The sequence below is a fragment of the Oncorhynchus masou genome, chromosome 1, assembly GCF_036934945.1.
Source record: "Oncorhynchus masou masou isolate Uvic2021 chromosome 1, UVic_Omas_1.1, whole genome shotgun sequence".
Classification (NCBI taxonomy): Eukaryota; Metazoa; Chordata; class Actinopteri; order Salmoniformes; family Salmonidae; genus Oncorhynchus; species Oncorhynchus masou.
The window spans coordinates 54,746,763-54,818,851 of NC_088212.1; the positions used below are offsets into that span (position 1 = coordinate 54,746,763).

The following is a 72,089-nucleotide window of genomic DNA, read 5'->3' on the forward strand; positions in this document are numbered from 1 at the left end:
AGAGCTGTCAAAGGACACAAGAAACAAAATTGTAGACCTGCACCAGGCTGGGAAGACTGAATCTGCAATAGGTAAGCAGCTTGGTTTGAAGAAATCAACTGTGGGAGCAATTATTAGGAAATGGAAGACATACAAAACCACTGAAAATCTCCCTCGATCAGGGGCGACACGCAAGATCTCACCCCGTGGGGTCAAAATGATCACAAGAACGGTGAGCAAAAATCCCAGAACCACACGGGGGGACCTAGTGAATGACCTGCAGAGAGCTTGGACTAAAGTAACAAAGCCTACCATCAGTAACACACTACGCCGCCAGGGACTCAAATCCTGCAGTGCCAGACGTGTCCCCCTGTTTAAGCCAGTACATGTCCAGGCCCGTCTGAAGTTTGCTAGAGAGCATTTGGATGATCCAGAAGAAGATTGGGAGAATGTCATATGGTCAGATGAAACCAAAATATAACTTTTTGGTAAAAACTCAACTCGTCGTGTTTGGAGGACAAAGAATGCTGAGTTGCATCCAAAGAACACCATACCTACTGTGAAGCATTGGGGTGGAAACATCATGCTTTGGGGCTGTTTTTCTGCAAAGGGAGCAGGACGACTGATCCGGGTAAAGGAAAGAATGAATGGGGCCATGTATCGTGAGATTTTGAGTGAAAACCTCCTTCCATCAGCAAGGGCATTGAAGATGAAACGTGCTGGGTCTTTCAGCATGACAATGATCCCAAACACACCGCCCGGGCAATGAAGGAGTGGCTTCGTAAGAAGCATTTCAAGGTCCTGGAGTGGCCTAGCCAGTCTCCAGATCTCAACCCCATAGAAAATCTTTGGAGGGAGTTGAAAGTCTGTGTTGCCCAGCAACAGCCCCAAAACATCACTGTTCTAGAGGAGATCTGTATGGAGGAATGGGCCAAAATACCAGCAACATTGTGTGAAAACCTTGTGAAGACTTACAGAAAACGTTTGACCTCTGTCATTGCCAACAAAGGGTATATAACAAAGTATTGAGAAACTTTTGTTATTGACCAAATACTTATTTTCCAACATAATTTGCAAATAAATTCATTAAAAATCCTACAATGTGATTTTCTGGATTTTTTTTTTCTTCTAATTTTGTCTGTCATAGTTGAAGTGTACCTATGATGAAAATTACAGGTCTCTCTCGTCTTTTTAAGTGGAAGAACTTGCACAATATGTGGCTGACTAAATACTTTTTTGCCCCACTGTATTTCTGCACTGACTGCTGCACAGCAGTCTCGGGCTACTGCGCACACAATTTAGAGAGAACGTTGCTCGGAACTCTGAGCTCCCCCCATTGTTTTCCTATGGAGAGGCATGCTGGTCTATTTTGCCAAACATCTCACAAAGTGTATATTTTTATTTGTCCAAATTGGACACCATTTTTTAAAAATCAGGATAAAATCCTCTTTCTTGTGATGAGGTTGGGCAGCGTACTCTGTCATCGATTGCTAGTCCAGAAATAGTCAATGTTGCAAAACATTTTTCTACTTGTGGATGTTTACTTTCTACACAAGTTATTTGTCAGTTTTGTCCGAAGAACAGATTGTAGTGGTAAAATAAAAAGGTAGAAATGTTTGTGCCATTTAGGGGAAATGGAATTCTAAGCATCACTCCAGTCAGAAGAGGCTGGTTTCAAAAGAGGCTGGTTTCAAAAGAGGAAGGTTGGTTTCAATTAATTTGCTATGGCTTCGTGGTATTGTTCCAGCTTAGCCAATGTTCTTTGGACAATTTTCAGCTTTGGGTTCATTTTGACTCATTCTATTGTCCAGCCTACTCCTGTTCTGGCCTGGCGCTGGCTGTGGTCTCTATGTGGCCTTTAGCATGTAGCATGCAGCCCTGGGTGTGTGTGCCATTCAGAGAGTGAATGGGCAAGACAAAATATTTAAGTGCCTTTTGAACGGGGTATGGTAGTAGGTGCCAGGCACACCTGGCTGTGTCAAGAACTGCGACGCTGCTGGGGTTTTCATGCTCAACAGTTTCCCGTGTGTATCAAGAATGGTGGACCACCCAAAGGACATCCAGCCAACTTGATACAACTGTGGGAAGCACTGGAGTCAACATGGGCCATACCATCTGTGAATGAACTGTGAGGATTGTCAAGAGAGAGGGTTAACTGTTAATTGTTGATTTGTTTATTCCACTTGCTTTGGCAATGTTAACATGTTGGACTGTAGGCTACAAATGCAACCATTTTTGGGGACAATAAATGTACTGTTTGATTAATACATGGTTACTATTAGTGGGTATTATCTTTGGAGTTAGTGATCTAGCCCCAAATAAATTAGCCTATGATACTAAAGCACATAAATATTATTTTAACATTAAAATATAGCATAATTATCTACCCAAAATAGATGACATTCACTGGATTAGGTTGCTCATTAAAATATCAAATAATGATGAAATAACTTATTTCTTCAACACCATCAAAGGGCCGTTATTGGCATGGGAAATACGTTAACATTTCCAAAGCAAGTGTAATAAACAATCTAAAATTAAGTTGACCCTCTCCCTATCTCTTCACAATCCACTCACAGATGGTATGTAGGCTGGTTGATGGCACCTGCAGTCCTATTTGAGGGACAACTGGACAGAACATACCAAACTTTAGCTATGACTCACCTCTCCCTCCCATCCTTCAAGGAAAGACCCTTCTTTACACTTCCTGTGAGGCATGAGGCTTTCAAAGTGTCTCCATTTCTCTCATGTCCTATTGTAATATCTCTTTCGCTCTCTCTCCAGGATACATTAGGGGAAGTGGTTTTGCTGTTGGCACCAATCCCATGCTGCCAAGTCAACTACTTTATCCCTCTCATACTAAACTTCGCTCACTCTTGTTCAACTGCCCTTTGATTGCATCAGTTTAATTCAATGTTTAAATTCGCTTTGATTTATTTTTACTGAAAGTTGAATGATGGCACTTGTATGGAGGGATGTGGGTGTGGGGAGAGAGAGTGGGTAGATAGGTGTAGGGGGTTTGGTTGAATAAACACCCTTTCCCCCTACCTCCCTTCATTCTCTTGATAAGTAATAAGTGAATGTAATTGCTACATTTGACCTGTGATATCAAATAAGTTACATAGTGAAGATAAGATTTCATGAAATTACTGTCCTTACACATCTATTGGCCAAATGCAGTCACCATCCACTTCAGCTAGCATTTCCTGTTTGCAGGCCTGTTTTATAAATGTAAGGTAAAGCACTTTGGATGAAGTGTAAAAAATGTGACATAGGCTGTATATATTATGCATGTGCTGGTATTGGTATCCAATATTCTTAAATCTGACATGGGTTCAAGTTATCATTATTATTCCTGCGTCAAGTTTCATATGGCTGAATTGTGTATTTACAGAATACCCCATGTTGTACCATTTTTCATCCACTCGATGGCAGTACCACATTTAAAGAGGTCTATTGAGAATTTCTATTCACCCTTCAAGTACTGAGTAAATGTCAAAATTAATGAAATCCCCTGAATGTTGCTTTATGGATACTAGATATAACTGGTTGTGATCCAGTCACGTGACATGCACAGTTCAGGTGTTCTGCGGGTGATGTGGAGGTCCTGCATGTCCCTAGGCACCCTCATTTGTTGACTTCTGTGATCGAAAAAGCCTTGGTTTCATGCATGTCAACATCAGAAGCCTCCTCCCTAAGTTTGTTTTACTCACTGCTTTAGCACACTCTGCTATGTGGAGGCCCTGCATGTCCCTAGGCACCCTCATTTGTTGACTTCTGTGATCGAAAAAGCCTTGGTTTCATGCATGTCAACATCAGAAGCCTCCTCCCTAAGTTTGTTTTACTCACTGCTTTAGCACACTCTGCTAACCCTGATGTCCTTGCCGTGTCTGAATCCTGGCTCAGGAAGGCCACCAAAAATTCTGAGATTTCCATACCCAACTATAACATTCTCAGTCCAGATAGAACTGCCAAAGGGGGAGGAGTTGCAGTCTACTGCAGAGATAGCCTGCAAAGTAATGTCCTACTTTCCAGGTCCATACCCAAACAGTTCGAACTACTAATTTTAAAAATGACTCTCTCCAGAAATAAGTCTCTCACTGTTGCCGCCTGCTACCGACCCCCCTCAGCTCCCAGCTGTGCCCTGGACACCATTTCTGAATTGATCACCCCCCATCTAGCTTCAGAGTTTGTTCTGTTAGGTGACCTAAACTGGGATATGCTTAACACCCCCGGCAGTCCTACAATCTAAGCTAGATGCCCTCAATCTCACACAAATCATCAAGGAACCCACCAGGTACAACCCTAAATCTGTAAACAAGGTCACCCTCATAGACGTCATCTGAAGATCTGTGAGGAGAGTGACCGCATGAGGATTTGTAACGGTTGGACTGGAGTCGGTGCTATTACCATTCGCGTTTGCCATCGCAGTTGAAACATTAGTTACATGTCTTCTACTCCTCAGGTCGTGTAACATTTGAATCAAAAAAGGTAACTTAGTGGCCGCCAGGCCAAACTGAGCAATCAGGGAGAAGGGCCTTGGTCAGGGAGGTGACCAAGAACCCGATGGTCACTCTGACAGAGCTCCTCTGTGGAGATGGTTGTCCTTCTGGAAGGTTCTCCCATCTCTGCAGCACTCCACCAATCAGGCCCTTGGAGTTTGCCAAAAGGCACCTAAATGACTCTTAGACCATGAGAATCAAGATTTTCTAGTCTGAAACCAAGATTGAATTCTTTGGCCTGAATGCCAAGCGTCACGTCTGGAGGAAACCTGACACCATCCCTACAGTGAAGCATGATAGTGGCAGCATCATTCTGTGGGGATGTTTTTCAGCAGCAGGGACTGGGAGACTAGTCAGGATCAAGGGAAAGATGAATGGAGTAAAGTACAGTGAGATCCTTAATGAAAACCTGCTCCAGAGAGCTCAGGACCTGACTGGGACTGTTCACCTTCCAACAGGGCAACAACCCTAAGCACAGTGGCTTTGGGACAAGCCTCTGAATGTCCTTGATTGGCCTAGCCAGAGCCCGGACTTGAACCCGAACATCTCTGGAGAGACCTGACATTTGCTATGCAGCTACGCTCCCCATCTATCCTGACGGAGTTTGAGGATCTGCAGAGAAGAATGGGAAAACCTCCCCAAATACAGGTGTGCCAAGCTTGTAGCGTCATAAAGGATCTAAATACTTCATTAATGGTGACATGTTTTTTTATTGTTAATACATTTCCAAAAATGTTTTGTCATTATGGGGTACTGTGTAGATTGATAAAGGGGAAAAACGTTTTAATCCATTTTCAAATAAGACTGTAACATAACAAAATGTGGAAAAAGTCAAGGGGTCTGAATACTTTCCAAATGCACTGTACTGTACACTCTGGTCTCAAATAGACTCCTGGATGAACTCCTGCTCACCACTGCCACCCGAGGACTTTAAAAGCTACTAACTTAATTAAATAGGCCTTTTTCTGAAATTTTAAGATTGTATATAAACAAATATTTTGGGCAAAGGACACATTTCTTTGGTTGTCAATAACAAGGATTTAAGTGTGTGTGTGTATATGTGAGGGCATGGAAAAAAAACAATTTCATGAATCATTTTGTGGCCAAAGAAACAGGTGTGAGGAGTCAATCAGAATTCCCTATAATAGAATGTCATCAATTCAATATTAAGACAATTGTGTCATTGCCATGATGACTTATTACATGTGACTTTTCCTATAATGGGAAGTTTATCAGGTGTCCAGTCCTCAGTGCTGAAACAGCAGCTGCATCTGCTGACTACACAGAGGAAGTAACCTGATCAGTGATCCTGGATCAGCAATGCTACCCTGAGACACTTTGTAAATACAGACTTAGATCTTCCCTGAATTGTATGAGTGTATGTAAGTGGGGGCAGGGAAAGGAGTGTGTGTGGTAGCCTGGCTGGCTGGTCAATCATTAATGTGCTGTAGGCTCAGACATTTAACATATGTTCAGTAATTCTGAAAAACAACTATTTTATAGCAGAGAGAACAAATGGGAATATTTGTGCAATCAAAAGGGAATATTCACAAGGTACAGACCACACCAACTGTATACGTTTAAGATATTTAAATGGAGTGAGTGACAGACAGGAGTTGGGGTTTCAACATTACCCACTTTGTTTGACACTTGCAGGGATGCAAACTTGTGAGGGCCCAAAAGGATGACACTTTTTTTTGTTACATTGAAACATGCAAAACAAATGCCTGCTAGGGGGAAAAGCAGGTTAACTAATTAAAACAAAATAATATGATCTACATGATCAGTCTCTGTGTGTAAAATAAGTGGTTAATGTGAAACTAACTCGCAAGTTTAAAAAATGTAACGAAAGAAATCCAATGTTATTTGTTGCCTAGACTTTACTGCAAATGACACTCAAGTATTGAGAAAAACAACTATAAACTAATATTGCAGCTAGCCATGACAGCCTTTATAATATAACGCTTGTGACCACACAGAAATATTGCACTTGGGGGAAAAAAAACATCTTAAAAGTAGAAATAGAATGAAACAAACAGTAATTCTATTTTTGCTCTATTATAATGGCTACTACAGACATTGATCAAGTGCACAAGGCTATATGTGTGCATAAATAACATTCAGAGTTTTTTAAAAGTATAATACCCCTCACATGTGTTACTGTCAAGTTCAACACAAAAACAATATCCTTGGGCTACACTGCACATTATTACATTGTACACTTTCTGCCTGTGGACATCTGTTCTACAATGTGTCAGCAAAAGTGAGAAAGAGGGAAAATGTGTGGTGTTCCATTCACCTCTATAGTGGCATCCAGTTTAAACCAGGCCCAGCTACACTTGATCCCTCTATCCACTTGTTTAACAAGCCACGCACCATTTTCCACTAAATCTCTCATTCTGAAAATGAACCACATTTACATTTACATTTAAGTCATTTAGCAGACGCTCTTATCCAGAGCGACTTACAAACCACATCTGTAGAAGGAAAACATTAGTTAACAGATAGTGGTTAGTTCGTTACCTAGTTAACATTTCACACAGATTACCAGGGTCCAGTAAGCAACTAAGGCATTATAACTTGAGGACCGGTTCCTCAAGTTATATCATTGCGAATTGGTTAAGTTACTAATGTTAGCTCATCTGATGTTGTAGCGTAAGCTTGCTGACGCGTTAACTGTCTGACTTTATTAGTAAGCTAATTATTTAATCAGATAAATTGGCTAATGTTGCTCAACATTTCTCTGGCTAGCTAACCGATAATTCGATCCAGCTGGCAAGATACTTAACAATGCTAATACTTGTTCAACAACACTTTCTCCCTCACCTCAAACTTTCCAAATGCCAGTAGATTTTCAGTTACAACTCATGAAGTACGCATCATCACAAGAAGGTGCGCCCCTTAGTATTATTATTATAATAAAACAAATATACACATTCAAATACAAAAACACAGTTATGGGAAGCACAATTAATTGTATTTTTTTTAATCACCCAGAAAACAGTTACATTCCTCCCCAATTAACACTTTAAATTGCCTGAACAGCACCATATCATCATGAGGAAATGCATTTTGAAATTTGTTCAATCAATATGGCGCATTAAAAGGAAAAGCAGATTTACCAAGCTCGCTGGAAACCCTAGGACATGGCTTGAGAAACTCCAGGCCTCAGGTGCCTGATTGGTGTCACACTTTTGCCCCAACTAACACACCTGACTCCAATAATCAACTAATCACGATCTTCAGTTTAGAATGCAATTAGTTTTAATCAGCTGTGTTTGCTTGGGGATTGAGAAAAAGTGTGACACTAGTCCAGCTCAGGAGTCGCCCATCCCTGCCATAGGAATCTCAAGAGTAACTAATCATGTGAACGGGTTCGGCAACTCAGGTGTCTACACTTCAACAGCAAAATTAGATAAGACGGAAGTGTATGCCCTAGCACTACACAGCTGATTCAAATAATCAGCTAAATCATGAAGCTTTGATTTAAGTGCCCTTGAACGGTTACACTACACGGGCGCACCGATTTGTGTCGAATTGCGAAACGCCATGAAGCTGAGAATCCAAAGTAGTGTAAAGTTTAGATCTAGGCCTAGCATGACAAAGAGCTATATTGTGGAACACACTAAGGAGCCACATTCCTAGTAGGCCTTGTACGACATCATGATTGATTCAATATCCCCGTTTGGTCACAAGAATCAAGTCAGGCGTTATGTGCCTAGGAAGAATTCGTTACATTCTGTGGAGTCAGCAATGAGCTGCGCTGTCTGAGAAAATCGTACTGCATTCTTAAAATTAGCATAGTAGGCGTGGCCATCCGGAAGAGGACGCAAATATGACCTATCCTAACAGCAGGATATTATGCTGGCGCACGATGGTGGAAAAGTCATTTTTAAAATGCGTTTAGGTTATTAAGATTCCCTCATTACCATACACATGTGACGTCATCAGTTGTGCTGCTGACTACTACCGCAGTCCTCCAACACGTTGCAGGACAATGTAAATGTTAGCTAGTAGGCGCCTAAATAGCTCCTGAAATTGTCTGTGTAACAGGGATGAGTTTTTGAATAGCATAGGTTTTTGTTTTTCCAGTAACGCAAACATGTTGGTATGGCGTTTTCATTTTACTGCACGTTGGTTTACATCGCTATTTTACTAGGCTTATCCCAAAATTGCTTGTTTTGATTCAGCCCGGTATAGTAACACATCGAGATGGACTACTTGTTACAGGTGAAAATAGGCGCCCTCGTGGGTTTGTTACTCCTGACCGTATTTTTCGGATTTATCCCTGCTCGGATGAAGTGGTTCAGAGGAACCAGTGGGACAGGTACGTTTCAGTATGCAGCCTACAAGTTATACACTAGTTGGCTAGTATCACGTTGTAACCCCATGCAATTCCACACTTGGGATGTGTTGAGCCAGATGGCTCGTTGCTGAAGCGTCCGTTGCTTGGCGTCCTTTCCTTCAACCTAAACTATTCGGTTTCCCATCAACGAGGCATATCCGATATCTCTAAGAACAATACCTACGATTCGTGTTGAATGAGTCCTTCACTATCAAATAAGCATTTTAAACAGGTTTTGATCCAGGGTGTACTATATCCCGCCTGTGTGGGCTGCTATGGCATTGGAGTCCATTTATAGGTCACGTGAGAATAAACTACCAAGTAGTCTCCCACTTTTACAGACATGAGTTGGGAGACCTGTATAACGTGTTTTAAACGCTTTTTCAATAGCGAAGCACTCATTCAACCAGACACATCTTACGTGTTGTTCCTAGATATATTGGATATGTCTCTTGATGGAAACGTTATTTTGGTGAAACCGAATAGTTTAGGTTTGGTTGTTCATGGATGCGTGGGTAGTTGCGGGATGAAGAAAATTACATGCAAGTGTTGTTGCAATGCCTTCATAAACGTGATCAACATCAACTTGTTTGCCAAATCCAATCACGTGTTTGCTGTGAACTAGTGTTTTATCTTTGTTTCTTCCTTTGGTTTATAACCGCTAAATGACAATTTTATTAAATCAAAATGTGTTTGTCACACAATAGTACAGGTACCTTACAGTGAAATGCTTACTTACAAGCCCTTAACCAACAATGCAGTTAAGAAAAATAAGTGGCAAGTATTTACTAAATAAACTGGAAAAAAAACATTAAAATAACAAATGAAGATCAACAAAACAACATTAACTAGGCTATATACAGTTTTATTGTTTTTACATTTAGCTCAACATTAAATTACTTCACCAATAGGTAGAGCAGCTTGCTATGGAGCGGGCAAGCTGTGTACATGCATTTGACAGACTAGTGTAGGGTGTGAGATGCAAATTCAATTTCATGGGTGAGAAGAGCGCTGAGCATAAAGAGCTGGGCATCTTGTTCCTAGGACATGCATTATCTGAATTAGGCCCACAGAATTATACATATGGAGGAGCGGCTTATATGAAGGAACTTTGAATGTCTTTGAACTTCAGAGAGTTGGCTTAACTAATGTTGCACCAGATCGAGCCCTTGATCATGACTATGGTCCATTACATTAAACATAATTCCACCTAGAGTTTGAGAGCTATACCAGAGCTAGCTAGTTTGCTAACAGAGTGGCACCAGAATTAAAATAAAAACACATCTTACATTTGTCATAAATCCAATGTGAAACGCGATAAGTATATTATCCTTAACTAGCATTGAAAAAGTTAATCCATTATCTCATTAAAAATCTCCCTAATTTCTGAATCATGGTGTAAAGTCAGTAGCTACAGTAGACTACACTTTGGAGGGAGGGGGAAGGGCATGTAGCCTACAAACACACAAGATTTTCTGCTGGCAGGCAGGCTGACACATACATTTGGGTGACAGTGAGGGCTTTGCAAACAGGAAGCTCAAACAGGAAGTACCAGTGACACACTCAATACGTAAGTGGTCTGATGAAGCGGATACTAAGCTACAGGACTGTTTTGATAGCTACAACTGGAATATGTTCCGTGATTCATCCGATGACATTGAGGAGTCAGTCATCGGCTTCATTAAAAAGTGTATTGACGACATCGTCCTCACAGGGAACGTAGGTACGTATCCCAGTCAGAAGCCATGGAATAAAGGCAACATCCACACTAAGCTAAAGTCTCGAGCTGATGCTTACAAGAAATCCTGCTATGCCCTCAGACGTACCATCAAACAGGCAAAGCATCAATACAGGACTAATATTGAATCCTACAACACCGGCTCTGATGCTCATTGGATGTGGCAGGGCTTGAAAACTATTATGGACTACAAAGGGAAACCCAGCCACGAGCTGCCCAGTGACGCAAGCCTACCAGATGAGCTAAATACTTTCTATGCTCGCTTCGAGGCAAGCAACACTGAACCAAGCATGAGAACACCAGCTGTTCCGGACAACTTTGTGATCACATTTTCTGTAGCCGATGTGAGTAAGCCATTTAAACAGATCAGCGTTCACATGGCTGGATGGGTTACCATGATGCGTACTTAGGACGTGCTGACCAGCATCTTCACTGACATTTTCAACCTTTCCCTGACCCAGTCTGTAATACCCATATGTTCCAAGCAGACCACCATAGTCCCTGTGCCCAAGAACGCCATGGTAACCTGCCTAAATGACTATGCCCCGTAGCACTGACGTCTGTAGCCATGAAGTGCTTTGAAAGGCTGGTCATGGCTTTCATCAACACCATCATCCCAGAAACCCTGGACCCACTCCAATTCCTATACTGCCCCAACAGATCCACAGATGACACACTCTCTATTGCAATCCACACTGCCCTTTCCCACTTGGACAAAAGGAACACCTATGTGAGAATGCTGTTTATTGACTACAGCTAAGCGTTCACCTATAGTGCCCTCCAAGCTCATCACTAAACTAAAGACCCTGGGACTGAACACCTACATCTGGATCCTGGACTTCCTGACGGCCCGCCCTCAGATGGTAAGGGCAGGTAATAACACATCTGCTACACTGACCCTCAAGACTGGGGCCCTCAGGGGTGTGTGCTTAGTCCAACCCTGCACTCCTTGTTCACCCACGACTGCGTGGCCACGCATGACTCCAACACCATCATAAAGTTTGCAGACGCCACAACGGTGGTTGGCCTGATCACCAACGACAATGAAGCAGCCACCCAAGTGACAGATTGTTCTCTGCTCCTGCATGGCAACCGGTACCGTAGCATCAAATCTGAGACCAAATGACTCCTTAACAGCTTCTACCTCCAAGCCATAAGTCTACTCAATGGCTACCCAGATTATTTGCATTGAACCACTTATTATATATATATATATATATATATATATATATATTCAAATGTATGCAGATGATACAGTGATATATGTGCATACAAAGAGCAAACAACAAGCTGCACAAGAACTCACTACTGTAATGGTCCAGGTTATAAAGTGGCTCAGTGACTTGTTTGCTTCTCAATGTGAAAAAAACGGTTTGCATGTTCTTCACAAAGAGGGCAACATATGCCACTGAGCCAGATGTCTATGTGTCAGGGGAGAAGCTCCAGGTGGTATCTGATTTCAAGTACCTTGGCATCATACTTGATTCCAACCTCTTTTTTAAAGCATGTGAAAAAGGTAGTTGTGGAAACACTTTGTTGCTTTTATGAATTTTGTCTTGCTGCTTTTTGATCTGTCTGTATGGTACGTCTTGCTTGTCCTATGTTGCTCTGTCTCTCTGTCTATATGGTACGTCTTGCTTGTCCTATGTTGCTCTGTCTGTATGGTACGTCTTGCTTGTCCTATGTTGCTCTGTCTGTATGGTACGTCTTGCTTGTCCTATGTTGCTCTGTCTGTATGGTACGTCTTGCTTGTCCTATGTTGCTCTGTCTGTATGGTACGTCTTGCTTGTCCTATGTTGCTCTGTCTGTATGGTACGGCTTGTCCTATGTTGCTCTGTCTGTATGCTTTGCTTGTCCTATGTTGCTCTGTCTGTATGGTACGTCTTGCTTGTCCTATGTTGCTCTGTCTGTATGGTACGTCTTGCTTGTCCTATGTTGCTCTGTCTGTATGGTACGTCTTGCTTGTCCTATGTTGCTCTGTGTGTGCTCACTGCTCAATGATTGTCTATATTGTAATTGTTTTTAATAACCTGCCCAGGGACTGCGGTTGAAAATTAGCCGGCTGGCAAACACCGGCACTTTTACTGAAACGTTGATTAATGTGCACTGTCCCTGTAAAAGAAATAACTCAAACAGCATTTTAACCAGTTCCCAAGCTTTTAAAATAACGGTCCTGTTCGGGAACAGTATACCTTTCGTTATCGATTCTGGTTCTGTTCCTTAAAAAATGCTGTTCTTTTCCGGTTTTTGGTTCTGTTCTCTGAACCAGTTCTAACCCCTGTAGCTTACAATGGTGTTCTCCAAAGATGATCTTACTTGATAATTTTTTTAATTATGTGTATATAAACTCAGCAATAAAATACATCTCCTCTCACTGTCAGCTGCATTTATTTTCAGCAAACAACCTCTTGATGCTAGGGGGCACTATTTTTATTTTTGGAAAAATAGCTTTCCCAAAGTAAACAGACTATTTCTCAGGACCAGATGCTAGAATATGCATATAATTGACAGATTAGGATAGAAAACACTCTAAAGTTTCCAAAACTGTCAAAATATTGTCTGTGAGTATAACAGAACTGATATTGCAGGCGAAACCCTGAGGAAAATCCAATCAGGAAGTGCCTCTTATTTGGAAACACTTCTGTTCCTATGCATGCCTATTCTCCATTTAAAGGGATATCATCCAGATTCCTTTTTCTATTGCTTCCCTAAGGTGCCAACAGTCTTTAGACATAGTTTCAGGCTTTTATTTTGAAAAATGAGCGTGAAAGATCACATTGCGTAAGTGGATAGGTGGGGGCTCTCAGATTGAGTTTTTGCACTACAGAGTAAAGCGGTCATTGTTCCTCCCGCTGTTATTGAAAAACCTACACACTCGGTTGATATATTATCGAATATATATTTTAAAAACTACCCGAGGAATGATTATAAAAAACGTATGGAACAAAAGGAATATTTGTTGTGTAACTGGGAGTCTCGTGAGTGATAACATCTGAAGATCATCCAAGGTAAACGGTTAATTTGAGGGGGTCAAAATCAAAGTAACAGTCAGTATCTGGTGTGGCCACCAGCTGCATTAAGTACTGCAGTGCATCTCCTCCTCATGGACTGCACCAGATTTGCCCGTTCTTGCTGTGAGATGCTACCCCACTCTTCCACCAAGGCACCTGCAAGTTCCTGGACATTTCTGGGGGGAATGGCCCTAGCCCTCACCCTCCAATCCAACAGGTCCCCGACATGCTCATTGGGATTTAGCTCTGGGCTCTTCGCTGACCATGGCAAAACACTTGACATTTCTGTCTTGCAGGAAATCATGCACAGAACGAGCAGTATGGCTGGTGGCATTGTCATGCTGGAGGGTCATGTCAGGATGAACCTGTGACACACTGCCCCAGACCATGATGGACCCTCCATCGATCCCGCTGCAGAGTACAGGCCTCGGTGTAACTTTCATTCCTTCGATAAACGCGAATCTGAAAATCACCCCTGGTGAGACAAAACCGCAACTCGTCAGAAAAGAGCACTTTTTGCCAGTCCTGTCTGGTCCAACGACCGCGGGTTTGTGCCCATAGGCAAAGTTGTTTCCGGGGATGTCTGGTGAGGACCTGCCTTACAACAGGCCTACAAGCCCCCAGTCCAGCCTCTCTGTCTATTGCGGACAGTCTGAGCACTGATGGCGGGATTGTGCGTTCCTGGTATAACTCGGGCAGTTGTTGTTGCCATCCTGTACCTGTCTCACAGGTGTGATGTTTGGATGTACCGATCCTGTCCAGGTGTTGTTATGTGGTCTGCCACTGCGAGGACGATCAGCTGTCTGTCCGGTCTCCCTGTAACTCTGTCTTAGGTGTCTCACAGTACAGACATTGCAATTTATTTCCCTGGCCACATCTTCAGTCCTCATGCCTCACAGCATGCCTAAGGCATGTTCACGCAGATGAGCAGGGACCCTGGGCATTTTTCTTTTGGTGTATTTGAGTAAGTTGGAAGGCCTCTTTTGTGTCCTAAGTTTTCATAACAGTGATCTTAATTGCCTACCATCTAAGCTTTGTGTCTTAACGGCCGTTCCACAGTTGCATGTGCATTAATTGTTTATGGTTCATTGAACACGCGTGGGAAACAGTGTTTAAACCCTTTCCAATGACGATCTGTGAGGTTATTGGTATTTTTGCAAATTATCTTTGAAAGACAGAGTCCTGAAACAAGGATGTTTATTTTTTTGCTGAGTTTATGATGTTTTATTAACTGGGTGGTTTGAGCCCTGAATGCTGATTGGCTGAAAGTCGTGGGATATCAGAACCCATATACCATGAGTATGACAAAACATTTTATTTTTACTGCTCTAATTACGTTTGTAACCAGTTTAAAATAGCAATAAGGCACCTCGTGGGGTTGATATACAGTGGCAAGAAAAAGTATGTGAACCCTTTGGAATTACCTGGATTTCTGCATAAATTGGTTATCAAATTTGATCTGATCTTCATCTAAGTCACAACAATAGACAGTGTGCTTAAACTAATAACACACAAATTATTGTATTCAATATAGACAAGAAAAATACATAATTTAAACATTCAGTGTAATTTGGAAGAAGTATGTGAACCCCGAGGCTAATGACTTCTCCAAAAGCTAATTGGAGTCAAGCGTCGGCTAACTTAGGGTCCAATCAATGAGATGAGATTGGAGATGTTGGTTAGAGCTGCCATGCCTTATAAAAAACACTCACAAAATGTAAGTTTGCTATTCACAAGAAGCATTGCCTCGGGAAAAAAATACATCTCAGAAGACCTAAGATTATGAATTGTTGACTTGCATTAAAGCTGGAAAGGGTTACAAAAGTATCTCTAAAAGCCTTGATGTTCATCAATCCAAGGTAAGACAAATAGTATATAATTAGAGAAAGGTCAGCACTGTTGCTACTCTCCCTAGAAGTGGCCGTTCTGCAAAGATGACTACAAGAGCACAGCACAGAATATTCAATGAGGTTAAGAAGAATCCTAGAGTGTCAGCTAAAGACTTACAGAAGTCTCTGTAGCGTGCCAACATCTGTTGACGAGTCTACTATACGTAAAACACTAAACAAGAATGGTGTTCATGGGAGGACTCCAGGGAAGAAATCACCCCTGTCCCAAAAAAACATTGCTGCACGTCTGAAGTTTGTAAAAGTGCACCTGGATGTTCAACAGCGCTACTAGTACAATATTCTGTGGACAGATTAAACACAATTTGGGGTAGCCTTGTAGTTAGAGCGTTGGGCCAGTAACCGAAAGGTTGCTGGATCGAATCCCCGAGCTGACAAAGTAAACATCTGCCATTCTGCTCCTGAACAAGGCCGTTAACACACTATTCCCTGGTAGGCCGTCATTGCAAATATTAATTTGTTCTTAACTGACTTGCCTAGTTAAATAAAGGTAAAATAAAAAAGTTGAGTGGTTTGGCAGGAACACACAACACTGTGTGGAGAAAAAAAGGCACAGCACACCAACATCAAAACCTCATCCCAACTGTAAAGTATGGTGGAGGGAGCATCATGATTTGGGGCTGCTCTGTTGCCTCAGGGCCTTGATAGCTCTTTATCATCAACGGAAAAATGAATTCCCAAGTTTATCAAAACATTTTGCAGGAGAATGTTAGGCTATCTGTCCGCCAATTGAAGCTCAACAGAAGTTAAGTGATGCAACAGGACAACAACAGAAGAAAATACCCTTTCTGGAGTCCTGATCTCAACCCAGTTGAGATGCTGTAGCATGACCTCGAGCAGTTCACACCAGACATCCCAAGAATATTGCTGAACTGAAACAGTTTTGTGAAGACTAATGGTCCAAAGTACCTCCCCACAGTTGAACAGGTCTGATCTGCAACTACAGAAAACGTTTGGTTGAGGTTATTGCTGCCAAAGGAGTGTCAACCAGTTATTCAATTCAAGGGTTCACATACCTTTCCCACCCTGCACTGTGAATGTTTACACGGTGTGTTCAATAGACATGAAAACATTGTTGTGTGTTTATTATTTTAAGCAGACTGTTTGTCTATTGTTGTGACTTAGATGAAGATCAGATAAAATTGTATGATCAATTTATGCAGAAATCCAGGTATTTCCAAAGGGTTCGCATACTTTTTCATGCCACTGTTTGTAAGGGTTGTGTCCTAGCACTCCGCTTTGTGTCTTGCCTAACATTAGCCCTGAGCTGTGGTATATTGGCCATATCAAACCCCCTTGGGCCTTATTGCTTATTTATTCTATTTGCATAATTGATTTAGGCCTAGATTATCAAATGTACTTAATTGATTTCTTAGGATGAGAAATCATTGCGTCTTGGGCCCTTAAGATGTAACATTCCAGTGAACACTCAACCCACAGGCCTTCAGTGGAAGTGAAACAAAATATGAGGTGCATTCAGTTTGTTGGGGTGCGGAACGGTTTGTACTGAACGACATGTTTCTCCAAAACTTTCTTGAACAGACTGAGGTATATTTGGTAGGTGTGGCTTGAAGCAATGCGTGATATATTTAAAGGGCAGTGGCCATGCTGGCCATCCTGACAGCATTCACAAACCAACCCCTCCCCATTTTTCAACTGGTAATTCAGGACAGCATTTTTCTACGGCTGACCATGCTTTCCACCTGGCTACCCCTACTAGGTCGACCGATTTATGATTTTTCAACAACCGATACCGATTATTGGAGGACCAAAAATGCCGATACCTCTTAATCGGCCGATTTCTTTAAATGTATTTATTTGTAATAATGACAATTACAACAATACTGAATGAACACTTATTTGAACTTAATATAATACATCAATAAAATATATTTAGCCTCAAATAAATAATGAAACATGTTCAATTTGGTTTAAATAATGAAAAAACAAAGTGTTGGAGAAGAAAGTAAAAGTGCAATATGTGCCATGTAAGAAAGCTAACGTTTACGTTCCTTGCTCAGAACATGAGAACATATGAAAGCTGGTGGTTCCTTTTAACATGAGTCTTCAATATTCCCAGGTAAGAAGTTTTAGGTTGTAGTTATTATAGGAATTATAGAACTATTTATCATTATACGATTTGTATTTCATATACCTTTTGACTATTGGATGTTCTTATAGGCACTTTAGTATTGCCAGTGGAACTGTATAGCTTCCATCCCTCTCCTCGCCCCTACCTGGGCTCGAACCAGGAACACATCGACAACAGCCACCCTCGAAGCAGCGTTACCCATGCAGAGCAAGGGGAACAACCACTCCAAGTCTCAGAGCGAGTGACGTTTGAAACGCTATTAGCGCACACCCCGCTAACTAGCTAGCCATTTCACATCAGTTACACCAGCCTAATCTCGGGAGTTGATAGGCTTGAAGTCATAAACAGCGCAATGCTTGACGCACAACGAAGAGCTGCTGGCAAATCGCACAAAGGTGCTGTTTGAATGAATGCTTACGAGCCTGCTGGTGCCTACCATCGTTCAGTCAGACTGCCCTATCAAATCATAGACTTAATTATAACATAATAACACACAGAAATACGAGCCTGAGGTCATTAATATGGTCGAATCCAGAAACGATCGTCTCGAAAACAAGACGTTTATTCTTTCAGTGAGATACGGAACCGTTCCATATTTTATCTAATGAGTGGCATCCATAAGTCTAAATATTCCTGTTACATTGCACAACCTTCAATGTTATGTCATAATTACGTAACATTCTGGCAAATTAGTTCGCAACGAGTCAGGCGGTCCAAACTGTTGCATATACCCTGACTCTGCGTGCAATGAACGCAAGAGAAGTGACACAATTTCACCTGGTTAATATTGCCTGCTAACCTGGATTTCTTTTTAGTTAAATATGCAGGTTTAAAAATATATACTTCTGTGTATTGATTTTAAGAAAGGCATTGATGTTTATGGTTGGTTTCAGTCGTGCAACGATTGCGCTTTTTTCACAAATGCACTTTTGTTAAATCATCCCCCGTTTGGCGAAGATGGCTGTCTTTGTTAGGAAGAAATAGTTTGTTGCAAGAGAAGTGACACATTTTCACTAGTTAAAATAAATTCATGTTAGCAGGTAATATTAACTAAATATTCAGGTTTAAAAATATGTACTTGTATATTGATTGAAGGGTATTGATGTTTATGGTTAGGTACACGTTGGAGCAACGACAGTCCTTTTTAGTGAATGTGCACCGCATCGATCATATGCAATGCAGGACACGCTAGATAAACTAGTAATATCATCAACCATGTGTAGTTAACTAGTGATTATGATTGATTGATTGTTTTTATAAGATAAGTTTAATGCTAGCTAGCAACTTACAGTAGCTTCTTACTGAATTTGCGTAACAGGCAGGCTCCTCGTGGAGTGTAATGTAAAGCAGGTGGTTAGAGCGTTGGACGAGTTAACCGTAAGGTTGCAAGATTGAATCCCCGAGTTGACAAGGTAAAGATCTGTCATTCTGCACCTGAACAAGGCAGTTAACCCACCTTTCGTGGGCCATCATTGAATATAAGAATGTGTTCTTAACTGACTTGCCTAGTTAAATAAAGGTGTAAAAAAATCTATCAATCGGTGTCCAAAAATACCGATTTCCGATTGTCATGAAAACTTCATAATCGGCCCTAATTAATCGGCCATTCCGATTAATTGGTCGACCTCTAACCCCTACCCCGGGCAGCATTTCTGCACCCCCCACAGCAACTTGCCCAAGCTTCCCCCATTTCTCCTTCACCCAAATCCACAAATCTGATGATCTAAAAGAGCTGCAAAATCTGGACCCTTACAAATCAGCTGGGTTAGACAATGTGGACCCTCTCTTTCTAAAATTATCCACCGCAATTGTTGCAACCCCTATTACTAGACTGTTCAACCTCTCTCTCGTATCGTCTGAGATCCCTAAAGATTGGAAAGCTGCCGCAGTCGTCCCCCTATTCAAAGGGGGTGACACTCTAGAACCAAACTGTTACAGACCTATATCTATCCTACCGTGCCTCTCTAAAGTCATCAAAAGCCAAGTTAGCAAACAGATCACCGACCATTTTGAATCCCACCGTACCTTCTCCACTATGCAATCTGGTTTCCGAGCTGGTCATGGGTGCACCTCAACCACGCTCAAGGTCCTAAACGATATCATATCCGCCACCGATAAAAGACAATACTGTGCAGCCGTATTCGTTGACCTGGCCAAGGCTTTCGACTCTGTGAATCACCGCATTCTTATCGGCAGACTCCACCAGACCTTAGTTTCTCAAGTGACTGCCTCGTCTAATTCAACAACTACTTCTCAGGCAGAGTTCAGTGTGTCAAATCGGAGGGCCTGTTGTCTGGACCTCTTGCAGTCTCAATGGGGGTGCCACAGGGTTCAGTTCTCGGGCTGACACTTTTCTCTGTATACATCAATGATGTTGCTCTTGCTGCTGGTGATTCTCTGATCCACCTCTACGCAGACGACACCATTCTGTATACTTCTGGCCTTCTGGCTGTATACTTTGGACACTATGTTAACACACCTAGATGAGCTTCAGTGCCATACAACACTCCTTCCGTGGCCTCCAACTAATCTTAAATACAAGCAAAACTAAATGCATGCTCTTCAACCGATCGCTGCCCTCACCTGCCCGCCTGTCTAGCATCACAACTCTGGACGGTTCTGACTTAGAATACGTGGACAACTACAAATACCTAGGTGTCTGGTTAGACTCAGCTCTCCATCCAGGCTCACGTTAACCTCATGATGTCATGGGGGCGCTATTTCATTTTTGGATAAAAAGACGTGCCCGTTTTAAGCGCAATATTTTGTCACAAAAAGATGCTCGACTATGCATATAATTGATAGCTTTGGAAAGAAAACACTCTGACGTTTCCAGAACTGCAAAGATATTCTCTGTGGGTGCCCTAGAACGGGAGCTACAGGCAAAACCAAGATGAAACGGCATCCAGGAAACCAGCAGGATTTTTGAGGCTCCGTTTTCCATTGTCTCCTTATATGGCTGTGAATGCGAGAGGAATGAGCCTGCCCTTTCTGTCGTTTCCCCAAGGTGTCTGCAGCATTGTGACGTATTTGTAGGCATATCATTGGAAGATTGACCATAAGAGACTACATTTTCCAGGTGTCCGCCCGGTGTCCTCCGTCGAAATTGGTGCGTCTTTTTCAGCTGCTGGTATTTTTCCATGCGATTCTGAGGGGAAAGCAGGCTTCCACGAACTGCATATCAATGAAGAGATATGTGAAAAACACCTTGAGGATTGATTCCAAACAACGTTTGCCATGTTTCGGTCGATATTATGGAGTTAATTCGGAAAAAGTTTTAAGTTTTGGTGACTGAATTTTCGTTTCGGTAGCCAAATGTGATGTACAAAACGGAGCAATTTCTCCTACACAACGATTCCTTCAGGAAAAACTGAACATTTGCTATGTAACTATGTCTCCTCATTGAAAACATCCGAAGCTCTTCAAAGGTAAATGATTTTATTTATTTGGTTATCTGTTTTTTGTGTAAATGTTGCGTGCTAAATGCTACTCAAAATGCTAAGCTAGCTTAGCATACTCTTACACAAATTAGTGAATTGCTATGGTTCAAAAGCATATTTTGAAAATCTGAGATGACAGTGTTGTTAAGAAAAGGCTAAGCTTGAGAGCAGGCGCATTATTTTCATTTTATTTGCAATTTTCAGAAATCGTTAACGTTGCGTTATGCTAATGAGCCTGAGGCTTTATTCACGATCCCGGATCCGGGATGGGGAGTATCAAGATTAAGCAACTCCAATCCAAAATTAAATCTAGAATCGGCTTCCTATTTTGCAACAAAGCCTCCTTCACTCATGCCGCCAAACATACCCTCGTAAAACTGACTATCCTACCGATCCTTGACTTCGGTGATGTCATTTACAAAATAGCCTCCAACACTCTACTCAGCAAATTGGATGAAGTCTGTCACAGTGCCATCCGTTTTGTCACCAAAGCCCCATATACGACACACCACTGCGACCTGTATGCTCTTGTTGGCTGGCCCTCGCTTCAAATTCGTTGCCAAACCCACTGGCTCCAGGTCATCTTAAAGTCTTTGCTGGGTAAAGCCCCGCCTTATCTCAGCTCACTGCTCACCATAGCAGCACGCACCCTGTAGCACACGCTCTAGCAGGTGTATTTCACTGGTCACCCCCAAAGCCAATTCCTCCTTTGACACCATTTCCTTCCAGTTCTCTGTTGCCAATGACTGGACAAATTGCAAAAATCACAGAAGCCGGAGACTTATGTCTCCCTCACTAACTTTAAGCATCAGCTGTCAGAGCAGCTTACCGATCATAGCCCATCTGTAAATAGCCCACCCAACTACCTCATCCCCATGTTGTTATTTTTTGTTGTTGTTGCTCCTTTGCACCACAGTATCTCTACTTCTATCACCCCAGTGTTTAATTGCTAAATTGTAATTATTTTGACACTATGGTCGATTTATTGCTTTACCTCCCTAATCTTACTCCATTTGCACACACTGTATATAGATTTTTCTATTGTGTTATTGACTGTATGTTTGTTTATCCCATGTGTAACTCTGTGTTTGTGTCGCACTGCTTTGCTCTATCTTGTCCAGGTTGCAGTTGTAAATGTGAACTTGTTCTCAACTGGCCTACCTGGTTAAATAAAGGTTAAATAAAAAATAGAAACAGCACCGTTTCTGTTCAATTGAACGCAAAAACGTACTGATCACATCCTGTTTGTTCAGCACAGTTTCCATTCAATTGAACGTTCCAGAAAGTTTAAAAAAATACTGAACGCAGCACCTCTTTAAGGAATACCTAGGATAGGATAAAGTAATCCTTCTCACCCCCCCCCCCCCTTAAATGATTTAGATGCACTATTGTAAAGTGGCTGTTCCACTGGATGTCATAAGGTGAATTCACCAATTTGTAAGTCGCTCTGGATAAATGTAATGTAAATGATTGGAGTCAGAGGTAAATTTATTAGTGCAAACCGTAGCGCAACTTTTTGCAACGGAAACTAATACTACATTTGTATTTGTAGACAGAAATCAAAGGTCTTTATATTGTGAGCCATTTTTATTAAAAAGGCCTAAAAACAAGTGTTTCTTATTGGACAAGTTCAGGTAGATCCCTCACAGTTTTAGCCCATTTGCCTAAGTTTGGTTTCCAGTGAATACAACCCTGCTTTTTGACTTTCTCTTTTGGCCCAGTTTTTTCTGTATGTCACCTGCCAATATATATTATACAGTCGTGACCAAAGGGTTTGAGAATGACACAAATCTTAATTTTCACAAAGTGTGCTGCTTCAGTGTCTTTAGATATTTTTGTCCGATGTTACTATGGAATACTGAAGTATAATTACAAGCATTTCATAAGTGCCAAAGGCTTTTATGGACAATTACATGAAGTTGATGCAAAGAGTCAATATTTGCAGTGTTGACCCTTCTTTTTCAAGACCTCTGCAATCCGCCCTGGCATGCTGTCAATTAACTTCTGGGCCACATCCTGACTAATGGCTGCCCATTCTTGCATAATCAATGCTTGGATTTGGTCAGAATTTGCGGGGTTTTGTTTGTCCACCCGCCTCCTTGAGGATTGACCACAAGTTCTCGATGGGATTAAGGTCTGGGGAGCTTCCTGGCCATGGACCCGAAATATTGATGTTTTGTTCCCCGAGCCACTTAGGTATAACTTTTGCCTTATGGCAAGGTGCTCCATCATGCTGGAAAGGGCATTGTTCATCACCAAACTGTTCGTGGATGGTTGGGAGAAGTTGCTCTCGGAGGATGTGTTGGTACCATTCTTTATTCATGGCTGTGTTCTTAGGCAAAATCGTGAGTGAGCCCACTACCTTGGCTGAGAAGCAACCCCACACATGAATGGTCTCAGGATGCTTTACTGTTGGCATGACACAGGACTGATGGTAGTGCTCACCTTGTCTTCTCCGGACAAGCTTTTATCCGGATGCCCCAAACAATCGGAAAGGGGATTCATCAGACAAAGTTACTTTACCCCAGTCCTCAGCAGTCCAATCACTGTACCTTTTGCAGAATATCATTCGGTCCCTGATGTTTTTCCTGGAGAGAAGTGGCTTCTTTGCTGCCCTTCTTGACACCAGGCCATCCTCCAAAAGTCTTCACCTCACTGTGCGTGCAGATGCAATCACACCTGCCTGCTGCCATTCCTGAGCAAGCTCTGTACTGGTGGTGCCCCGATCCCACAGCCGAATCAACTATATGAGACGGTCTTGACGTTTGATGGACTTTCTTGGGTGACCTGAAGCCGTCTTCACAACAATTGAACCGCTTTCCTTGAAGTTCTTGATGATCCGATAATGGTTGATTTAGGTGCAATCTTACTGGCAGCAATGTATTGGCCCGTGAAACCCTTTTTGTGCAAAGCAATGATGACGGCACGTGTTTCCTTGCAGATAACCATGATTGGTTAGAGGAAGAACAATGATTTCAAGCACCACCCTTTTGAAGCTTCCAGTATATTTCTTTAACTCAATCAGCATGTCAGAGTGATCTCCAGCCTTGTCCTCATCAACACTCACACCTGTGTTAACGAGAGAATCACTGACATGATGTCAGCTGGTCCTTTTGTGGCAGGGCTAAAATACAGTGGAAATGTTTTTGGGGGATTCAGTTCATTTTCATGGCAAAGAGGGACTTTGCAATTAATTGCAATTCATCTGATCACTCTTCATAACATTCTGGAGTATATGCTAATTGCCATCATACAAACTGAGGCAGCAGACTTTGTGAAAATTAATATTTCTGTAATTCTCAACTTTTGGCCAAGACTGTATACTATGACTCAGGGCATACCTAAAACAATGAAGGACCATAACGTTTACTGTGATAAGAGACTGTTTAATATGTGCCTAAATTGTATGGGCCATTCCTATCCCGTCCGCACCTGGGACGAAAAGGTTGCAAGATTGAATCCCTGAGCTGACAAGGTAAAAATCTGTCCTTCTGCCCCCGAACAAGGTAGTTTACCCACTGTTCCTAGGCTGTCATTGAAAATAAGAATTTGTTCTTAACTGACTTGCCTAGTTTAATAAAGGTAAAACAAATTGATTTTAAGCCTGCTTTTGTTTTGCTATGGCTGATTTGCCGATGAGTTGTTTTCACTTCTGTATTTGTGCAATGATGAGTCGTTTTCACTTCTGTATTTGTGTAATGATTATCTCTGCTTCTCTCTTGTCCTTTAAGCAGAGGGTGACATTAGGAGCTGTCATGGCCGTTTCATTTCAGTGCTCTCAGAGTGTTTGATTGCACATCACTTCCCGTTTTCTTTTGTATTTAGTGGTATCTTTGAAAAGTGTCTCTTTTCTGACCAGTTTCACAGCTGATTTAGACCCATAAGAAAGATGAAATGATCAGTCATCAGATAATTACACATTATTCGTATCATAGCTTATGTCACATTAACTGAAAGAAAATGTGAATCAAGGAAACTATACAACTTAAATTAGTCAGACAACTTCTGTCAGGCAGGGGTTAACCAATCCTTTGATTGGGTTAGGCAACTCCAGTGTCTGTACGTCAGCAGCAAAGGTAGATAAGCCTTTGTAAACTAAAAGAGTGTAATGTAGAGATCTATAGGTCTTTAGCTGAGTCCAGCCAACCGTTTGATACAGGATGCAGTGATGAGTGTCACCTGCAACAAAATGAAGGGCACAATTGGTAGATGGCATCCACATGTTTAACAGTAGTAGCAGCTGCTCTTTGGAAGAATATGTCGCCATAATCAAGAACAGATAATAAGGTTGGGATAAAAAAGGTCGACTGAATAATCTGCTTCCTACTGCTTAGAGAAAGGCACGATCTGTTTCTGTAGAAAAAGCCAACTTTGAATCTTAGCTTCTTAACCAGCTCGTCTATGTTTTTTTTAAACGTCAAATCCATATCAATCCGAATGCCTAAGTATTTATATGCAGGAGCACATCCGCTTGGAGAACCATCAAATGAGTGAACATATAGTTCATCTGAAAAGTTATGAGAGTTTGTATTTCATTTTGCCCGTATTAAGCACAAGTTTTAAATCCGCAAGGGATTCCTGCATAGCTATAACATCTGACTAGTTTTGTCACAGCCAGATCAATAGTTGGGGCAATAGCATACATAATAGTTTCAGATTGACCAATGGTGTTTATATAAATAGTGAAGAGAACAGGTCCCAAAATCGCCCCCTGTGGTACACCTTTATGCACTTCAAGAAATGTAGTCATGATGGCCTGACTTCTGTCACTAGATAACCATGAAACGGCGTCAGAGCTCAGGCTCAACATATTCAATAAAATAGCATGATCAACAGTATGAAAAGCTTTTGACATGTCCACAAACAAAGCAGCACATTTCATTTTAGTGTCTAAAGCATTGACAAGACCATTAACAACTTAAATGGTTGCTGTAATAGTTTTATGCCCAGGCCATTTCTCAAATAAAGAGCAAAGTTGTACATTTACATAGGATTCAAGAATCGTAGACAAGGAATCCTTGAAATTTGATGATAATTATTAGATCACTACAATCCCCACCCGTATGGAGTGGCAGCACAAGAGCTGATTTCTATATTTTTGGAATATTTCCTGATAATGTTAAATAAAAAACGACAATGTTGTTGAACCATCCTCAGTTTTCTCCTATCCCAGCCATTAAACTCTGTAACTGTTTTAAAGTCACCATGTTTAAAGTCAACATGGCCTCATGTTGAAATCCCTGAGCAGTTTCCTTCCTCTCCGGCAACTGAGTTAGGAAGGATTCCTGTATCTTTGCAGTGACTGGGTGTATTGATACACCACCAAGTGTAATTCATAACTTCACCATGCTAAAAGGGATATTCAATATCTGATTTTTATTTCAAAAAATATTTTTACTTTTTTTTAACCCATCTACAAATAGGTGCCCTTCTTTGCGAGGCATTGAATAACCTCTCTGGTCTTTTTGTATTTGAAATTCACAGCTTGCCTGTGTGGGGTACAGAAATGAGACAGTCATTCAAAAATCATGACTGTCTATTATTGCACACTGTGAGTCCGTGCAACTTTTATGACTTGTAAGCACATTTTTACTCCTGAAGTTATTTATTTAGGCTTAACAAAGGGGTTGACTACTTATTGACTCAAGACATTTAAGTTTTTCGTTTTTTATGAATTTGTCAAAATAAAACATAATTCCACTTTGACATTATGGGATATTGTCAGTGACACACAAAAAATCTACATTTGTTTAAATTCAGGCTGTAACAACAAAATTTAGGAAAATTCATTAAACAGTAGCATTGTTTGATCATGCAGAAACCCATCGGGTGGTCCTGAGTTTCATCAGCTGTTTTGCCGGAGGCGTCTTCCTGGCTGCCTGTCTGTTGGACATCATCCCAGACTACCTGTCGGACATCAATGCTGAGCTGGACGCACGGAGGGTGGACGTAAGTGTCTTCTGTCTGTCAGCAACATCACAAAGTGTCATTGATGCCTGGCCACACCCCCATCCCCTTTGTAAAATGACAGAAAACTATATGATTATCCATGGCACAAACCAATGTATTAAGGGATAGTTACAACAGTTATACTTTAGTTCTACTGTATCTGTAAAACATGGGGAAATGTGCTAGTTAGTGTAGAAGTTATTAATCCACAGGTTCATTACCTGGTGATGTGTTAAGGACTACTTACCTTTATATACACTGCTCAAAAAAATAAAGGGAACACTTAAACAACACAATATAACTCCAAGTCAATCACACTTCTGTGAAATCAAACTGTCCACTTAGGAAGCAACACTGATTGACAATAAATGTCACATGCTGTTGTGCAAATGGAATAGACAACAGGTGGAAATTATAGGCAATTAGCAAGACACCCCCAATAAAGGAGTGGTTCTGCAGGTGGTGACCACAGACCACTTCTCAGTTCCTATCCTTCCTGGCTGATGTTTTGGTCACTTTTGAATGCTGGCGGTGCTTTCACTCTAGTGGTAGCATGTGACAGAGTCTACAACCCACACAAGTGGCTCAGGTAGTACAGCTCATCCAGGATGGCACATCAATGCGAGCTGTGGTAAGAAGGTTTGCTGTGTCTGTCAGTGTAGTGTCCAGAGCATGGAGGCGCTACCAGGAGACAGGCCAGTACATCAGGAGATGTGGAGGAGGCCGTAGGAGGGCAACAACTCAGCAACAGGACCGCTACCTCCTCCTTTGTGCAAGGAGGAGCAGGAGGAGCACTGCCAGAGCCCTGCAAAATGACCTCCAGCAGGCCACAAATGTGCATGTGTCTGCTCAAACAGTCAGAAACAGACTCCATGAGGGTGGTATGAGGGCCCGACGTCCACAGGTGGGGGTTGTGCTTACAGCCCAACACCGTGCAGGACGTTTGGCATTTGCCAGAGAACACCAAGATTGGCAAATTCGCCACTGGCGTCCTGTGCTCTTCACAGATGAAAGCAGGTTCACACTGAGCACATGTGACAGAGTCTGGAGACGCCGTGGAGAACGTTCTGCTGCCTGCAACATCCTCCAGCATGACCGGTTTGGCGGTGGGTCAGTCATGGTGTGGGGTGGCATTTCTTTGGGGGGCCGCACAGCCCTTCATGTGCTCACCAGAGGTAGCCTGGCTGCCATTAGGTACCGAGATGAGATCCTCAGACCCCTTGTGAGACCATATGCTGGTGTGGTTGGCCCTGGGTTCCTCCTAATGCAAGACGATGCTAGACCTCATGTGGCTGGAGTGTGTCAGCAGTTCCTGCAAGAGGAAGGCATTAATGCTATGGACTGGCCCGCCCGTTCCCCAAACCTGAATCCAATTGAGCACATCTGGGACATCATGTCTCGCTCCATCCACCAACCCCATGTTGCACCACAGACTGTCCAGGAGTTGGGCATGCTCCTCATCAGGAGGTACCTGATCACACGTAGCATCAGATGAACTGGACACAGTGCAAACGAAAGACAGTTAGAAGTGTACAGGATGCACCTGCCAGGCAGACTCCGACAGGATAGGACAAGGAGGAAGCAAACGAGACGATAGCTTGCTTCTGGCATGAGAAACACAAACGAGAATCTGACACCGAAAGTAGCAGGAACAGAGAGAGAAATAGAGACCTAATCAGAGGGAAAAAAGGGAACAGGTGGGGAAAGGGTGAACGAGGTAGTTAGGGGAGATGAGGAACAGCTGGAGAAGGAGAGAAAGAGAAGGTAACCTAATAAGACCAGCAGAGAGAGACAGAGTGAAGAGAAAGGACAGGAACAGACATAATAAGACATGACAGTACCCCCCCACTCACCGAGCGCCTCCTGGCGCACTCGAGGAGGAAACCTGGCGGCAACGGAGGAAATCATCGATCAGCGAACGGTCCAGCTCGTCCCGAGAGGGAACCCAACTCCTCTCCTCAGGACCGTACCCCTCCCAATCCACTAGATACTGATGACCACGGCCCCGAGGGCGCATGTCCAAAATCTTACGGACCCTGTAGATGGGTGCGCCCTCGACAAGGATGGGGGGGAGGAGGGACGAGCGGGGGCGCGAAGAACGGGCTTAACACAGGAGACATGGAAGACCGGGTGGACGCGACGAAGATCTCGCGGGAGAAGAAGTCGCACTGCGACAGGATTAATGACTTGAGAAATACGGAACGGACCAATGAACCGCGGGGTCAACTTGCGAGAAGCTGTCTTAAGGGGAAGGTTCTGAGTGGAGAGCCATACTCTCTGACCGCAACAATATCTAGGACTCTTGGTTCTACGCTTATTAGCGGCTCTCACAGTCTGCGCCCTATAACGGCAAAGTGCCGACCTGACCCCCTTCCAGGTGCGCTCCTGGCAACGCTGGACAAAAGCCTGAGCGGAGGGACGCAGGACTCAGCGAGCTGAGATGAGAACGGCGGAGGTTGGTACCCGAGGCTACTCTGAAAAGGAGATAGACCGGTCGCAGACGAAGGAAGCGAGTTGTGGGCGTACTCTGCCCAGGGAGCTGTTCTGACCAAGACGCAGGGTTACGAAAAGAAAGACTGCGTAAGATGCGACCAACAGTCTGATTGGCCCGTTCGGCTTGGCCGTTAGACTGGGGATGGAAGCCGGACGAGAGACTGACGGAAGCCCCAATCAAACGGCAAAACTCCCTCCAAAATTGAGACGTGAACTGCGGGCCTCTGTCCGAAACGACGTCTGACGGAAGGCCATGAATTCGGAAAACATTCTCGATAATGATCTGAGCCGTCTCCTTAGCAGAAGGGAGCTTAGCGAGAGGAATAAAATGAGCCACCTTAGAGAATCTATCGACAACCCGTAAGAATAACCCCCGCTGACGAAGGCAGTCCGGTGATAAAATCTAAGGCGATGTGAGACCACGGTCGAGAGGGAATGGGAAGCGGTCTGAGACGGCCGGCAGGAGGAGAGTTTCCGGATTTAGTCTGCGCGCAGACCGAACAAGCAGCGACAAATCGACGCGTGTCACGTTCCCGAGTGGGCCACCAGAAACGCTGGCGAATGGAAGGTACCCCAACGCCGGGGTGGCCGGCTAACTTGTCAGAGTGGGCCCACTGAAGAACGGCCAGACGAGTAGGAACGGGAACGAACAGAAGGTTCCTAGGACAAGCTCGCGGCGACGGAGTGTGAGTGAGTGCTTGCTTTACCTGCCTCTCAATTCCCCAGACAGTCAACCCGACAACACGCCCCTCAGGGAGAATCCCCTCGGGGTCGGTGGAGACTTCAGAAGAACTGAAGAGACGAGATAAAGCATCAGGCTTGGTGTTCTTTGAGCCCGGACGATAAGAAATAACGAACTCGAAACGAGCGAAAAACAGAGCCCAACGAGCCTGACGCGCATTAAGTCGTTTGGCTGAACGGATGTACTCAAGGTTCCTATGGTCAGTCCAAACGACAAAAGGAACGTCGCCCCCTCCAACCACTGTCGCCATTCGCCTAGGGCTAGCGGATGGCGAGCAGTTCGCGATTACCAACATCATAGTTACGTTCCGACGGCGATAAGCGATGAGAAAAAACGCGCAAGGGTGGACCTTGCCGTCAGAGAGGAGCGCTGAGAAAGAATGGCTCCCACGCCCACCTCTGACGCGTCAACCTCAACAACGAACTGTCTAGAGATGTCAGGTGTAACAAGAATAGGTGCGGATGTAAAATGATTCCTGAGAAGATCAAAAGCTCCCTGGGCGGAAACGGACCACTTAAAGCACGTCTTGACAGAAGTAAGGGCTGTGAGGGGAGCTGCCACCTGACCGAAATTACGGATGAAACGGCAATAGAAATTCGCGAAGCCAAGAAAGCGCTGCAGCTCGACGCGTGACTTAGGAACGGGCCAATCAATGACAGCCTGGACCTTAGCGGGATCCATCTTAATGCCCTCAGCGGAAATAACGGAACCGAGAAAGGGACAGAGGAGGCATGAAAAGTGCACTTCTCAGCCTTCACATAAAGACAGTTCTCTAAAAGGCGCTGGAGGACGCGCGTCGAACGTGCTGAACATGAATCGGGAGAGACGGTGAAAAAATCAGGATATCGTCCATGTAAACGAAACAAAAAATGTTCAGCATGTCTCTCAGGACGTCGTTAACTAGTGCCTGAAAGACAGCTGGAGCGTTAACGAGGCCGAAAGGAAGAACCCGGTATTCAAAGTGCCCTAACGGAGTGTTAAACGCCGTCTTCCACTCGTCCCCCTCCCTGATGCGCACGAGATGGTAGGCGTTACGAAGGTCAATTTGGTGAAAAACCTGGCTCCCTGCAGGATCTCGAAGGCTGAAGACATAAGAGGAAGCGGATAACAATTCTTAACTGTTATGTCATTCAGCCCTCGATAATCCACGCAGGGGCGCAGGGACCCGTCCTTCTTCTGAACAAAAAAAAAACCCGCTCCGGCGGGAGAGGAGGAGGAGACTATGGTACCGGCGTCGAGCGATACAGACAAATAATCCTCGAGAGCCTTACGTTCGGGAGCCGACAGAGAGTATAGTCTACCCCGGGGGGGAGTAGTTCCCGGAAGGAGATCAATACTACAGTCATACGACCGGTGTGGAGGAAGAGAAGTGGCCTTGGAACGACTGAACACCGTGCGCAGATCGTGATACTCCTCCGGCACCCCTGTCAAATCACCAGGCTCCTCCTGTGAAGAAGAGACAGAGGAAACAGGAGGGATAGCAGACATTAAACAGGTCACATGACAAGAGACGTTCCAGGATAGGATAGTATTACTAGACCAATTAATAGAAGGGTTATGGCGAACTAGCCAGGGATGGCCCAAAACAACAGGTGTAAAAGGTGAACGAAAAATTAAAAAAGAAATGGTTTCGCTATGATTACCAGAGACAGTGAGGGTTAAAGGCAGCGTTTCACGCTGAATCTTGGGGAGAGAACTACCATCTAAAGCGAACAAGGCCGTGGGATCCCTTAACTGTCTGAAGCGAACAAGGCCGTGCCCTTAACTGTCTGAGGAATGTCATGTTCCCGAGCCCAGGTCTCGTCCATAAAACAGCCCTCCGCGCCAGAGTCTATCAAGGCACTGCAGGAAGCAGATGAACCGGTCCAGCGGAGATGGACCGGAAAGGTAGTGCAGGATCTTGAAGGAGAGACCTGAGTAGTTGCGCTCACCAGTAGCCCTCCTCTTGCTGATGAGCTCTGGCTTTTACTGGGCATGAAGTGACAAAATGACCAGCGGAGCCGCAGTAGAGACAGAGGCGGTTGGTGATTCTCCGTTCCTTCTCCTTAGCCGAGATGCAGATACCCCCCAGCTGCATAGGCTCAGAACCCGAGCCGGCGGAGGAGGGTGGCAGTGATGCGGCAGGTGGCAGTGATGCGGAGAGGGGGGCAACGGAGAACGCGAGCTCCTTTCCACGAGCTCGGCGATGAAGATCAAACCGTCGCTCTATGCGAATAGCGAGTGCTATTAAGGAGTCCATGCTGGAAGGAACCTCCCGGGAGAGAATCTCATCCTTAACCTCGGCGAGGAGACCCTCCAGAAAACGAGCGAGCAAAGCCGGCTCGTTCCAGTCACTAGAGGCAGCGAGAGTGCGAAACTCAATAGAATAATCCGTTATGGATCGATTCCCTTGACATAGGGAAGACAGGACCCTGGAAGCCTCCTCCCCAAAAACAGAACGGTCAAAAACCCGTATCATCTCCTCCTTAATGTCCTGATACTGGTTAATACACTCAGCCCTCGCCTCCCAGATTGCCGTGCCCCACTCACGCGCCCGTCCGGTAAGGAGAGAAATGACGTAGGCGATGCGAGCTGTGCTCCTGGAGTAAGTGTTGGGCTGGAGAGAAAACACCACATCACACTGAGTGAGGAATGAGCGGCATTCAGTGGGCTCCCCAGAGTAACACGGCGGGTTATTGATTCTGGGCTCCGGAGACTCGGAAACCCTGGAAGTGGGCGGTGGATCGAGGTGGAGTTGGTGAATCTGTCTTGTGAGGTCGGAGACTTGGGCGGCCAGGGTCTCAACGGCATGTCGAGCAGCAGACAATTCCTCCTCGTGTCTGCATAGCATCGCTCCCTGGATCTCGACGGCGGAGTGAAAAGGATCCGGAGTCGCTGGGTCCATTTTTGGTCAGATTCTTCTGTTATACACTTGAGTGAAGACCCAAAAGCGGTTTAACAGAAACAGAGTTCTTTTAATGAGAAAACAGGAATGGCATAGATCCTCTTCCGACGTTGTCAATGGCACAATAGACTACCCGCAGAGAGGGCGACAAATGAAACATAAAGTCCCTCTGAAGAATAGCTAGAGGGTCCCCGTCTTAGCAGCAGAGGAGAATAGCTGGGTAGCGGCGACAGGCTGCAGGTCGCTCTGGGTCGGTGCGGGTCACAGAGGAACGGTGGTACCTGATCACACATAGCATCAGATGAACTGGACACAGTGCAAACGAAAGACAGTTAGAAGTGTACAGGATGCACCTGCCAGGCAGACTCCGACAGGATAGGACAAGGAGGAAGCAAACGAGACGATAGCTTGCTTCTGGCATGAGAAACACAAACGAGAATCTGACACCGAAAGTAGCAGGAACAGAGAGAGAAATAGAGACCTAATCAGAGGGAAAAAAGGGAACAGGTGGGGAAAGGGTGAACGAGGTAGTTAGGGGAGATGAGGAACAGCTGGAGAAGGAGAGAAAGAGAAGGTAACCTAATAAGACCAGCAGAGAGAGACAGAGTGAAGAGAAAGGACAGGAACAGACATAATAAGACATGACAGTGGAGGACAGAGGAGCCTCTTAAAGAAGAAGTTATAGGTCTGTGAGAGCCAGAAATCTTGCTTGTTTGTCAGTGACCAAATACTTATTTTCCACCATAATTTGCAAATAAATTCATAAAAAATCCTACAATGTGATGTTCTGCATTTTTTTCCCCCTCATTTTGTCTGTCATGGTTGAAGTGTACCTATGATGAAAATTACAGGCCTCTCTCATCTTTTTAAGTGGGAGAACTTGCGCAATTGGTGGCTGAATAAATACTTTTTTTGCCAAACTGTATATATCCCTAATCCTTGGCGTTTATTTAAACAGAACTGTTACTTTCATTGTTTTCACCTCTATCTCAAACAGACCAGCTTCCCCCTCCCAGAGTTCATCATGGCTGCAGGCTTCTTCACTGTGCTAATCGTGGAGAGGATCGCTCTGAACTGCAGACAAGATGCCATGCAAGGGTCAGACCAGGAGAGAGCACCTCTGATGCAGGCCAACGGGCACAGCCATGGGCACGGGCAGAGGAAAGCCTCATCCACCAACCTAGAGGGTAGTGCCCATCATGTCCACATGGACCTCCAGGCCCACTCCTCCTTTCGCTCGTTCATGCTCTTTTTCTCGCTCTCCCTGCATTCTGTGTTCGAGGGCCTGGCCATCGGGCTGCAGACCACAGACTCAAAGGTAGGTGCTGGAGAGCGAGCTGCACTTAAATAGCACAATAGGTCCATTTGTTTTAGCTCGCCCAGGGCACATATTAAACCATTATGTTGGTCCTAAAAGGGAAATCTCTGCCCACCTGTGGCACTGGGTCAGCTAAAACAAATGCACCCATACATTTCAAATGCATGCCAATACTTTCCAAGTGTATCTTCAAATAGATTCCAATAATATTCAACTACTTCTTTCTTCAAATGAAAATACAATTTGTATTATTTATACTGAACAGAAATATGAACGCAACATGCAACAATATCAAAGATTTTACTGATTTACAGTTCGTACAAGGACATCAGTCAATTGAAATACATTGGATAAATCTATGGATTCCACATGACTGGGAATACAGATATGCATCTGTTGGTCACAGATGCCTTAAAAAATAAGTAGCGGCATGGATCAGAAAACCAGTCAGTATCTGGTGTGACCACCAATTTCTTCATGCAGCGCTACATCTCCTTCGCATAGAGTTTGTCAGGCTGTTGATTATGGCCTGTGGAATATTGTCCCTCTTCAATGGCTATGCGAAGTTGCTGGATATTGGCAAGAACGATGATAGGAAACGGAGAGAGTCGTGGTAGCCTATAATTAATACATTCGAGAGTGCCCATCCTTGCAATTTAAAAGGCCGTACAATTTCAATTCTGCATATTGTAACAGCAGTTCATAAACAATACAATGGGAAAGTTGAAATGCTTCAGTTTGCTGCCATATGACTGGATTCACATTTGTCTCCAACGATTTATAAGGTAAAATATATCTAAAACACCTGCCATATTTAGAATTCCCAAATAAGTTACTCATTTACTTAGCTCTCGTCAAGTTGTAAATTACAGTGTGGGGAGTATGGTGTTATTTCTATTTTTTTTGGGGGGGGGGATAAAGTAGATATTTCTAACCCGTGCTTTTCATGTGATGTGCTCTTCGACTTTATCTTCACAGACCGTTCTCCTTTTCACTGTATTGTCCTTTGTTGGTATTCAGGGCAGTCTCTTTCCATCACAAAAGCACAGTGAAGGTTGTTGCTGTGCTTAGAAGAGGAAAGCCCTAGGACAACTCTTTCCAATCACCCGTAGTGTCAGGAGGTTTAGAGTTTCTTGTTCATTTATACAATGTAGAGAGGCAGAGGGAAGTGAAAGACACGCCTTATTTCCATGCACTTTCGCCCACATCCTCACTATAACATCGCTCACACAGCATGCACCATGTCAGCGGATTCTAATGGCAAAAGGCTCTGAGATATTTTACCAAAAGTCAATACACTATAAAGACATGCAAGTTTCTGACTCATTGATTGACGTGAGCACTCACTGTGGTAGAAAGAAGAGGAGTGGGAAAGACAGGAATGTAACTTTTAACTGGTAAAGGGACATTACATTCAAATCAAAAGTTGTCACATGTTTTCAGATCTCAAACATAGTCTGATTGTCATGTCCACATCCTATGTAATTGGTTGTGTAGATCCAGCTATAGCCTCAACCCCAAATAAATGGAGAAGAGCAGCACGGGGAATCTGGAAATGATCTTTTTTCCATTTATTTGGGATCGTAGACTATGGAAGGGTCGTATTCATTTGTACACACCGTAGCAAAAATATTTTGCATTGTCGCAAAAAACTAAATATAGCGAAAGCAAAAACAAGTGTTTCTTTTTGGACAAATTCAGGTAGGTCCCTCCCTGTTTTGGCACGTTTGTTTTGTAGTGAATACGACCCTGGATCTACAAAACAGATGGCCTGGTACGCAAACTTAATTTGATATTAGACTACTTTGAGGTCTGAAAACATCTGACTACTTTGGAGTATAATGTACTTTTTAAGCCGCTTTCCCTGGTTGATCAAAGACCCTTATCTGGCTTGAAGTGACAGATCTATTTAGGCTAACCTGTTAATAGACTTTTCAAAGAATTATAAATGAGAGATGTGTAATTTATATACCAGTCATTTCTACAGCTTGTGTTGATCTTATACAGCTGTCTTCATCTTACTGCGATGATGAAAGACAAAGGATGTAGGAGAGGAATTTAACCTCTAATCTCGTTTTCTCTCCATCCTATCCAGGTATTAGAGATCTGCATCGCCATTGTGGTCCACAAAAGCATCATCGTGTTCAGCCTGTCTGTGAAGCTGGTGCAGAGCGCGGTCCCGCCCATGTGGGTTGCGGCCTACGTGGGCGTCTTCGCCATGATGTCTCCGCTGGGCATCGGAGTGGGCATCGGGGTTATTGAGGCTCAGCTGGCGGCAGGCGTTCTGATCCAGGCCATCCTGGAGGGGCTGGCGGCCGGGACCTTTATTTACATCACCTTCATGGAGATCCTGCCTCACGAGCTGAACTCCCCGGAGAACCAGCTGCTCAAGGTGTTCTTCATCCTGTTGGGCTTCAGCGTCATGGCGGGCCTCACCTTCCTGAGCTGAGAGGATGTCACCCACTGGAGCAACTGACCTTGCAGGAATATGGGTGTGGCTCATATGAATCACGGGACTTGATGTTCTGTACTAGGGTCGCCATAATGGGAGATGTCTCAGGGAGAAGGGAAACATAAAAACGGTCCCGTTTTACTGCAGGGTTGATTCAGGGGAGATTACAGTGCCTGGCTGTGTCTGTGTGCCACTTTTATGAGGGTCACAGCTGTCCTTACTCAGTATTTTTGTTTTTAAGGGTGATTGACACTCATTGGTATTTTTTATCCTGCTTTTAGCATAGATTTTAATTTCACAGCCAAGGATGGTAAGACAGTATTTTTAAATTTAAGAACTTTTAATGATTTCAAATAGATTATATTTAGTTAAGTATTACTTTTTCAGTTTGTTGTTTTAGCACTGGAAAAATAATAAGCACACAGAATGTGGCAATATTAGTTGTTTATGCTGTGGCATACATACCAGTGGTTATCTTTAAAAAAAAAAAAGTGTTTTCTTTTAACAATCGCTGTTTGTAAAAAAAATAATAATAATTTTTTGCATCACTGAAGATCACTGAAAAAAGTGCTGTTCATACTGACATGAAGGAGTGGAATGTTAGCTTAAAAGACTCGTATCCAGACTAACATGATATCTCTTAATAGTCAAATGAATCCGTCACATCAATATCTCATTATGTATACAGGTTAAAATGTCAATTGCATCATGATTACACTTTTGGATGTGTGCCCACAGTTAAGTTGTGAGCCTCCACAGTTAAATTGAAGTATTAAATGTTTTATCGCCATTGTGGAACAAATTGTTTTCACCTTGGGAACCATACTATGCCTTACAAATAAAGATTGTTTTATTGTCACACAGCGGATAGATGCAGTGAAATGTGTTTTACAGGGTCAGCCATAGTAGTACGGTGCCCCTGGAGCAAATTTGGGTTGAGTGCCTGGTTAAGTGCCCAGCAACAGATTATGTTTTTATAAGACAAACCATTGTGACCAACATGTTAAAGAGAGATTGTTATTTTAACATGTGCTGAAGTTGAACTTCTTAACCAGTGTTTTCCTGACTCAGTTCCTCGTTGTGTTGATAGTTTCTCTACCCCAGCCATGAGTCAAGTTTCTGTTGTGTAATCAAAGTTTCAAATTTATAACAACACTATCTCAAGTGATCCTCAGCTTCCTCTTACTCCTCCATTCTCCTCTCTGACACTGTTGCAGTAAAATAATGATTAAACAAGTTGGCTATGATTTGTTTAAAGTGTGTGTGTCTATTGTGTATGCTTTTGCAATATGCACTCTCATCACGATTACCAAGAGAAGCATGATGGAGTTTTATTTTTAGGAGGTGGGTAGGCTGCAAGGGTTGAGGTTGTGATGTTCTGCCTGTAACTTGAGTCCTGAAATGACTGTGGATGGTCTGACTTTAATTGGGCTGTCTGTAAACACAGTGTCCCCAAACCTATGTACTAGATGTAAACTAGTGTAAACTAAAAAAGAAACGTCCTCTCACGGTCAACTGCGTTTATTTTCAGCAAACTTAACGTGTAAATATGAATGTATGAAAATAAGATTCAACAACTGAGACAAACTGAACAAGTTCCACAGACATGTGACTAACAAGTGGAATAATATGTCCCTGAATAAAGGGGGGTCAAAATAAAAACTAACAGTCAGTATCTGGTGTGGCCACCAGATGCATTAAGTACTGCAGTGCATCTCCTCATGGTCTGCACCAGATTTGCCAGTTTTTGCTGTGAGATGTTACCCCACTCTTCCACCAAGGCACCTGCAAGTTCCCAGACATTTCTGGGGGGAATGGCCCTCACCCTCCGATCCAACAGGTCCGAGACGTGCTCAATGGGATTGAGATGCGGGCTCTTCGCTGGCCATGGCAGAGCACTGACATTCCTGTCTAGCAGGAAATCACGCACAGAACGAGCAGTATGGCTGGTGGCATTGTCATGATGGAGGGTCATATCAGGATGAGCCTGCAGAGGGAGGAGGATGTCTTCCCTGTAACGTACAGCGTTGAGATTGCCTGCAATGACAACAAGCTCAGTCCGATGATGCTGTGACACACCGCCCTAGACCATGACGGACCTTCCACCTCCAAATCGATCCTGCTCCAGAGTACAGGCCTCAGTGTAACACTCATTTCTTCGACAATAAACGCGAATCCGACTATCACCCCTGGTGAGACAAAACCGCGACTCGTCAGTGAAGAGCACTTTTTGCCAGTCCTGTCTGGTCCAGAAGGTGGTGGGTTTGTGCCCATAGGTGACGTTGTTGCCGGTGATGTCTGGTGAGGACCTGCCTTACAACAGGCCTACAAGCCCTCAGTCAAGCCTCTCTCTGCCTATTGGTGACAGTCTGAGCACTGATGGAGGGAGTGTGCGTTCCTTGTGTAACTCGGGCAGTTGTTGTTGCCATCCTGTACCTGTCCCGCATGTGTGATGTTCGGATGTACCGATCATGTGCAGGTGTTGTTATACACGTGGTCTGCCACTGCGAGGATGATCAGCTGTCCGTCCTGTCTCCCTTTTTTGCTGTCTTAGGTGTCTCACAGTACAGACATTGCAATTTATTGCCCTGGCCACATCTTCAGTCCTCATGCTTCCTTGCAGCATGCCTAAGGCACGTTCACGGAGATGAGCAGGGACCCTGGGCATGTTTCTTTTGGTGTTTTTCAGTAGAAAGGCCTCTTTAGTGTCCTAAGTTTTCATAACTGTGACCTTAATAGCCTACCGTCTGTAAGCTGTTAGTGTCTTAATGACCGTTCCACAGGTGCATGTTCATTAATTTTTTATGGTTCATTGAACAAACATGGGAAACAGTGTTAAAACCCTTTACAATGAAGATCTGTTATTTGGATTTTTACTAATTATCTTTGAAAGACAGGGTCCTGAAAAGGGACTTTTATTTTTTTTGCTGAGTTTAGTTTCGTAGGTAGGTATAGTGTAGAACAGGAGGCTGGTGGTACCTTAATTGGGGAGAACTGGCTTGTGGTAATGGCTGGTGTGGAATAGTATCCAACACATGGTTTTCAGGTGTTTGATGCCATTCCATTTGCTCTATTTCAGCCATTATTATGAGCCGTTCTCCCCTCAGCAGCCTCCTGTGCAGTGTAGCTACACATTGTTACATTACCTACAATTGAAGCAGTTTGTGGGATGAATAATTTCAAGGGTTTGCAAACAGATGTGACATTTTGATAATAGTAATAAAATAATGGAGGGATGACTGAGTAATAAAACAATGTGAATAACTGCGTGATAAATGGTAATCTCGGGTAATGAGGTTGAGTTTGTTTACAGTTCGCATGCATATACAATTTTAAATGTGTAATTAGACTACACAATCCACAAACAGGTGTAAGTTAAGTACTATATAAGAGTGTAACTGTAGTTACATTAGACCTGCCTGCCTGTGCTTTTTTCTCTATAGTGTAATTTCTAGTGGAGCATTAGCCATAATTTCAATAAATTGATTAAAAGTATTGGGTTTATTACTGTGCCATTTGTGCCACTAGGTGGGAGTATTGGTTACAGATATGTCCACACTGCATCTCCACCTGTTGGCTGTTGACTTGTACTGCAGAAGCAGAGAGCCTGGGCGTCACCATGCCAAGCCTACTCACCCGCAAACATTCCATGACCATAACATTGTCACTTGCTTTCTTCTTAACTGTCTTTGAACTTTTCAAATCAAATGTATTTATATATCCCTTCGTACATCAGCTGATATCTCAAAGTGCTGTACAGAAACCCAGCCTAAAACCCCAAACAGCAAGCAATGCAGGTGTTAAAGCACATTGGCTAGGAAAAACTCCCTAGAAAGGCCAAAACCTAGGTAGAAACCTAGAGAGGAACCAGGCTATGAGGGGTGGCCAGTCCTCTTCTGGCTGTGCTGGGTGGAGATTACAACAGAACATAGCCAAGATGTTCAAATGTTCATAAATTACCAGCATGGTCAAATAATAGGTCTGGGACAGGTAGCACGTCCGGTCAACAGGTCAGGTTTCCATAGCCACAGGCAGAACAGTTGAAACTGGAGCAGCAGCACGGCCAGATGGACTGGGGGCAGTAGTCCTGAGGCATGGTCCTAGGGCTCAGGTCCTCTGAGAGAGAGAAAGAAAGAGAGGAAGAGATAATTAGAGCGAGCATACTTAAATTCACACAGGACACCGCATAAGACAGGAGAAGTACTCCAGATATAACAAACTGACCCTAGCCCCCCGACACATAAACTACTGCAGCATAAATACTGGAGGCTGAGACAGGAGGGGTCAGGAGATACTGTGGCCCCATCCGATGATACCCCGGACAGGGCCAAACAGGAAGGATATAACCCCACCCACTTTGCCAAAGCACAGCCCCCACACCACTAGAGGGATATCTTCAACCACCAATTTACAATGCCGAGTATAGCCCACAACTTTTGGTGCCAACATGGCATCTGTGACCAGTTCCCTACTCCTTAAAACAAAGTTGCCAAATTATGTATGGCCTGAGTAGTTTTTCTTCGGATGAATGTAATTCTTATTTAATGTCTGAACTTGACCTCAACCCTTTCCCCCCTGTACATCGCACGTGTCATTGACAGGCCATCATCAATATATTTGGAAGATGATTATGGGCCGGTTTTAATTAAAACCGTTTATTCACTAAACCCTAAACCTCAACTGAATGATGTGGAATTTTACAAAGTTTGTGGTGACTAAACTGCTTGGAGTAACCCTGGACTGTAAACTGTCATGGTCAAAACATGTTGATACAACAGTAGCTAAGATGGGAAGAAGTCTGTCCATAATAAAGTGATCTTCTGCCTTCTTAACAACACTATCAACAAGGCAGGTCCGACAAGCCCTAGTTTTGCCACATCTGGACTACTGTTCAGTCGTGTGGTAAGGTGCCACAAAGAGAGGCTTAGGAAAATTACAATTGGCTCAGAACAAGGCAGCACCGCTGGCCCTTAAATGTACACGGAGAGCTAACATTAACTATATGCATGTCAATCTCTCATGGCTCAAAGTGGAGGAGAGATTCACTTCATCACTACTTGTTTTTATAAGCACTGTTGACAAGCTGAATGTACCGAGATGTCTGTTTAACCTACTAGCACACAGCTCGGGCACCCATTCATTCCCCACAAGACATGTCACCAGAGGTCTCTTCACAGTCCCCAAGTCCAGAATAGACTATGGGAGGCGCACAATACTACATAGAGCCATGACCACATGGAACTCTATTCCACATCAAGTAACTGATGCAAGCAGTAGAAACAGATCATTAAAAAATATATAAAAATACACCTTGTGGAAGAGTAGCTGCTGCCTTCACAGCTGCTAATGGGGATCCCTAATCAATTCAAATCTGTGTCTGGGAAACCGACCCATTATGTGAACAAACAATATAGATCTTAGACCATATAGCTCCTGAGAGTATATACAAGCTGCTTAAGACCCTGTGATTAAATGTGTTGGCATTTGGATTATTTCTCTAAATGTATATACTACAATGATAAGGGCTAAAACATTCCAGTCTCTTTCAAACACGAGTATTGAAATTAACCTCTGGCCTGAACCTGCTCCTTTCTTTACTCTGTTACAAAGTGGTGGCTGATTCTTTATATGGTTTCTTAATGCATAGTCTGACTTATTGTCTTGATGACATTCCTGGTCTCCTTCACAGTTCTTGTCCTCTATACTATACCAGTGGTGGAAACATGCCCAGCCATAGCTGTTCCCGATATCATAGACAGGCACATTGTTGGCCCTACAGTTTGTTTGAGGGACAAAAAACGGTGACGATTCATGAGAAGCCACTAACGAGGAGAGCTAACACAGAGACAATGGTGATGAGTACAATGGACCTGCCAGGCCTAGAAGAGGTGACCTCTCATCTGGCTAACATCAGTTTAGGAGCTTTGCTGTTACATTGAGTGCTTTTCCAGCAAAGCGGTCATCTTATTAGCAACATTAGTACCAGGAAAAGGTCATCGTGGCGAGTGAAAGTGATTTTTGATTACTGTAGGTGTAAATTATGTCACAGCACAAATAGGGATTAACACTCAACCTAAGAAAGGCAAAGCCATAAAAAATAAATGATTGGAATGTACATGGTGTAGTTAAAAATAATGGCTATCTTCCTTTGTGCACCATTAACCTTGATTTGAGATTGTACTTTATGTTCTGAATGCTGATTATATGTGCAGCCTTGGTAGTTGTAGTGCAAGATGCAGATTATTAAATTCCGAACCTGCCTGGTTACTAAATGGATCTCAGAGAGAGGACTATTAGCATTACTCACAGGCAGGGCTGGGCGGTATACTGTATTTTACCATATACCGGTGTTGATGCACGGACTGGTTTGGGGTTTTACTTTACCTTCTATAGCGGTATATGAATGTTTGGTTTGTTAAATGTGATACACCGTGTGTAATATCCATTTTGCAGACCTAGCCCTGCCCCCTGTCATTCATTCAAGGAGCACATTTGTTGTTCCTCAACCATGAGACAATTGCGCTCAGTCTGCATGGTCAATGCAGCACATGCGACAATGTTGATGAAAACTATGCTGTTTTCACTTTGCTAATTAATATAAATCCACTAGCATTCCATAATGAATAAACTATTCGTTTTTGTTTCTTACATCTGCAAACAGCTAGTATGTGTTTTCTTAGAAAGTTAGGTCTTAGTCTTGTTAGCTGCTAATCGCTACTGCTAATCGACAGCTAGATAATAAATTAGTCAGAGCGAGCTTAATTAGCTATACAGCATGATAATACCAGTGATGATGTAGACCTAAATCAGCATGTTGTTTGTTCAACAGTATCTTCTAAATCAAAGAGGAATATGTGAAGAAAGAATATGTTAGCTATATTAAGTAGTTAAAGAGGAAACATTAAATGTAGCCAAAGATTATAGGATCCCCTATGAAACACTTATCAACACTTTGGTTCCTGCCCTGTCACAATAACTCCTCCCTGGTATTTTCATTCATTGTCATGTCAAACAACACTGTATTCAAAGTGTATTCAAAGTGTACACTGTATTCACTGTATTCAAACTATAAATTAGAATAATAATTATATTTCCATGATTCCAACTGTTCACCCAAGTCAAATCAAAATTGCAACATTGGATGAAAAACAAGGCCTAGATTGTTTGCCCGTATCGTGCAGCCCCACGTGGAAGTGTGGAAATTATTTAAAATGAGTACAGTAAATGCAGAAATTGCTATAAAAAATATTTGGGGTTGATATTTGGGGGGGGGGACTCCGTGTGGTGGGGCAGGTGCCTGCAGGCTGACTCTGGTCGTCAGGTTCAATAGTGTTTCCTCTGACACATTGGTGCAGGCGGGTGTTAAGGAGCATGGTTTGGCGGGGGGGACTCCTGTGGTGGGGCAGGTGCCTGCAGGCTGACTCTGGTCGTCAGGTGCAATAGTGTTTCCTCTGACACATTGGTGCAGGCGGGTGTTAAGGAGCGTGGTTTGGCGGGGGGGGGACTCCCTGTGGTGGGCCAGGTGCCTGCAGGCTGACTCTGGTCGTCAGGTTCAATAGTGTTTCCTCTGACACATTGGTGCAGGCGGGTGTTAAGGAGCGTGGTTTGGCGGGTCTTGTTTCGGAGGATGCATGACTTGACCTTCGCCGAGCCCGTTGCAGAGTTGCATCGATGAGACAAGATTGAAATTGGATATCACCAAATTGAGGAGAAAAAGGTTTTGTAAAAAAATAAAGAAGAAATCACTTACAATGTATGTGTTGCCACCCTATTTCTATTATTCAGAAACATAAAATACAGCCAAATACCATCATACCATCCAATTTTCTTAAAATACAGTGCTATGATATGTTGGCCATTATCGCACAGCACTACTCACAAGTCACTACCATCAGCTGTGACTTGGTTAATATGGTTGGAGTAGTTTACATTTACTCTCTCGTGGATACCTAATCCATCATCTGTTTCCAAAACAAAAAAAAACGTTTTCAAGCAGGGAATGTGTTGTTGGGAATGTGCAGGGTGAACTAAAGGATTTGTGGTTCAGTCACTGTGGTTCCATCCCAATAATATCTCCATCTTCCTGAAGTGGTCACTCGTTCAGAACTCATTAGTCATTTTCTTTCAAATCCATGAAGGGATGTGAACAAGTGCACACTTTGGGAGAAAGTTTATGGTGGTCTGCCCTCATATTGTTAGTCAACTTTGGTTAGCCTCCTACATGACAGCACTGTCCAGCCATAACATCACTTGTTATGGCTGGATGAAGCATTATTATGAAGCATTTCAAGGTCCTGGAGTGGCCTAGCCAGTTTCCAGATCTCAACCCCATAGAAAATCTTTGGAGGGAGTTGAAAGTCCGTGTTGCCCAGCAACAGCTCCAAAACATCACTGCTCTAGAGGAGATCTGCATGGAGGAATGGGCCAAAATACCAGCAACAGTGTGTGAAAACCTTGTGAAGACTTACAGAAAATGTTTGACCTCTGTCATTGCCAACAAAGGGTATTTAACAAAGTATTGAGATAAACTTTTGTTATTGACCAAATACTTATTTTCCAGACAAACCTTTTTTGTGAACTTTTACACAACATTTGTTATCCTTATACTATAGATCACATGAATAATATCATAGGCCTTGCCTCCTACACCACCTTCATGCCATATGTAATCTAAAGCTTTTTGAAAGTCTATAAAACAGGCAAATATTTTTCCCTTTGTGAGTTTGGTGGACATTTTTGACCAAGGTGTCAAGGGTATATATGTGATATGTTGTTCGGTGTTTACGGAGGAATCCAATTTCACTTTTACTTAAAATGTTGGCATTCAATATGCTACAGAAAACCTTTCCTAACTTAATACTAGGGTTATTATTAGTGTAAAACCTGTCACCATTTCAAATATAGGTGAAAATAAAGCCTTGGCTCCAGATCTCAGGAATGTAGTCTACCGTCATCACTAGCTTGAGAATAGACTCTCTCATCTCAGTGCTGCTGTGTTTCAGCATCTCTGTTTGAATGCTGTCTGACCCACAGGCTTTACTGCTCGAGGGCCTTTATTTAATGATTTTGTTTATACAATGTAATAGTAATGTCCAGCATGTTTTGTTGGACAATACTATTGGAATTTATAGAGATTTTCAAAATGCTCTTTCCAGATTTACCCATCTTTGATTGGGAGGTATTTCTTTTTTACAGTGGTATCTAATTTCCTCCATCATTCCCAAAAATACTTTTTTTTATTGATTTACTCTATTTTATCAAGCTCATTGGTCATATAGTAGGATAATTTTCCTTTATAATAACTTTTATATTGGTATATGAGATGTGTCTCCTTATCAGGAATCAAGGTAAGACCCAGATGCAGATTGTTGAAGTAACAATGTTTATTGTAGCAACCTTTGTTCCGCCTCTGGATAACTGAACTCTGCCCGTCCCTGAGTTCGCCTGCCATCCTGTACCTTTGCTTTACCCTGGATCTTCGACCCCTGCCTGCAAGACAGGTTGAGACAAATATACGGTATTCAAATATTCATTAATAACAATGTTTTGGTTACATTTTTTAAAAAACTATACAATATTTTAATAAACTCTCTCCCTTTCTCTCTCCCCTCTCTCGCCATCCCTCACTCTCCACTTTCCCACTCAATTCAATTTCAATTTAAGGGTGTCTTTATTGGCAAGGGAAACATGTGTTTACATTTCCAGAGCAAGTGAAATAGATTATAAACTAAAGTGAAATAAACAATAGAAAAAGGAACAGTAAACAATACACTCACAAAAGTTCCAAAAGAATAAAGACATGTCAAATGTCATATTGTGTCTATACAGTGTTGTAATGATGTGCAAATAGTTAAAGTACAAAAGGGAAAATAAATCAACATAAATATAGGTTGTATTTACAATGATTGCACACTGTGGTATTTCACCCAATAGATGTGAGATTTCAAGAATAGACTGACCAGTTTCAGAAGAAAGGTCTTTGTTTCTGGCCATTTTGAACCTGTAATCGAACCCACAAATGCTGATGCTCCAGATACTCAACTCGTCTAAAGGACAGTTTTATTGCTTCTATAATCAGTACAACAATTTTCAGCTGTGCTAATGTCATGTCTTTGGCATCATTAAAAGTAAAGACTGTTATTTTATCAAGTCAATTATCTGTAATTATTATTACGTGATTAAACTAACCATGTAAATGTAATTACCGTGGAAGTCGGGGCACCAAGGACATCAGTCTCATTCCAATTGTCGTAAATTGTTGGTTATCTGCACAAACCCAGCCTTTACTATGAATCATCCATACACCAATTGGCCTAATAATTTATTTACTAACTAACTAAATCATCACAGAAATGCATAAACAAACAACAGTAGATATATGTTACTAACAATGATAGGGAAGATTCCCTAGTGGCCAAAGCTGATATGACGGCTTGTGGACTGAGCAAGAGCGGGAAAGACAAAAGGGATCCCTACACACTATACTACTATAATTATATTAATTGAAATGCTAATCCTTTGCACATGAACTCATTAAAACAAATGATAAACGCAATTAATATATATATTTACGCCCATGTGTCGTGATATTTTCTGTTGGATTCCGGTCCGTCTGCTGGAGAGTCAGTTCATCCAAGTCTCTTTCTCTCTCTGTTTCCCTCAAGATCAAAGTTTTCTGTGGTTTGAAGATTGACATAATTTCAAGCTGCAGACTAGTAATTAGTATCTAAGATTTGCTCTTATTCTGTAGGGATCGATAGTCTCAGAGTTGAACCATTTCCAGAGTTGAACCATTTCCATGAATTCAATAACTATTCGCAATCACAGCTCACGCTGTGGGTTTGCTTAGTCTGAACTCAAACCTGTGTCCCCTCAGTTTACACCGAGGATTTCCTCAGGAGGGGGTTTTAGTCGTAACAGTAAAAAAGGCGGTTCTATGATGTCTGATCATGTCTGTGCTCACGGGGGTGGGCCAATGATTTAGTTAAACTTTAAAGGGAATGCAATTCTCTCACATTACATCATTTCACAAATAGTTTCATCTTTACTTATTCACTTTATACAATAATTTATTGCAAACCCCATAATTGAGAAATGTACACACTCAGAGATATAGCTATGTGTGTTTCCTGTCCTGTCCTTCCGGTCACCAAATGAAACACACTCGTCATACACGCCCCTTAAGTGTCCACGGACCATTCCCACCTTCTCACAAGTGGACATTTTGTTTCATTTTCCCATTTTGGAGATTTAGGAGTTCGGCCACATGAAATCCTTTGTTCTGGCTGTGTCTCTCTCTCTGCATGACCAGGGGGAGAGAGTCTCCACCAGGAATTTATGGCCTGAGATAACAAAACCTGGGTGTAAGAGAGAGGGAGAGAGAGGGGAAAGCCACAATCTATACCCAGAAAGGGCAACATCATGACACTAACATAATTGCAAAAGGGTTTTCTAATTATCAATTAGCCTTTTAAAATGATAAACTTGGATTAGCTAGCACAGCGTGCCATTGGAAAACAGGAGTGATGGTTGCTGATAATGGGCCTCTGCATACCTATGTAGATATTCCATAGAAAATCAGATGTTTCCTGCTACAGTAGTGATTTACAACATTAACAATGTCCACACTTTTTCTGATAAATTTATGTTATTTTCTTTCAAAAACAAGGACATTTCTAAGTGACCCCAAACTTTTGAATGGTAGTGTATGTTGTAAATGGTGGGGCTTAAGCTGCATCCTTGTCTCACCCCCCAGCCCTGAGAAATGAAATGTGTGTGTGTGTTTTGCTAATTTTAACCCCACACTTGTCGTTTGTGTACATGGATTTTATAATGTTGTATGTTTTTCCCCTTGACACCACTTTCCATCAATTTGTATAGCAGACCCTCATGCCAAATTGAGTCAAAAACTTTTTTGAAATCAACAAAGCATAAGAAGACTTTGCCTTTGTTTTGGTTTGTTTGTCAATTAGGGTGTGCAGGGTGAATATGTGGTCTGTCGTATGATAATTTGGTAAAAAGACAATGACATTTTCTCAGTACATGGTTTACACTGAGGAAATGTATGATTCTGCTGTTAATAATGATGCAGAGGATTTCCCCAAGGTTGCTGTTGATGCAAATCCCCTGGTAGTTATTGGGGTCAAATTTGTCTCCACTTTTGTGGATTGGGGTGATCAGTCCTTGGTTCCAAATATTTGGGAAGATGCCAGAGCTGAGGATGATATTAAAGAGTTTAGCCAATTAGAATTTGTGGTCTCAATATTTTATCATTTAATTTAGGATGCCATCAACCCCACAGTCCTTTTTGGGTTGGAGGGTTTGTATTTTGTCCTGTAGTTAATTGAATGTAATTGGAGAATCCAGTGGGTTCGGGTAGTCTTTAAAAGTTTATGTTAAGATTTGAATTTGATCATGTTTTTGTTTTGTCTGTTTGTTCTTGTTATAGAGCCCAAAACATTGGAGAAGTGGTTTATCCATAAATCTCTGTGTTGGATAGATACAGTGGCAGACTAAAGGATTCACCCCCATTGGCATTTTTTCTATTTTGTTGCCTTACAACCTGGAATTAAAATGATTTTTTGGGGGGTTTGTATCATTTGATTTACACAACATGCATACCACTTTGAAGATGCAAAATATTTTTTATTGTGAAGCAAACAAGAAATATAACAAAAAAACAGAAAACTTAAGTGTGCATATGCATAACTATTCACCCCCCCCCCCCCAAAGTGAATACTTTGTAGAGCTGCAAGTCTCTTGGGGTATGTCTCTTTAAGTGGAGGAGTGGAGGAGCTTATGGGGGTGCGATTGGCCGAGAAGAGAGTGAAGAGGAGGGTGCGATTGGCCGACAGTGAGAGAGAGGGGATGGCCAAGAGAGCGATGGGGGTGGGAGAAACCTCTGGGTTGCTGCTGGTTTCCCCAGGCCCTCAACTTCTGTTGGGTGGGGGGACACCTAACAAGACCCAGGACTGGGTACAGGAGGAGGTGGGGAGTTTTTTGTTTGGGGACTCAGCCTCCCCTATTTTTTTCCAAACCAGCTGCAGCACTGGGGAGGGGGAGGGGTGTGGAAGTAGATCCAGGGTGCAGGGCACCCCGGAGCCAAACACTATTCCTGCATCCTGGGTTGGCAAGATGGAGGAAGAGACGTCGGGAGTACGGATGGTGTTATCACCGGTAGATATGGAGCAGGGGAGCATCGGGTGAGTCTCCTGTTTTTGTTTTTTTTCTGTCTGGGTTTAGTATTTGAGTGTATTACACATTTTTATTTTATTCTTTCATGGGGTTTAATTTTACTTTTGTTAGTTTAAATGTAAGGGTTTTAAGGGATTTTGTTAAGAGGAGGGCGGTATTTAGTTATTTGGAGGGTGTGGGGTTTGATTTTTGTTTTTTACAGGAGGTTCACCTGAGGGATGAGGGGATGTTAGTAGGTTTAACAGGGAGTGGGACAAGGGGGAGTCGGTTTGGGGTATTGGGGGGGTGCACTCATCAGGGGTAGGGATTTTGTGTGGGCACAGGGAGGTAAAAGTGGAGGGTTCTTTTGTGGTGATGCAGGGGAGGGTTATAGGGGTGGATGTCACAATAAGGGATTGTAAAATTTAGATTTGTGGTGGTGTATGGGCCACAGGTGGTGGCAGACAGGAGGGAGATGGTGGACTGTCTGGCACCCCTGTGTGTCACAAATAGGAAATTAGTGATAGGGGGGGATTTTAATACAGATTTTGGAATAGGGGGATAGCAGTGCAGGCGCCTTCACCGGGCTAATGACTTGCCATGGTCTGGTTGATGGTGGCCTGCACACTACTCCGTAAATGACCGGTCCTACATGGCGCAACTCCAGGGGGGCGCCGACGACACTTCCTTGCTGCTGTGCAAGGACTCGTGCCTGACAAGGTCCCTTGCCATCATTGGGTATTTCACCCGAGCGTCGGGAGCGGTTCTGAACCATGCAAAGTCTTCCGTTAAGTTTTTCGGAAGATGGCGCGGTAGAACTGATGTGCCCGGGGGGTTATTTCTCTGTGAGGGGGCCCTGAGGATTCTCGGGGTCCATTTTGAGACCTCCGGCTCAGCGACGCTGAACTGGAACATGGGTATCGCAGTGGTACAGAGGAAGCTAGCGATGTGGAAGGCTAGGTATTTGTCTTTTATGGGCAAGGTCCTGGTCCTAAAGGTGGATGTGTTGCCGTCTCTTTTGTATTTGGCATACATCTACCCATTGCCGGCTTGTCTGAGGAGGCCTCTAGTGAGGCTTGTGTTTCAGTTCATGTGGAGTGGCAAGCACGAGTGGGTCACCAGGGCACGCATGCTCTGTCCCATCGGGGAGGGAGGTAGGGGGGTACCACATCTCCCTCTCAAGCTGGACGCAATTTCTGTTTATTTCTTGTTAACGGAGCTTGCTCATCCAGTGATACACCCGTCCGGTTACCTCCTGCGGGTGTTCTTCTCGTATCAGGCGAGAAGCGTAATGGTGTGGTCTAACATGGATCCTCGGGTGGAACAGCTGCCGTGGCACTTTTGCCATGCGGCCAAGTGGTTGCGTGCGCACCCTGAGGTTGAAGTTGCCCGAGTAGGTTTAGATCACAGTCACCTGTACGAGGAGGTCAGACAGGCAGGGAGTCCGGCGCCTGTAGTGGGCATCTCGGCAGTGGTCTGGGAGGGAGTGCAGGCGCGGGGTCTGGACAACAGGCTCAAGGACCTGAATTGGTACCGGCATAGTTTGGAGCAATCCCCCACCTGTCCAAGATCCTCTTGTGGCAGGGAGGAGACTGTGCACCATGTCTTTTGGGACTGTGCCTTTGCCGGAGTAGTATGGGCTAGGACACGGGTGTTGTTAGGTTTGGTAAGAGGGGATTTTGTATTGACGTGGGCCAGGTTAGAGAGAGGTGTAGGGAGAGCGAGAGGGACGGATAGGGACAGGTTTCTGCTCTGGCTTCTCATGAGTCTCTTTAAACGGGGGCTGTGGGAAGCCAGGCAGAACATGGTGAAGACAGGGAGAGATTGTGGGGTGGAAGGGATAGTGAGGAGGGTGGAAGGAGATTTGAAGGGGAGGATGAAGAGGGAGGAGAGGAAGTGGGGGCAGCATGCTGCCCAGGAGAGGTGGAAGGGGGGTTTAGGGCTGGGTGTCATTTAGATTTGTAAGGGGATAGATTAGGGACTGGGAGATAGTGGAAGGTAGTTTGTAGGATGACGGGGAGGGAAGATGCTCCCCTGAGGTTTTGTTTGGGGTTTTTGTTTAGTTAAATTAAAATACCATTATTGAAGTATAAATGAAAATTATGAGTTGTAAAGAATGAAATGGTATTGAGTGTAATAAATTGTTTTCAAAAAAAAAAATATAAAAAAATATCTGTTTCAGTTTTTTCACGTTGATTGTTTTGTATTATGTTCATGTTTGAGTTTTTCCTTTATTAAAGAACATGAACACCAACTACGCCGCATTTTGGTCCGATCCTTGCTACACCTCCTCTTCAGAGGAGGAGGAAGAAGAAAACCGTAACACGTGATACTTAGATTGCGCGCAGGTGGACTTTAATTATATAACTTCCGAAGGTAATTAGTTGCACCAGATTTAGGGGCTTCATAGCAAAGGGGGTGAATACATATGCACGCACCACTTTTCAGTTTTAAATTTTTTTGAATTTCATAATCAAGTGATTTTGTTTTTCATTTCATCATCCCCAATTAGAGACAACAATAGCCAGCTGTCTCTAATTGGGAATCATAGCAAAACACCAACATAGAAAAAACAAACTAGAACCTCACATATAAAATATAAACTAGACTAAACCCCTAGTCACGCCCTGACCTACTCTACCATAGAAAATAAAGGCTTTCTATGGTCAGGACGTGACAGATATATATGGGAGGGATTGATGGTAGCTGAATGATGGGATAAAAAAAGATAACTATTGTGAAAGACATTGTGTCTGTAAAATTGATATAGTATGTATAAGCTGGAAGTAGAAGCCTAAATGTTGTCGATTAGTTTACTTCAATTAGGGGAGGGGTGGTAGGGTTAGGGGAAAATAATAAAGCAAATTATATTTTAAAAATATATATTTACTAAAAATATGGGGGTTTGGAAATTATGCAGACAATTACATTGATGGAAGCCATAATCTATCTGCAGTAGTAAAGCTTATCTACCATCTTAAAATAAAAATAATAATATATATATATTTATATGAAAAACAATTGCTATATCTGCTGGCACTTGAATGAAACATTGAGGATTGAGGATTATTTGACCTATTTATAAGGTATTTTGTGTATTTCCAGAACTGCTGTGGATTATTTACATTCTTTGTAAAACTAACCATATACTGTAGAAGGAGGCTTTTGAAAATCTAGTTTTATTTTTACTGACGTTTCTTAATTTTCTATAAGACTTCTGCAATGATGTTAGCACAGCTTAAAAATGTTGTTCTGACTAAAGAAGCAAAACTACTGTCCATTAGACGAGTTGAGTATGTCAAGCATCAGCAATTGTGGGTTCGAATTACGGGCTCAAATGGCCAGAAACAAATAACTTTCTTCTGAAACTCATCAGTCTATTCTTGTTCTGAGAAATGAAGGCTATTCCATGCAAGAAATTGCCAAGAAACTGAAGATCTCGTACAACGCTGTGTACTACTCCCTTCACGAACAGATCAAACTGGCTCTAACAAGAATAGAAAGAGGAGTGGGAGGCCCCGTTGCACAACTGAGCAAAAGGACAAGTACATTAGATTGTCTAGTTATCGAAACAGACGTCTCACAAGTCCTCAACTGACAGCTTCATTAAATAGTACCAGCAAAACACCAGTCTCAACGTCAACAATGAAGCGGCGACTCCGGGATGCTGGCCTTCTCGGCAGAGTTGCATAGAAAAATCCATATCTCAGACCAATAAAAAGAAAAGATTAAGAAGAACACAGAAAATTGACAGAGGAAGATTGGAAAAAAAGTGTTATGGACAGACACATTTAAGTTTGAGGTGTTCTGATCACAAAGAAGAACACATGTGAGATGCAGAAAAAATCAAAAGATGCTGGAGGAGTGCTTGACACCATCTGTCAAGCATGCTCTAGGCAATGTAATGGTCTGGGGGTGCTTTGGTGGTGGTAAAGTGGGAGATTTGTACAGGGTAAAATGGATCTTGAAGAAGGAAGGCTGTCACTACCCTGTGGGCAGCGCTTAATTGGAGCCAATTTCCTCCTACAACAGGACAATAACCCAAAGCACAGCTCCAAACTATGCAATAATTATTTAGGGAAGCTGGTATTTTGTCTATAATTGAGTGCCCAGCACAGTCACCGGATCTCAAACCTATTGAGCTGTTGTGGGAGCAGCTTGACCGTATGGTACATAAGAAGTGCCAATCAAGCCAATCCAACTTGTGGGTGGTGTTCAGGAAGCATGGGGTGAAATCTCTTCAGATTACCACACAACAAGAATGCCAGGCTGTAATTGCTGCAAATGGAGGAATCTTTGACTAAAGCAAAGTTTGAAGGATACAACTAATAATTTAATTAAAAATCATTATGTATAACCTTGTCTTGACTATATATCCCATTAATTTTGCAACTAATTTCATGTATGACAAAGACATTTATAAGTGACCCCAAACTTTTGAATGGTTGTGTATATATACAGTTGAAGGCTGAAGTTTATTGGAGTCAATAAAACTTGTTTTTCAATCACTCCACATATTTCTTGTTAACAAACCATAGTTTTGGCAAGTTGGTTAGGACATCTACTTTGTGCATGACACAAGTCATTTTTCCAACAATTGTTTACACACAGATTATTTCACTTATAATTCACTGTATCACAATTCCAGTGGGTCAGAAGTTTACATACACTAAGTTGACTGTGCCTTTAAAATTCCAGAAAATGATGTCATGGCTTTCGAAGCTAATTGATGTAATTTGAGTCAATTAGAGGTGTACCTGTGGATGTATTTCCTACCTTCAAACTCAGTGTCTCTTTGCTTGACATCATGGGAAAATCAGAAGAAATCAGCCAAGACCTCAGAAAGAAATGTAGACCTCCACAGGTCTGGTTCATCCTTGGGAGCAATTTCCAAACGCCTGAAGGTACCACGCTCATCTGTACAAACAATAGTACGTAAGTATAAACACCATGGGACCACGCAGCCGTGATACTGCTTAGGAAGGAGACACGTTCTGTCTCCTAGAGATGAAAGTACTTTGGTGCAAAAAGTGCAAATCGTATATCCAACAGCAAAGGACCTTGTGAAGATGCTGGTGGAAACAGGTACAAAAGTATCTATATTCACAGTAAAACGAGTCCTACAGTGCCTTGCGAAAGTATTCGGCCCCCTTGAACTTTGCGACCTTTTCCCACATTTCAGGCTTCAAACATAAAGATATAAAACTGTATTTTTTTGTGAAGAATCAACAACAAGTGGGACACAATCATGAAGTGGAACGACATTTATTGGATATTTCAAACTTTTTTAACAAATCAAAAACTGAAATATTGGGCGTGCAAAATGATTCAGCCCCCTTAAGTTAATACTTTGTAGCGCCACCTTTTGCTGTGATTACAGCTGTAAATCGCTTGGGGTATGTCTCCATCAGCTTTGCACATCGAGAGGCTGAAATTTTTTCCCATTCTTCCTTGCAAAACAGCTCGAGCTCAGTGAGGTTGGATGGAGAGCATTTCTGAATCCAATCGAATACTTTCGCAAGGCACTGTATATCGACATAACCTAAAAGGTCGCTCAGCAAGGAAGAAGCCACCACTCCAAAACCGTTATAAAATAGCCAGACTATGGTTTGCAACTGCACATGGGAACAAAGATTGTACTTTTTGGAGAAATGTTTTCAGGTCTAATGAAACAAAAATAGAACTGTTTGGCCATAATGACCCTCGTTATGTTTGGAGGAAAAAGGGGGACGCTTGCAAGCCTAAGAACACCATCGGGGTTGGCAGCATCATGTTGTGGGGGTGCTTTGCTGCAGGAGGGACTGGTGCACGTCACAAAATAGATGGCATCATGAGGAAAGGAAAATGATGTGCATATATTGAAGCAACATCTCAAGACGTCAGTCAGAATGCTAAAGCTTGGTCACAAATGGGTCTTGCAAAAGGACAATGACCCCAAGCATACTTCAAAGTTGTGGCAAAATGGCTTAAGGACAACAAAGTCAAGGAATTGGAGTGGCCATCATAAAGCTCTGACCTCAATCCTATAGAAAATTTGTGGGCAGAACTGAAAAAGCATGTGCGAGCAAGGAGGCCTACGAACCTGACTCCGTTACACCAGCTCTATCAGGAGGAATGGGCCAAAATTCACCCAACTTATTGTGGGAAGCTTGTGGAAGGCTTCCCGACATGTTTGACCCAAGTTAAACAATTTAAAGGCAATGCTACCAAATACTCATTGAGTGTATGTAAACTTCTGACCCACTGGGAATGTGAGGAAAGAAATAGAAGCTGAAATAAATCATTCTCTTCACTATTATTCTGACATTTCACATTCTTAAAATGAAGTGGTGATCATAACTGACCAATGACAGGAAATGTTTACTTGGATTAAATATCAGGATTTGTGAAAAACTGAGTTTAATGTATTTGGCTAAGGTGTATGTAAACTTCCGACTTCCGACTGTATCTTCAATGGTTCCTCTATAGCAGGGATGCCCAGACTTTAGTTACATAGGATCTACTTTTTCCTCACTCTTCCTAATGCAGTCTACCCACTCCCCCTCCCCGCCAATATGAAATAACATTTCACCTTATTAACTGGATGATTTGCACTGCATGCTGTCAGCAAGCTTTTCATAGTCTGGGTTGAAGCTACTGATTGCTAGCCTCAAGCAGGTATACAGGAGATCATCTATTAGAGTAGACCGGTATTTTGACTTGATAATCTTCATGTCTGAAAATGCTGATTCGCAATGGTAGGTATATCCAAAAAATGCTGTCAAGTCCATGACAACTTTTCTCAAGTTTGGATATTTTTCCTCCACGATAAGGTCCCAAAAGTGTTCCCCCGATGCCCTCGATTTGATTTGGAGGTCCGTTGCAGAGGCAAGATTTCACTATCAACATCTGATGTATCCATGTGAAACGCTGATGCAATATTTGCATCAACTTCCACACCAAACAGAAAGCACATAAGTGTTGCCACAGGTTCCAGGATGGCAAAGTCTTTTGAAAGCAGCGGTTGTCGTGGAAATTTCCTGTATTTACCAAATCGTGAGAGCAACCACACACAAGTCAGAGTTATCATAAAGTCCATCTTTAATTATATGAGCTCCATCACAACCCTGTGACTCTCAGATCAATTCAGTGTCTATAAATGAATTCTCTGAGAGTCCTTACACATTGCAACTGAGATCCTTTATAGCAAAGACACCACCCCCCCTAGACGACATGACAAACCACAGGTCTTAGGAACTTACACAAAGAAAGACTTTACTTCAGAGAGGAATATCCCCTAGCCAGACAGCATTGGCTATTGATTATCGTTCAGTTTGGTCTCCTAAACAAAGCTCTTATCTCGTCCTTGGTACAAAATGGTACCAAGACATTACCCCCATCCAATGATATATATCAATTGTCATTTTAGATACTCCCATCCCAAATACAACCAATTCTGGACAAGCTCACCGAGAGGAAAGTGAGCCTTTAGGTTAAGATAGGGCCACGAGTGAGGGAACATAGAATGGTTCCAGACACTGCCATCCTCCTCTCCCGATGGGAAAAGTAGGGAGTGACTGGCACACAGACAGAGTGGAGTCAAGAGATAATTGGTTCCCCATCAATCATCCCTGGTTTAAAATATATGTTTACACATGATGACACGCTTGACCTCTTCCCTCTCTGCGGCCCAAGTAACTTAGTCCTGACAGAGAACAGATGACTGCAACCCGGCCACAGTATTATACAAAAATAGACATTCTGATGAGAAGTAACTCACAAACATACAATGAAAATAAAACATCTTATCTATGTTACCCAACTAATTCTGATTATTCCCCAACACGGTCAAAGTCTGCGATAATGTTGTTCACCTGTTCAACGTATCGACCACAGCCACAAAGTGCAGGTGCTTTTCCCTGACTTTCGAGCTCTGACATATTTTTGAAATTCCTCTGTTCATGTCGCTGCAGTTGTTAGGACTGCAATTTCAATTTTTATTTAAAAGTTGTCACAGAGCTAATAATTTCCGCAATATTTTTGTATTTTTCTTGCAGCTCTAAATTGAGCTCATTCAGCCAAACAGTTACGTCGGTCAAAATAGCTAACTCTTACAGCCACACTTTGTCTTCCAACTGCTCATATTCTGCAACTTTTGAGGCCAGAAACTCCTTGATTTCAAATAACAGTTCACTAAATCTCTGTAGGAATGTACCTCTACTACGCCACCTTACATCCATGTGTTGCAAGAGGTCTGTGTGCTCAGCTTCACCTTCTTCTAGTTGAAATCTGAAGAGGTGACTGCAGACTTTTGGCCCAAATCGAATTCTTCTGGCCCAAATTGAATATCCATGACATCTTTCATATTCAGCATTTTACCACACAAGGCCTGTTGATGGATTATGCACCGATAATTGAGGAAGTCTGGAAAGTCAACATTACTTTTGCAAAGGGCAATAAACCCATTGATGCGGCCAGTCATGGCTGGTGCTCCATCTGTAGTTATGAACACAAGTTTGTAAATGGGTAACTGAGTGCTATTAATCAAGTTCTTGAATGCCACAAAAGTGTCCTCCCATCGATTTTGAGCAGTTCCTCTTTGGCAGTCATATCTTCAAACACCATTCTAATGAAAATGCACAACTGAGATGTGTTGATCTTGTCTGTCGACTCGTCAAATTGAAGTGAAAAGAACACAAACTCATTTGTCTTTTTTAAGATGCTCCCTCAAATCCTCATCCATCATTTCCCAGCGCCATGTAACAGTATTTCTGGATATCTGATCCTGTATAGCGGAAATTAATTCTGATATGTTTTTGAAATCATCAAACAATGATTCTGCAGCCTCTAAAAAAGGCCTATTTCACCATTTCTCCATCCTGGAACGGTTTCTTGTGCTTTGCTAGTATGCGACTCACCCGGAATGATGCAATCGTGGCTGCCTTTGATTTTGAGCTGGGCCTTGTAAAGATCGATTGTTGGGCAGCTAGTTGACACTTCAACTTTTTTACTTTTCATCATACATAGTTCACTTTTAGCAGGAAAGTCACTTTCATATTTATTGTGAATAGTTTTGAAATGCCTCTCGACATTTCCGTTCTTAGCAAGAGCTACGTTTGAATGGCAGATCAGACACACACATTTTTAATTTGTTGTGGTGAAAACATTTTCTTCCTCCCACTCACTGTGAAAGCTGTAGATTTTCAGTTTCTTGCTGCTTGGTCCAGCGCTTAAAAATGTAACCGCAACTTCATGGAAAAAAACATAGTAAAAAAAAGCAACTACCTCTGGAACAACAAAGAATATTCTGTTACATGTCTGTTACAGGTCTAACAAGCATGGGAACGTACTAACTACAGACTATTGCTATGGTTGCGACAGTTTGGAAAACAAATGTAGGAACTATAGTGCCACGGTTTGGTTCAATTTAAGAAGTTTTTTAAATATACTACTCAACAGCCAAAATATTTGAGAAGGAAGATAACCTGTAAGCAAAACATACAGTGCTTCAGAACTGTGGGTCTCATTATTTCTAAGCAGACTCAATGGTAATGCTGTGAATTGCCAAAATATGTATTTTTAGTGTATACATTTTGAAAAGAAAATTGCAGTCTACTAGACAGACGTTAGCGATCAACCGGTTGTCCTGGTCACCAATTGTCACGTTCTGACCATAGTTCTATTATTTTATTTTTTGTTTTAGTATGGTCAGGGCGTGAGTTGGGGTGGGCAGTCTATGTTGGTTTTTCTATGTTGGTTTTTGAGTTCGGCCTAGTATGGTTCTCAGAGGCAGCTGTCAATTGTTGTTCCTGATTGAGAATCATACTTAGGTAGCCTGGGTTTCACTTTTGGTTGGTGGGTGTTTGTTTTGGCCAAATGGTACTGTTTCGGTTTTGTAAATTCACGTTGTTATTTTCTGTTTAGTGTTCTGAGTTTGAATTAAAAATCATCATGAACACTTACCACGCTGCGCTTTGGTCCGATCCTTACTCCTCCTCAGACAAAGAGGAGGAAATCCGTTACACCAATGCTCTATAGTCTCCACAGTCGCCATAGTCTCTACAGTATCCATGGTCCCTCAGCATCTACAGTCCCTCAGCATCCATAGTATCAATAGTTTATATAGTCATAAATGCTATGGTCTCTATAGGCTCTATAGTCTTGCCTCTTTCCATACATGTAAATAACATCCTGTATTCAAAAGCACCTTGTGTTATTTTGTATACTAGTGGTACCCTCCTTCTACATCTTTATGTTTAGTTTAATTGGTTTTATATATACTGTATATATATTTTAAACAAATTCATTTCAATTGACACTGAAATCAGTTGCCGTCCCTCAATAGTTCGCAGATAATGTGTCTCCTCCTGGGCAGCTCACAAGGGTCTGTTTTGGGTGAGTCTCATTGTCTTTTGGTCAGATGGGAATATACCTCAAGCTTCATAAAATGCACCACCGGTTTTCCTTGCAGACCCCCACTTGGAAAGCTCCGCAGGCAAAATCAATAATCTTATTCGTGACGACAAATTGTTGTGGAAATTCTCACACAGGGACACTCAAAGTCAATCTTAAATGAATCATCTTTTATTTGTCAGAGCGCTGGAGAGGTCCCACCCAAATCAATGCACCACAGTAATGCATGTCAATTAGGAGCTCTGCTTGGGCAGTCCCAGCAGTTATCTTCTATATGGCTATACACAGACAATTTATAATTGCATGATTTAGCATAATTAATTAATCATTATCATTTTGTTTAATTCATGTGACCAACCACTACTGGTTCCTAACATGTGACAGACCAATAGCTCCCGAGGCTTCTTCTCTCTAAGTTGAGACCTTGAAACAAAGCTATCTTTCGTTCTCAAAACAAGGTCTGGGCACTACTGCCAAATTATAGCTACTGATAGTGAGGATTCGTTCAGTCAGCCACTTGCATGGACACAGAAATTGGTTTATAGAACAGCACATGAATAAGAACACAGAACTGTGTTATAAAAAAGTACAAACATTAAAATTCCTATTACAGTGGATTTACAATCGAGATACAAAAGATCTCCGATTGTAAAATCTTTAGTCAGATATGGCTACCGGTAGTTGTTTAGCTAGCTTGCTATCTAAGTTAGCAAACAGAAAAATAATTTGATTTCCCCCACTGTTAGCCAGCAATACACAATATTGGTTTCAGGAACAAAATAACTTAGCTCGGCACCATATTTGTCATCAGCGTTTGGTCAGTTCTTTCCATTTTGCTCAAAGGATTGTTGTTTGTGTCCGCCTCCTTTACAAAAAAGCCTGCCTTGGGTGTGGGACGGGAGCCAGAGCACAAAGCACCGACCACACAAGTTTTAGTCTTTCAGAAACTGGAAAAAATGTGTATGCTTGTATATTTAGCAATGAATCCGCCGATAGGAACATTTCTGAAATATGTCCAATGGCTCTATCGAACAAGGACATCCAGACACCCACAAAAACGTATTGTGCGATCAGTATAACATAGAGCTTTCGCAAAATGCCACAAAGCAGAACTACAGGTATTTTAAGACCCCCCCCCCCAGAATAAACAACCCTTATGCCATGTTTCAAAGTGGTCCACAATATCTAACAATGCACAGGTTACTTCTGACATAGTTTGATAAGGCAATGTTAGCAAGAGTCCTTACTTACACTTACTAGCACTTAATTACTTATTTAAATCCCTCTTCTTGCTATTTATGAAACCCATTTGTAAAATCCTTGACAGATCCATGAGTTGATAGCCCTGTGTCTCAGTTGTATCTCCCCATAGAATATGTTTGTTAATTTAAGCATTGCTATATCTTAGTGACATTTGAGCATTTCTAGACTAGGGGTATTCAAATCTTACCCTATGAGGTCCGGAGCCTGCTGGTTTTCCATCCACCTGATAATTAATTGGACCCACCTGGAGTCCCAGGTCTAAATCAGTCCATGATTCGAGTACAAAAGCAGTGGAACTGCCTTCGAGTCCACAACTTGTACATTTCAGTTTGATGTTCTACAGACTCAGACTCACTGATAAAAAAAATACATCTCTTTAATGTTGAGTACAGAGAAACAGGGGCAGTACAGAGAACAGGGGCACATGGAAGACCAGGTGTGTTGAATTAGCTCAATTGGTCAATTGTGGTGCCTAGTTAGAAAAAAATCATGCAGTACCTGCGGCACTCCAGGTACAGGGTTGTCTACCCTTGCCCTAAAGGCACTAAAATAACACATTTTTGAGAATTGTTGAGATTATTCAACAATTAGGGTACAAAAAGCTGATTTATTCTGTACACAAAGGAAGGTTCTTTGCACTCTGGGAAGAGGACACTGTGGCATTGTCAACCATGATCGAGAGGTCTTGGAGTGGGCAGGCCTTCCCTGGGAGGAATAATGAATTACAACCACTTTTTGGTTGACAGATATGCAGTGACGTGTATTCCTGGATGCCAAGGGAAGTCTGGCTTTCCCATAAAATTGACCAAGAAAAAAAAATGTCTCTGTGTTTTACAGCTTTCCTTCATTTCACAAGAACTTCATATTCACAAGAATATCTCACTACAAAAAGCATCTGAGTGAGCGAAACAGAGTCCCTCTGTCTCAGTATGTGTAGCACATGTATCCGCTGCTGTCTGGACTAAAAGTTATGACATACACTTCCTTCAATAGCAAGTCTAAAATAATTGCCAATCAGCATTGATCTAAACTGAATGAGCTCAACTGTGAATGGTCCTGGCACACCAAAAAAAGTGTAAATGGAAGCCAATTTGGATTTGGCTTCACACCAATCACTTCATATCAAAAGCAAAACATAATTGACAGGAAAAACTTGAATTGTTGCATCTCGCTGTGTTGTGGTATTACATAATTCTCCTTACTGGCCAATGATCATAACGGCGATTCTGATCCAACCATAAATTCATTAATTGTGCCCCTGAAATGAGAGGATGGAGGTTCAATATATAGCTAGATGTAGTGGGCTAATGTTAACTAACTGGCACACCGGTGCCCATGAAAGGAAGTTAGAATAGGGAGCAAGCATTTTAGCCAGGTAGCCTAGACAACAAAAACTAAAAGTGTGTACTTACTGCATGACAGAGTCCTAGTCCTTTTCGGCAACATGAAAGAGAGGAGGATGGCATTGGCATTCCTTTACAAGTAGGGTGAGCCAACAAGTTTTTTCTACTTGCGCACACACACACACGCACACACACACACACACACACACACACACACACACACACACACACACACACACACACACACACACACACACACACACACACACACACACACACACACACACACACACACACACACACACACACACACACGCGCACGCACGCACACACGCACGCGCACACATAGAAATCAGTACCATGGACAGCCACATCATATTTATCTTATGTTGGACTCTATTATTTTTGGTATCTTTAAGTTGTCATTGTATTAGCCTAAGCATGGGTGATTTGATCATGTTGAAATGTTGAAGTTGAAATAGTGCTGGAATAGTAGAGGCAGCCCCTGTTTTCTTTGTGACTCTCCATGGTTTTAAATAAATAGTTGTTTCGTAGTCCGAAAATGTTGGAAGCATCAACTGGCTTGACCATGCTGTAGGTCACGTAACTGTTTGTTACATGCAATATGCTTTTGTGGACAGAGGTTTCTCTCCGGTTTTGTGATTAAAAATAACTTGTGGTTGAATTTATTCTACCACTATGTAGCTATTGCCTTCTTATTGTTTCAGCCTTAGGCCTATATACCAAGGTGGAATTTGGACTAACCGGTCATAGAGCAAACAACACAATTATCACAACATGTAGGTTGTGATAAGGCTTTTTCCCCCTGGCTTGGCTTCGCCAGTGATTTTACCCACGCACCACTACTGTAGGTATGCGCAGTTAGTCCTAAATGTAGACAAAACCCAGACACATGATTCTATAACTCTCTATGTTGTAGAGGAACAAACTTTTTTTTATATACCTTTATTTAACCAGGCAAGTCAGTTAAGAACAAATTCTTATTTTCAATGACGGCCTGGGAACAGTGGGTTAATTGCCTGTTCAGGGGCAGAACGACAGATTTGTGCCTTGTCAGCTCGGGGGTTTGAGCTCGCAACCTTCCGGTTACTAGTCCAACACTCTAACCACTAGGCTACCCTGCCGCCCGTTTGTGTTCCTGGCAATGTGAGCTTTCAGGAATGTGAGCTTTCAGGAAAATTATGTCAGTTACAACAGCTCTGTCTGGAGGAATGGGCCAAAATTCACCCAACTTATTGTGGGAAATTTGTGGAAGGCTACCCAAAATGTTTGACCCAAGTTAAACAATTTAAAGGCAATGCTACCAAATACTAATTGAGTGTATGTAAACTTCTGACCCACTGGGAATGTGATGAAAGAAATAAAAGCTGAAATAAATAATTCTCTCTATTCTGACATTTCACATTCTTAAAATAAAGTGGTGATCCTAACTGACCTTTTACTTTGATTAAATGTTAGGATTGTGAAAAACTGAGTTTAATGTATTTGGCTAAGGTGTATGTAAACTTTTGACTTCAACCGTTTATAATAGGCAGTGTCAGAGGAAAGTCCATAAATGTGTCAAAGCCTCCAGTCACCTAAGTCATAGACTGTTTTATCTGCTACCACAGGGCAAGCGGTACCGGAGCGCTAAGTCTAGGACCAAAATGCTCCTTAACAGCTTCTACCCCCAAGCCTGCTGCTACTCACTGTTTATTGTCTATGCATAGTCATTTCACCCCTACTGACATATACAAATTACCTCAACTAACCTGTACCCCCACACACTGACTCTGTACCAGTACCTTCTGTATATACCCTTGTTATTATTATTTTTTTGTGTTACTTTGTATTATTTTTTACTTTAGTTTTTTTGGTAAATATTTTCTTAACTCTTCTTGAAGTGCACTGTTGGTTAAGGGCTTGTAAGAAAGCATTTCACAGTAATGTTACTCTTGTTGTATTCAGCGCATGTGACAAATAAAGTTTGATTTGATTTGTCTTCTTGGTAAGCAACTCCAGTGTAGTTTTGGCCTTTTAGGTTTTTAGGTTATTGTCCTGCTGAAAGGTAAATAAATCTCCTATTGTGTGATGGAAAGCAGACTGAACCCGGCTTTCCTCTAGAATTTTGCTTAGCTCCATTCTGTTTCTTTTTTAACCCGAAAAACTTCCCAGTCCTTAACGATTACAAGTATACCCATAACATGATGCAGCCACCACTATGCTTGAAAATATGGAGTGTTTTGGAATATTTGCATTCTGTCCAGGCTTCCGTCTTTTCACTTTGTCAATAAGGTTAGTATTGTGGAGTAACTATAATGTTGTTGATCCAACCTGAGTTTTCTCCTGTGACAGCCATTAAACTCTGTAACTGTTTTGAAGTCACCATTTCCCTCCCTGAGCAGTTTCCTTCCACTCAGTCAACGGTGCTAGGAACGATTCCTGTATCTTTGTAGGGACAGGGTGTATTGATACACCATCTAAAGTATAATTAATAACTTCACTATGCTCAAAGGGATATTCAATGTCGGCTTTTTAAATTTATACCATCTACAAATATGTGCCCTTCCAGCAAGGCATTGCAAACCTTTTTGTGGTTGTTCTTTGTGGCTGAATCTGTGTGTGAAATTCACTGCTCTATGTGTGGGGTACAGAGATGAGGTAGTTATAGACTCACCAGAAGTGTACTGGACACCCCCGCAGCCCCTGTAAAGTGGAAGGGGCCCATTAGTTTTGCGGGCCCGTGCGCCTGTCATCGATGTCTATTTTTCTTATTCAATACATCATTTTGACAGTAACTCTCTAAAAAGTAATTAATCAACCTTTTTTATTTCCATATGTACTAGGACGCTAAGTGTTTGTGTCTTGGGCTTCAGGAATGTGACTGAAAAGAGACAAAGAACAAATAAACTGATTAAAAGTATGAGTGGATATCAGTGAACAAATGCTGTGGTCAAGGCTACGATGGCGCAATGAATGGAGCTTACTCAGGTGTTCAAAAGTACATATCATACCAAGAGCCTAATGCTTCTTAGGTAGTTCTTTATCAGTTTTAGTTTAGAAAACGATCTCTTCACAGAAGCAACAGTTACAGGGATGGTACAAACAGCTTGGTAGCCATAGCAATGTCAGGTAAACTGGTCAGTGGGGAGTTGTGATTCAAATACAGCAGTTCTGTAATTCTTTAGCCTCTCGTTGCAAGCTCATTCTCTTTAACTGCAGGTCTCAACACGTAACGGAAAGAGACTAACTGTATAGGAAGCTCTGGGAGCAGGTCACCTGGATACTTGTCAGGCAATAAATTAGCAGATACAAACAGATTATCATCTTTAGCAGAAAATAGTTATTGAGGACGTAAACAAAAAAAAAGTTGTTAGTGATTTCTTTCATACTGGTGAACTGGCGTTTGAGTTCTATGGTTGCAATATCAACAGTCCCTTATCTCGGGTATATATTGTCATGCATCTTTCAAGAGTAAGTAAAAATCTACCACAATGGACATATAATGCACAATGTCTCAGGAAACACTATCGGTTGGCAATACTCAGTATAGAAAACAGTCAGGCCCGCAACCCGGGACCTACAGGACGTTGTGAAAACATTTGCACACAAAAAAAGAGGACTTCAGGACACCAGGGGAGGCTCAATTTGGATTTGATTTCATTTAATTTACCTTGAATATTGCAACCCATTTGTGTAGGTTATTAGCCAGACAAAACCCACTGAGTTCAACAACCAAAACCATCTCTGCAGCACTCCACCAATCAAGCCTTTATGGTAGAGTGGCCAGACGGAAGCCACTCCTCAGTAAAAAGCACATGAAAGCCCACTAAAGGACTCAGACCATGAGAAACAAGACTCTCTGGTCTGATGAAACCAAGATTGAACTCTTTAGCCAGAATTCCAAGTGCCATGTCAGGAGGAAACCTGGAAACATCCTTATGGTGAAGCATGGTGGTGGCAGCATCATGCTGTGAGGATGTTTTTCAGAGGTAAGGACTGGGAAAGATGAATGGAGCAAAGTACAAAGAGATCCTTGATGAAAACCTCAGACTGGGGCGAAGGTTCACCTTCCAACAGGACAACAACTCTAAGCACACAGCCAAGACAACGCAGGAGTGACTTTGGGACAAGTCTCTGCATGTCCTTGAGTGGCCCAGCCAGAGCCTGAACTTTAACCCGATCGAATATCTCTGGAGAGACCTGAAAATGGCAGAACAGCTACGCTCCCAATCCAACATGACATAACTTGAGAGGATCTGCAGAGAAGAATGGGAGAAACTCCCCAAATACAGGTGTGCCAAGCTTCTAGCGCCATACCCAAGAATACTCGAGGCTGTAATCGATGCCAAAGTTGCTTCAACAAAGTACTGAGTAAAGGGTCTGAAAACGTATGTAAATGTGATATTTAAGTTTTACATTTACAAAAACAATTTAATCAATATTAAAATAAGGCTGTAACGTTACAAAATGTGGAAAAATTCAAAGGGTCTGAATATTTTCCGAATGCACTGTATATACACACAATTTTAACTTTGAGTTATTAAGGAAAGTTGAGCATAATAATATTAGTATGTGTAAATATATAAATGTAAGCAGGTTTCCATCCAACCTTTATATGTGAGTAAAGTATACTGAACAAAATTATAAACGCATGTAAAGTGTTGGTCCCATGTTTCATGAACTGAAATAATACATCCCAGAATTGTTCCATACACACAAAAAGCTTATTTCTCTCAGATTCTGTTCATCAGCATTTCTCCTTTGCCAAGATAATCCATTCACCTGACAGGTGTGGCATATCAAAAAGCTGATTATCCAGCATTATCATTGTACAGTTTTGTCTTGTGCTGGGGACAATAAAACAGCACTCTAAAATGCACAGTTTTGTCACACAACACAATGCCACAGACGTCTCAAGTTTTGAGGGAGCATGCAATTGGCATGCTGGCTTCAGGAATGTCCACCAGAGCTGTTGCCAGATAATTTAATGTTAATTTCTCTAACATAAGCCGCTTCCAACGTTATTTTAGAGAATTTGGCAGTACATTCAACTGGCCTCACAACCGCAGACCACGTGTAACCACACCAGGCCAGTACCTCTAAATCCGGCTTCTTCACCTACGGGATTGTCTGAGACCAGTCACCCGGGCAGCTGATGAAAATGTGGATTTGCGCAACCGAAGAATTTCTGCACAAACTGTCTGAAACCGTCTCAGTGAAGCTCATCTGTGTGCTCATCATCCTCACCAGGGTCTTCACCTGACTGCATTTCGGCGTCGTAACATACTTAAGGGGGCAAATGCTCACTTTCGATGGCCACTGGCAGGCTGGAGAAATGTGCTCTTCATTGTTTAATTCTGGTGTCAACTGTAACGGGCAGATGGCATTGGATGGGCAAGCAGTTTTCTGATGTCAACATTGTGAACAGAGTACCCCACGGTCGCGGTGGGGTTATGGTATGGACAGGCATAAGCTACAGACAACAAACACAAATGCATTTTGTCAATGGCAATTTGAATGCACAGAGATACCATGACGAGATCCTGAGGCCCATTGTCGTGCCATTCGTTTGCCGCCATCACCTCATGTTACAGTATGAAAATGCACAGCCCCATGTCACAAGGATCTGTACACAATTCCTAGAAGCTGAAAATGTCCCAGTTCTTCAATGGCCTACATACCCACCAGACATGTCACTCATTGAGCTTGTTTGGGATGATCTGGATTGATGTGTACAACAGCGTGCTCCAGTTCCAAATATCCAGCAACTTCGCACAGCCACTGAAGAGGATTGGGACAACATTCCACAGGCCACAATCAACAACCTTATCAAAAACCGAGCTACTTACAAGTAAATGCTGCATCATACAGCAGCTGGTGAATTTGACGTTTGGCAATGGCCTTCTTTTGGAATGACAGTCATTTTAGCAAAGGTATGATGCTTTGTGCAAAAAGCTAATCTTCATCAACTGCAGTAAGTGCAGGTGGTGCTGGTGGTGGAACGGACAGGTTATGGAAAGGGGTCTAGCAGGTTGGGGTTTCCGGGTATGGGGTCTAGTGGGTTGAGTAGCTTGAGAGGTTATTGGGGTCTGATGTCTGGTAGCTTGAGTGGTGCTCAGGGTCAGTATAGGGGTTTACTCTGAGGACATAGGCTCTTCCCGGATAGCGACCTCAAGTGTTCACCTGTACTGTTCTAGCTTGGTGTTCTCTTCCTCTCCATGTTCCTATCCTGTCCTCTCCCTGCACCTGGCTGTTTCTGTCTGTGATTTTTTTCAAATGAATGACATGATTGGGGAAAAACGCCAGAGACGGTTGCTGGCTGCTGTCCCACTCCTCTTTCTTTCATTCCCCTGCCCTTTTCTCCTTTATGTACTGTATCTGTCTCTCAGGTTTCAATTTTCTTTCTACAGTCATCTTCTAAAGTGACCCAAAAAAGTTTGTATCTTTTGCATGATCTCTTCTTCTTCTCATACAAACAAATACAAATATATAAATAAAAAACAACAACATCCCCACACCTTCAGTCATAATCCAATCCAAATCACACCCCTAGACAGGCTCAGGGGTCTGGGAGGGGATCCTTTAGTCAGTATTCCCCTGCAATGTTTCAGCTGTTAATTCCTGAATACCCCAAAACCTTGCAGCTGCAGATACAATTATGTCCAGCTTCTTGGACTTTTGCTCGTTCGGACAGTACAATTAATCACTTGGGCAATAAACTCCACAACATCCACCTTCACTATGAATGTATCTGTATCCTTTAACCTATTAATGACATTCTGAATCTCAATTGGCTTCTGGGCATCCACTGCAATATCTTCCTCATCTCCAATCCCTCATTCAACAATTTCCTGCGCCTCCATGTAGGTTACCTGCTGTATAGCCCGGATTTGTGCTACTTCAAACTCCTCCACCCTAGCAGGACACTCCGGGAATTCGGCAACATGATTTCCACCCCAATTGCAACACTGTAGATCATCACCTCCTTCACCAACGTATTGCTTCCGTTGGCATAGACTTGATACATGACTATACCTTTCGCAATTCGACACTGAAAATGCTTTGTCACAAACGCTCTCATGTAAAGTGGTCAGATGAAGCAGATGCTAAGCTACAGGACTGTTTTGCTAGCCCAGACTGGAATAATATGTTCCGGGATTCTTCCGATGCCATTGAGGAGTACACCACATTAGCAACTGGGTTCATCAATAAGTGCATCGACGACGTTGACCCCACAGTGACTGTACATACATACCCCAACCAGAAGCAATGGATTACAGGCAACATCCGCACTGAGCTAAAGGGTAGAGCTGCCGCTTTCAAGGAGCGGGACTCTTACTCGGAAGCTTATAAGAAATCCCTCTGACGAACCATCAAACAGGCAAAGCGTCAATACAGGACTATGATTGAATCGTACTACACCGGCTCTGATGCTCGTTGGATGTGGCAGGGCTTGCAAATCATTACAGGCTACAAAGGGAAGCACAGCAGAGAGCTGCCCAGGGAAACAAGCCTACTAGATGAGCTGAACTACTTCTATGCTGGCTTCGAAGCAAATAACACTGAAACATGCATGAGAGCACCAGCTGTTCCGGAAGACTGCGTGATCATGCTCTCCGCAGCCGATATGAGTAAGACCTTTAAACAGGTCAACGTTTACAAGGCCGGAGGGCCAGACGGATTACCAGGATGTGTACTGCGAGCATGCACTGACCAACTTTCAAATGTCTTCACTGACATTTTTAACCTCTCCCTGTCCGAGTCTGTAATGGCAACACGTTTTAAGCAGACCACCATAGTGCCTGTGCCTAAGAACACTAAGGTAACCTGCCTAAATGACTACCGACCCGTAGCACTCACATCTGTAGCCATGAAGTGCTTTGAAAGACTGATCATAGCTCACATCAACACTGTTATCACAGAAACTCTAGACCCATTCCAATTTGCATACCGCCCCAACAGATCCACAGATGATGTAATCTCTATTGCACTCCACACTGCCCTTCCCCACCTGGACAAAAGGAACACCTATGTGAGAATGCTATTCATTGACTACAGCTCAGCGTTCAACACCACAGTGCCCTCAAAGCTCACCAATAAGCTAAGGACCCTGGGACTAAACACCTCCCTCTGCAACTGGATCCTGAACTTCCAGCCGGGCTGCCCCAGGTGGTAAGGGTAGGTAACAACACATCCTCCACGCCATGGAAGCTCCATCATTGCACACTGTAGTTCCACCAATCTGTCTTACAGCCTCTGCATACGATACTTCATGACTAATTCTATATCTCTGATTCTCTCAACCCTCTCTCATCACCTGGTATCCACCAAATGCTGCACTTTGACCCCCCCCCCCACACACATTTACAACACCTAACCTTCAAATTGCTCCCACATTCAGGGTAATCATGTCCCCCTCCACACTTGGCACATATTTTCCTTCCTTTCCATTGAACAGCTACATGTCCCTGTCTCTGACATTGAAACTAAGGAATCCTATCTATACTTTTCCAGGCAAAACTTTCTCAGATCTAAGTAGCATTGATAGGCTTTCACTTCTTTGACCCTCTTTCCTACTGATCAATATTTTGGCCTCAATCCTTTTTCCCCCTTCACATTTTCTTTAATATAATCCATGGGCATAGGTATAGGGACCCCAGTGATGACTCCCTCAATCTATCATAAGCACTAGAGACATGGCTTTTAATCTTCCTGTAAAGTGGTGCGTAACTGGTGGCAGGGAAGTCAGACGCAGGAGAGCAGAACTAGGTAGTAGCCGGAGCAGTTTAATCCAAAAACCAACAGCATAAAAATACAACAGAATATGGGTACAAAAAAACAGACGCGCACCAGTGCACAAGCACATACAACAAACAATTCCACACAAAGACATGGGGGGAACAGAGGGTCAAATACACAACAAATAATGAGGGAAATGGAAACCAGGTTTGTAGAGAAACAAGACAAAACAAATGGAAATGAAAAGTGGATCGACGATGGCTAGAAGACCGGTGACACCGATCGCCGAATGCCACTCCAACAAGGAGAGGAAATAACTTTGGT

General features: G+C 42.6%; 1 protein-coding gene across 1 annotated transcript; it reads left to right on the forward strand.

Annotated features, from left to right (window-relative positions):
• Positions 1-8,330: 8,330 nt before the first annotated feature.
• On the forward strand, positions 8,331-38,099 carry LOC135546418 (zinc transporter ZIP1-like). Its single transcript, XM_064974832.1, has 4 exons — positions 8,331-8,808; positions 26,833-26,963; positions 34,080-34,400; positions 36,496-38,099. The coding sequence occupies exons 1-4, from the start codon at positions 8,694-8,696 to the stop codon at positions 36,847-36,849; spliced, it is 921 nt and encodes a 306-aa protein (XP_064830904.1). The 5' UTR covers positions 8,331-8,693; the 3' UTR covers positions 36,850-38,099.
• Positions 38,100-72,089: the final 33,990 nt, after the last annotated feature.

Bases quoted from the DNA above. Each gene is read 5' to 3' on its own strand.
- LOC135546418 (XM_064974832.1), top strand. From the start codon at position 8,694: ATGGACTACTTGTTACAGGTGAAAATAGGCGCCCTCGTGGGTTTGTTA. The intron at 8,809-26,832 runs GTACGTTTCAGT...TTGATCATGCAG, and splicing joins CAGAGGAACCAGTGGGACAG to AAACCCATCGGGTGGTCCTG. The intron at 34,401-36,495 runs GTAGGTGCTGGA...CATCCTATCCAG, and splicing joins TGCAGACCACAGACTCAAAG to GTATTAGAGATCTGCATCGC.